The 72089-nt window shown below is 44.1% G+C and overlaps 1 protein-coding gene and 1 pseudogene across 5 annotated transcripts in view; both read right to left on the bottom strand.

The window, feature by feature from the left end:
• The window catches only part of LOC105482359 (clathrin interactor 1), a 73254-nt gene extending 63951 nt beyond the window's left edge, over window positions 1-9303 (bottom strand). For 2 of the 5 annotated variants that reach the window (XM_011742396.3, XM_011742398.3), the window contains exon 1: window positions 9087-9303. In XM_011742396.3, coding sequence (XP_011740698.1) covers window positions 9087-9127 — 41 coding nt within the window. In that variant the 5' untranslated portion in view covers window positions 9128-9303. Of the gene's footprint in view, window positions 1-350; window positions 472-9086 lie in introns of all 5 variants that reach the window. The other 3 variants (XM_071098148.1, XM_011742397.3, XM_011742400.3) reach the window with 3 other exon arrangements.
• A 49629-nt stretch (window positions 9304-58932) lies between these two features.
• Window positions 58933-59283, bottom strand: LOC105482618 (large ribosomal subunit protein P2 pseudogene; annotated as a pseudogene).
• Window positions 59284-72089: the final 12806 nt, after the last annotated feature.

The raw sequence follows: 72089 nt of genomic DNA, 5'->3' as shown, positions 1-72089 counted from the left end.
CAGTAAACAATGAGATGAGAAGCCACTGGAGAGTTCTGAACCCATCTGACTTAGTATTTTTAAAGAATCCCTCTCGCTGCTGAGTGGACAGCAGACTATAGGGCTAAACATTTTACATGGTTTTGTGAGAAACAGGCCATCCTTCAAAGCCCATTCAGTACTGAACTTATAAGCCAAATACATCAAACTAAGGATATTACTGGCTGGGTGCAGTGGCTCACGCCTATAATCCTAGCACTTTGGGAGGCTTAGGCGGGCGGACTGCCTGAGCTCAGGAGTTTGAGCCCGGGCTCGGAAGCATGGTGAAACCCCTTCTCTACAAAAAATTAGCCCGGCATGGTGGTGCTCACCTGTAGTCCCAGTTACTTGGGGGACTAAAGCGAGAGGATGGATTGAGCCCAGGAGGTCAAGACTGCAGTAAGCCAAGAGCATGAGTGCCACTGCACTCCAGCCTGGGTGACAAGTGAGACCCTGTTTCAAAAAAAAAAAAAAAAAAGTATTATTTAACCGTGGAGTTTAACTACAAATTAAGACATGTAATTTCATCCGTATAACCTAAGTCACTTTAAAAAGTGACAAATGAAAAATGAGTATAAGAAAAATTAATAGAAAAAGGCTCAGTATGCTTATTTGCATTGTTCTTTCTTTTAATATTAAAAAAAAATTTTGAGAGACAAAGTTTCACTGTTGCCTACGCTAGAGTGCAGTGGCACGATCACAGCTCACTGCAGCCTTCAACTCCTGTGTTCGAGTGATCCTCCCATTTCAGCCTCCCACATAGCTGGGACTATAGGCATGCACCACCATGTCCGGCTAATTTTTAAATTTTTTTGTAGAGACAAAGTCTGTGTTGTCCAGGCTAGTCTTGAACTCCTGGGCTCAAGAGATCTTCCCTCCTCGTCCTCCCAAAGTGTTAGGATTACAGGCGTGAGCCACGGCACCTGGCCTTGCACTGTTCTTTACTGATTTACTAAAAATGTATGAAAACAAATGGAAAAAACAAAAACAAAAAACAACAAAATTGAATTTTCAACGCATGCCTTTTTTTCTACTATAAAAATATAGGCTATTTGAATGAGAATTCTTGAAACACTTCATTCAATAATTGTTGAAAAAGCATACATGCATATTTACCACATAATGGTGAGTGCGTGCAAAATTATAAAAGATTATTTATATTAAAGTTATTTAGAACTTAAACACTGTCCTAAGAATTGAGAAGCTAAATAAAATTCATGTCAAAACAAGTATCCTAGCCCAGGCACAGTGGCTCATGCCTGCAATTCCAGCATTTTGGGAGGCCAAGGTGGGTAGACTGCTTGAGCTTAGGAGTTAGAGACCAGCCTGGGAAATGTGGCAAAACTCCATTTCTACCAAAAATACGAAAATTAGCTGGGCATTGTGGCGTGTGTCTATTGTCTCAGCTACTTGGGAGGATCACTTAAACTACTTGGGAGGATCGCTTAAACTTGGGAGGCTGAAGCTGAGATGGCACCACTACACTCCAGCCTGGGTGACAGAACAAGACACAGTCTCAAAAAAAAAACCAGAAATGAAATATTCTAAAATTGGCTAACTAGACTCTTCTTAAATGAAGTACAAACCATTCATGTGCACTGTTGCACATTAACAAAATCACTCGCATTTAATAATTTGTTAGCTAAATCTATCCACGAGTAATAAATAGCTATAAATTGGCTCTAACATGAGAATATATTATGTTCCTTTACCTGTACTTAATTTTCAGGCAAAAGAGCCCTGGTAAGCCAAAATAATTTCTTGCCAATTTGGAAGAGGGGTTGAATAACTGGAAGGCCCTTTCTCCAGTGTGCTTTCCTTGTATATACTGTCGCCCATTGTCAAACACCATGAATTTGGTATCACATATTTTAGAGGATTCTTTTTCTTGATATTGTTCAGTCTCAAGAATAAATTGTCTGCTTCAATGTGCATTTATAAAATAAATCTTTTTAGGTTTTAGAAATGTTTTACATTAACAGTTACTTTAAAATCCTGAGAATACACAAAACAAGCTGAATAAAATATTAAGAATTGGCAGATGTAACTCACAATGTGTCTTTCTAAAGACTATTCCTCAACATGTCTTTTGAAAGGGTATTTCTGCAATATGCTTTGCAATATTAAAGTGGAAGCCACTTATGATTTAGCAAAAATAATACAAGACACAAACAACAGAGGTATTTAAATAAGCTGTCCTATGTGTAGGCTACACTGAGTCTTAAGAGAGAGTACTCACTGAAAATAATGACTTCATGGATGAAGATACAGTTCCTACATACTTGTAAATAACCTAGTCTGCCAACAATATCTTTATTTTCTCAAACACTGTATTCCTTCGATTTTTCTAGTATTATACTGTTCTGTGTGTAACAGTAATAATAGTAATAGATGTTTCAAGAGTTTACTGTATGTCAAGTACTATACTGTTTCACATTTAATCTTCACAATCCTGTAAAATATCATCTCCATTTTACAGAGAAATAAAGATACCATTCCAACACATAAGATCACCGTTTCTAGTAGAAGAACTAAGATTTCAATCCAGTTCTCACCTCTGAACCACTAGCTAGTCCCAGATTTATTAATCACCATCTGGAGGTACCTAAGTATAGTGGCAAAGTATGTTTGGCTAGCAAATTATTATAAAAATACATAGATAGACAAACACATAATTAAGCCAAACAAGAAAAGCTCACATGAAGTGCTAACTTGAAAAACAGAGAAGACTAAACAGTAAAATATGTTGTCACCAAAGGTAGCTGAGACTAAAAAGTTAACTGTATATAAGAACCTTCAAAAGTACTAAAAATGTACTTTGAATCTGTAAAGTGATCTTCACTAAAACAAACATTGGAAACAAGTAGGAAAATAACATAAGAATACAGAAGGCCAGGGACAATGGCTCACGCCTGTAATCCCAGCTCTCTGGGAGGCCAAGGCAGGCGGATCACATGAAGTCACGAGTTTGAGACCAGCCTGGCCAACATGGCAAAACGCCAACTCTACAAAAATTAGCTGGGCATGGTGGCGCATGCCTGTAATCTCAGCTACTCGGGAGGCTAAGGCAGGAGAATCGCTGGAACCCGGGAGGTGGAGGCCAGTCGCAGTGAACTGAGATCACACCACTGCACTCCAGCCTGGGTGACAGAACAAGACTCCATCTCAAGAAAAAAAAAGTACAGAAAAAGATTCAACTGTGGAGCCATACTGTGAAACCTTGAGTACTAGCTAATGGCACTCAAAATAAAAAAGGCTAAGTACTGTCAATGGACCTATCAGTAAACAGATGAAAAACTGCCTTGTAGGCCGGGCGCTGTGGCTCACGCCTGTAATCCCAGCACTTTGGGAGGCTGAGGCGGGCGGATCAACTGAGGTCAAGAGTTCAAGACCAGTCTGGCCAACATGACAAAATCTCGTCTCTACTAAAAGTACAAAAATCAGCATGTGCCTGTAATCCCAGCTACTCAGGAGGTTGAGGCAGGAGAATTGCTTGAATCCAGGAGGCAGAGGTTGCAGTGAGCCGATATCACGCCATTGTACTCCAGCCTGGGCAAAAAGAGCGAGACTCCTTCTCAAAAAAAAAAAAAAAACAAAAAAAAAAGAAAGAAAGAAAAAAAAGAAAAACTGCTTGTAAACTAAAACTAAAGCGTGCAAGAAAATGTTAAGAGGCAGTTAAGTACTTTTTAAAAGCACCCTGACAGTAGTACTAAATAGATTTAACTACAGAAAATTACCCCTAAGAAATGCTAGCAGAAATAAACCAAACTCATCTTTCTTTGGAATTAAATTCTTAACATCTACTTGTGTCCAGTTACTAGAAAAGGAGGAGAATAATTAATTCATTGTTTCAGCAATAACAATTACTTACAGTTGGTTCAAAGAAAAGTTGACATGGGAAGACTAGAAAGCTGACAACTATCTTACCATCTCTGCTTTCAAATTCCAAGAAGCAAACTGAACAGAGATTTACTGGTAAGATAAGGAAAATAAAGGGGATGACATTTGAAGACTGAAAGAAAAGAAAAACAAATAATCCGTTCAAGTTGTAGCATATCCATAGTGGCAAGGTTCTTTAAGGCAGGTATTGAATGTTTCAAGTTCAGAAAATAGAGTACTAGACCAGGCGCAATGGCTCCCGCCTGTAATCCCTGCACTTCAGGATGCTGAGGCAGGCAGACTGCCTGAACCCAGGAGTTCAAGACCAGCCTGGGCAACATAGCAAGAACCCTTCTCTACAAAAAAATTTTTAAAAATTAGCCAAGCATGGAGGCACGGCTGTGGTCCCAGCTGTAGTGTGCATGTTTGCGTCACTGTGCCCCAGCCCGGACAACTGAATGTGACCCTGTCTCAAAAATAAAAAATAAAAAGAAACTAGAGTACTAATCCAGTAAATAATAAATGTACTGTCTGTTAAAATAAATGAATGTACTATTCTTTATAAAAGCAAAAGTTTCTCCCTCTGGAGTCAGGAGACTAGAACAGTAGTTTCTACAACTCTATTACATTATCTAAACATTTAGGAACTAAAACCAAGCAAATATACATTAATAAAAATCAACTTATGAGGGAATATGCAAGCTATGCTTAGGAGAATAACTTAAAATGGACTACCCATAGCTGTTGCCTTAGGACCTAAGCCAGAGCTGTCTGAATCACTATCATAAAAACGGCCACTGAGGCTGGGCAAGGTGGCTCATGCCTGTAATCCCAGCACTTTGGGAGGCCGAGGTGGGTGGATCACCTGAGGTCACGAGTTTGAGACCAGCCTGGCCAACATGGAAAAAGCTCATCTCTATTAAAAATACAAAAATTAGCCAGGCGTGGAGGTAGACACCTGTAATCCCAGCTGCTCGGGAGGCTGAGGCAGGATAATCATTTGAACCCAGGAGACAGAGATTGCAGTGAGCCGAAATCATACCACTGCGCTTCAGCCTGGGTGATAGAGTGAGACTGTCTCCGGAAAAAAAAGGGGGGGCGGGCCACTGATGAAATAGATTTACCACTAATATTACTCCTTGCAAGGAAAGAGAAGGATTCACTGAGCTTAACCAAGTAAGTAGCAGTTTTGATCTACCACTACCATTACTATGTAATGAAGTGTCATCTTCACTACATTCCTCAAATCTGGAGAGAAAATAGAACTGCAGCAACTTTCAATTTTACCATGTATAGGATGACAAAATATAAACACGTCCAATTTTATTACAGCCACAAGTAAAGATAGACAGGTCATAGGACGACAGTGGTTAAGCCAGTGCTCCTAGTTGGTGGGAATGGTGCCACTTATCCTTTCCTGCCACATCGCCTTTTACGCAACTTGACGAGTGGGAAGATACTGGCATCCCGAGCTCTGGCAGGCCTATGGTTTTATCTGCTTCCCCTCAGTTCCACAATGTTGTGCAAAACAAATCCCTCTACTGCCACTAGGAGGTGCAGCAATTGTGGAAAATGTCCCCCCACTTTCAGAAAGTCTTCAAGGTCTCAAAAGCCAATGTTTGAAATAGATCATTAACACTTTGGGTGGCTGAGATGGGTGGATCACCTGAGATCAGGAGTTCGAGACGAGCCTGGCTAAAATGGCAAAACCCTGTCTCTACTAAAAATACACAAATTAGATGGCTGTGGTGGCAGGCACCTGTAATTCCAGCTACTAGGGAGGCTGAGGCAGGAGAATCACTTGAACCCCAGAGGTGGAGGCAGCAGTGAGCCGAAATCACACCACTGCACTTCAGCCCAGGCAACAAAAGCGAAACCCCATCTCAAAGAAAAAAAAAAAGAGCCAGATGCAGTGGCTCACACCTGTAATCCCAGCACTTTGGGAGGCCGAGGCGGATGGATCACGAGGTCAGTAGATCGAGACCATCCTGGCTAACATGGTGAAACCCCCATCTCTACTAAAAATAAAAAAAATCAGCCAGGTCTGGGGGCACACACCTGTAGTTCCAGCTACTTGGGAGGGCGAGACAAGAGAATCGCTTAAACCCGGGAGGCAGAGGTTGCAGTGAGCCAAGATCGCACCACTGCACTCCAGCTTGGGCGACAGAGCGAGACTGGGTCTCAAAAAAAATAAGATAAGATAAAATAAATACATCATCATACTTAAGAGCCGCTACCATACTGAATCTAAGAGTGGCTCCAGGAAACACAGTTTTCAAAGAGTACATTTTTTTTTTTCTGAAGTAAAACCTCACTGGGTATCAATACACACTAAAAGTCCTAGTCTTCCTGAGTCATGGTGTGTATTTACTGCATAAAATATTTAAGTATAACACTTATTACCACTTTTTAAGAAAATTTCCCTTTTCAGCCTAAATTGCCTACAGAGGATAATGGCTACAAAATTTGTCTGCTATTGTAAAAACTAGTTCCAACTACTTTTCCTTGATGGAAACGCATTTCTCCAATAGCCATTAAAGGTGGAAAAAGTCTTACTCTAGCCAGGTCCCCTCATTTTACAGATAAGGAATGCAACATCTGGAGATTCATATGATTCTGCCTCAAATCATACATACAGCTAATTAAAAAGGTAATGCCAGAATATGAACCAGATAGTTAAACCCCCTAACCTTTCTCTCATATAAACCCTCATTCTATTGATCTACCTATTTGAATAGTCCTTAATTGCTTCACTGTTTCTTCATTTGCAAGTTCCTTCATCATTTTAAATCTTTGATAATCAGACCAGCCATTCTATGGATCTGCTGCACATCTATTATGGCATTATAAGGTGCACAGTCTAACAGATCCACAGTTCTGTAAGATGCTTACATTTGGGGGGAAGAATTTCTTCTCTTCTTGCCAGTGAAAGATGAAAATTAAAATCCTGAGTACTCATCAGTAAATTAACCTCATGTTCTAATCTTAATGTGTCAGAAACCCACAAAAGCCTTAAAAAGTTTTTGGTGGCAACATTCTTCTATGTTCTTGAATAATCTGGTTGAAGTCTACATCCTAAATTGGGTAGTAAAAAGACAGATAATATTTTTCAACAATAGCTTTTCCTTTACATAACTACTTACATGGTAAATTTAATCTAAAGCACATGAAGATTAGTAACAAGTGTGATAAGCAAATATGAAAGGTACAACAATAGTAGGAATATTGCCTCAATTTCTGTCTTACGAACAAGGTACAGCCTCTTCAAATTTTTGAGTACCACAAATTTAGTCCTCTAAGAGAACAAGGTGTTTCTTAATGGTTTTATTCTGCTGACCTCTGACTTAGAAATAAAGAGGCAGTGCCAGGCACGGTGGTGCATGCCTGTAGTCCTGGCCACTTGGGAGGCTGAGGCAGGAGGATCACTTGAGCCCAGGAGTTGGAGGGTGCAGTGAGTTATGATCACACGAAAGAATGAGACCCCATCAAAATTAAAAAAAAAAAAAAAGAAAAAGGCAGCTTTTAGTCTTCTTTTGGCCTTTAAAAAACTATTTAAGTTGATATCCTAATCTTTACACAATATACTAAAAAAAAGCCAATGAACCTGGATCTGGAAAAGAACTATTAGTTTATTTCATCTTTGGTAAGCAAAAGCAATATATAAATAGCTAAATAGTCCAAAATAAACAGCTAAAGCCTTAATAGCCAAATGAGTTGTTATAAAGGAAAATTATTAAAGCAAATCACTTTTCAAACTTGAAGCTTCTCTCTTAAAGAGATTTATCTCTAAATGCAAAACATTTGCTAGTTTCAAAAGTACACTGATCTAAACACACGTTAAGGACTTTATATGCAATACAATCCCTTAACCCTTAAGCCTCACAACAACATTCTAAGGTAGGTATTGTTGCATTTTCATTTTGCACCAGAAAAAACTAGGGCACTGTGAGGATAAGTAACTTCCCTAAGGTTACAAAGCTTGAACCCAGCTTTGCAGGTTCTGAAACCTATGCTCCTTGGGCACTCTATTGCCTTCTTGGTAGCACAGAAAATACAAAAATATGATCAAGCTCTAAGTTCTATCTCATGCATCAGACAAAGCACTGGAAATTACTTTGTTTCCTGGTGTCAAGAAAACAGTTTGTTATCTATACTTCCTGATTTTAGGTTAGGTGGGTGGCACAAATGAACTGTTTTTCTCACCACACTTATTGCATAATCATTAAAACCCAAAAGGAAGAGGACTGCCTAAATTCTTAAACTTTATTTCCTGCTGGCCTAGAAGACCTTACTTAACCACTGTTATATCTATTATACTCATTTTAAAAGTTAAGGTTTTCCTTGTGCAAGTAAGAGACTGAAGTTATTTCAGTCTTAAAGAAAATCAACTACGTACTGGTCGTTTTACCTGCTTTTAAAAGCAGATCAACAGGATATAAACCTGCGTTGTTTTTTTCTTAAGGGGAAATTTCTTAATGACCTCTTAATTTAATCGAATGGAACAAGTAGCACACCAAAAATGATGTGTAGTGGAAAAAGAAACAGAAGAAAAAATCGCAAGAAGTTATATAGTGATCTACTTTCACTAGTGTTAGAAAAGCAAAGGATGAGTCTCTTTTTGAGTAACTTCAGGCTGACCACAATAGCCACTTGTTACACTACGAACACCCGCTCCAACACTTCAGGTTCATTAGGAATTAAGAGGAGGCCAGGAAGGTAAAAGACACAATCCAGCCAGGTCTAAGGTCTCTCCGTACTACACCCTGAGGGACACATAGAACCAGTGCATTGTGCCCCCCAACCCCAAACCTTCCCTGCTCCCCAGGAGGCAAAGCCCACAGCCTGGGGCCAAGATAGTCCTCTGGCCAGGGCAGTGACCCAGCGTCAAACAACGCGGCCCTTATGACCAAAGCGTCGGCACCCAGGGGTTGGAAGAGGGGAAGGGACAGGAAGGCCTGGAAAGGAGAGAAGGGTGGCCAAGATGATGTTTTTTAAAAAGAGGGAGGGTCCCTCCCCAGCCTCGCCAGCGGGGATGAGGCCCGGGGCCGGGAAGGAGCGGGTCGCCGCCATGATGGGACTGGCAGAGCCGGGGGGCGTGACGTGGGCAACCCCTAGCCCAAGGCCAGCTCCGTCTCCCCCTACCCCCTCCCCCACGTGGGCCTCGGCCACAACTGCCCCCCGATACTCACGCTTTGTCCACCAGCTCGCGCACCTTCCACATGTTCAACATCGTGTCCCGCGCGGGACGGGCCGCCGCCTCCCTCTCCTGCTCCCCACGGACCCTGGAACACTTCCGTACCGGGGCAGTTCCAGGCCGGGGTCACCGCCGCCCACCACCTCGAACTCCCCCAGTCAGCTCCTTCCTTTGCTACAGCAGCGGCGCCGCCGGTGACACGTCGAGACGCGGCAGCAGAGGCGCTGCGTGGAGCGGAAGTGCCCGACTTTCCGCCGCTGCGCGCGGGGCACGCCGGGACTTGTAGTTTTCCCTGAGTGCCGAGCGGGCCCGGTTCAGTTGCGAGAGCTGAGAGGAGTTGGGATGATTTTTCTCAAACTTTCCCGGTCCCCTGCACCAGACCTACCGAGCTGGAAATTTTGGAGGTGAGGCCCAGCGATCTGTGCTTTTGCAAATCCTCCAGGTGATTCTGATCACGCTCAAGTTTCAGAACCACTGGTGCAGGATCTAGTCACACTCAAACACTTTTCAAATGTAAGGCAGTATTGCTATGTTATTAGTAATGATTATACAGAAGTATGATTGGCGTATGTATTCCTCATCGACAGACACATCGCTGTATTTATTTCCCAATGTCCAAGTACACTTAGATCCCTAGGCCTTAGTTTCCACTCCCGTAAAATTGAAGAACTTGTATTCTAAATCCTTTTCTGCTCTAATTCTATGATACAATGTTTTATATTTAGACAACTACCTGAAATCCTTGTTAAATACTTTATTATAAACCTCAGAAACTCAGTTCACACTCCACGGGAAACTAAAAAGCCAACATTATATATACACGCACACATACGCATATATGTGACTGGTTTGTGTTTTTTAAGGATAAATATGCACATTGCTTTCATTGCTTTGTTGCAATGCTTGTCATCACTTCCTTCTCCACTTACTCATTTTTATCAATGCCCCTGTTAAAGCTTCAAGCAACTTTAAGTTTCCTTTGATCTGTCTGATGAAATTTTACAGTTCTTTTCATTCTACAAATATTTATTGGGCATCTTGTATGTTCCAGAAGTGGGGAATACAGTTAGAGACCCAGCTCTCTTGGAATTTAAAGGTAATTGGAAGAAACATAATAATCAAGGAAACATTTAAGGTAATTGCATATAGGGTAATCGCTTAGCGGGTTCTTTCTGCCGGCTTTACAGATAAAATCAATTCACTGCGTCCAAGCCATTGCAGTGAAGAGTTTGACATGAAGCTGGCCACGCCACTTAAGAGACAGAGTTGTTACTCAAATTAATCTTTCTGAAAATTTGGAAGCTAGGGGTTTTCAAAGATAGTTTGGTGGGCAGAGGGTTAGGGCATGGGTGCTGCTGATTGGTTGGGGATGCAATCAGAGGAGTGTGGAAAATGGTTCTCCTTTGCTGCGTCGACTTCTGGGTGGAGGACCAGCAGAGGAGTGGCTGGTCTGGGTGGGGCCATCCGTTTGTCAGAAATGCAAAAGCCTGAAGGCTAATCTTAGGTTCTACGGTAGTTCATTACAGGCCAGGCACAGTGTCTCACGCCTGTTATCCCAGCATTTTGGGAGGCTGGGAGGCCGAGGCAGGAGGATCACTTGAGCCCAGGAGTTCAAGACCAGCCTGGGCAACAAAGTGAGACCCCGTCTTTACAAAAAAAATAATAATAATAACCAGGCACTGGGACACACAACTGTGAGGCCAGCTACTTGGGAGGCTGAAATGGGAGGATCCCTAGAAAGGATCAGATAAAGACTCCGATTCTCAAAGAAGTGAAATTGACAGTTGCTAGTCATGAAGCTAGGTAACAATAATCCCAAATAAACAACCTCTGACCCGGGTCCCTCAAGTCAAACCACCTCTTTTTTTTTTTTGGAGTTGGAGGTCTCACTCTGTTGCCCCAGCTGGTCTGACACTCCTGGGCTCAAGCAATCCTCCCACCTCAGTCTCTCAAGTAGCTGAGACTACAGGAAACCCTCTCCAAGTTGCATTCACTTAATTACCAAAAGCAGCTTTGAAAAAGGTTTCAGTAAGGCTTTCAGATTGAGGCCCCAAGAGAAAGAAGCAAGGTTGAAGGAACTGATGGGCAGAAAAGTACAACAAGCAGAAATCCAAAGTTATCTCAGAGCTTTGTAATGATAGGAGTACTTGGGCTGATACAAAGTAAATTGGAGAGGTGGATGGGGAGAGGCAGGTAAAGATGAGCAGAGATGGGTAGAGGAATAGGGCTTTCAAATAAGAAGTTTGTGTTGTTTTGTTTTGTTTTGTTTTGTTTGAGGCAGAGTCTCGCTCTGTCGCCCAGGCTGGAGTGCAGTGGCCGGATCTCAGCTCACTGCAAGCTCCGCCTCCCGGGTTTACGCCATTCTCCTGCCTCAGCCTCCCAAGTAGCTGGGACTACAGGCGCCTGCCACCTCGCCCGGCTAGTTTTTCGTATTTCTTAGTAGAGACGGGGTTTCACAGTGTTAGCCAGGATGGTCTCGATCTCCTGACCTCGTGATCCGCCCGTCTCGGCCTCCCAAAGTGCTGGGATTACAGGCTTGAGCCACCGCGCCCGGCTGTTTTGTTGAAAAGACTATCCAGCTCAAGATCCGAGAGATGGAATGTGGCCAGAGGAGATAAGAAAGAGAAACTACTTTGCATAAATAAGAGCTCAGCAAGTTAACTTTCAAACAAATGAGTCCAGAGTACACCTGCAGACCGGGCCTGGCCCAAAAACAGCCACCTTCCCTCCCCTGGGCCTGTTTGGGTGTTCACAGCAGGACACTGTCAGCCTCTTTGCTCATTCCAAAACCAAGTTTGTGTATGTCTAGACCCATCCTAGGGTTGTCACCTGTGACATTTGCACAGTCAGCTGGAGCCATCTGGAATGTAACACCAAAAAATCTGCCTGTCCACTTTTACTTCAAGAGAGCCTTTAAAAGATTCAGAAAAATCAGACCAGGAGAGTTTGTTAAAAAGTGGTCTCCAGGGACTATTTGCATGTCAACAAAGTGTTCCATTTTTACCTTTTATCTTGCAAGTTCGAGAGCAGTTTCCATAGTAACTTCTTTGTGGCAATTCAAGTATGTTCATGGTAGAAAAATAAATGAGAAAATGCTCCACCCACTCCTCTTCAGGATAGCATATATTTTTTACTAAATGAACTGACACTTTTAGTAAGGCCAAACCAATACATGTTTTGAAGGAAAAAAAAAAAAAAGGCCGGACGCAGTGGCTCACGCCTGTAATCCCAGCCCTTTGGGAGACCAAGGTGGGTGGATCACCTGAGGTCGGGAGTTCGAGACCAGCCTGGAGAAACCCCGTCTCTACTAAAAATACAAAATTAGCTGGGCATGGTGGCACATGCCTGTAATCCCAGCTACTCAGGAGGTGCAGGCAGGAGAATCACTTGAACCTGAGAGGCTGAAGTTGCAGTGAGCTGAGATTGTGCCATTGCTTGCCAGCCTGGGCAACATGTGCGAAACTCCGTCTCTCTCTCTCTATATATATATACTCAGTTACGTTAATGACTTGTGTTGTGAAAAGCAGTGTAGACAACGGACACTGACTGCTTATCTCATGTGGTCACCGCCCTAGAGTTTCCTTGGGGGAGTTTAATTCATGGTACATGGGTATGGCAGCCGTGGAAAAGCACCATCCAGACCTACTTTCAAGAGAACCAGTTGCAAAGAGTGTGGTTGACTGACAGCTTCCTGCTGTCTTCCTCTGGGATCGTTTATGCCAAGGGCATACTCTCTGTGGGGCTATTCCCAGCAATGACTGAGAAGGGTGTGCTGGAGCCAGGCCATTTCTGCCAGTGCTGGACTCCTTCACTGGGCAATCATTGACCTGGGCTTTCCGTCGACTTGGTCCAGATTTCCTCAAAGCTTTGCTGCAATTGGATACTCTTCCTACCCAATCTTCCTTCCTTCCTTCTCTTCCTTGACAGGTGTCAGAACTTCCCTGTGGTCTCAGACCATCCCCACCTGCTCTTGCTCTCATTTCCCTTTTTCCTTCATAGGCATTTCCCCTAATAAATCTTACACTTCTAATTCCTTCTTGGCTCCTGTTTCCTGTAGTACCCAAACTGACACAGCAGGTGAACATTTGCACCTTGGTTTCAGTATTGGACTCATGAGTCTTGTTTTTGATCACACCTGACTACCTGACTGCTCATCTCCAGAGGTCAGAATACTTGGTTTCTTTTCTTTTCTTTTTCTTTTTTTTTTTTTTTTTTTGAGATGGAGTCTCGCTCTGTCATCCATGCTGGAGTGCAATGGTGCAATCTCGGCTCACTGCACCCTCCGCCTCCCGGATTCAAGCGATTCTCCTGTCTCAGCCTCCCGAGTAGCTGGGATTACAGGCATCTGCCACCAAGCCCAGCTAGTTTTTTGCATCTTTAGTAGAGACAGGGTTTCACTATGTTGGTCAGACTGGTCTCGAACTCCTGACCTCAGGTTATCCACCTGTCTTGGGCCTCCCAAAGTGCTGGGATTACAGGTGTGAGCCACCACTCCTGGACAATTTTTTTTGTATTTTTAGTAAAGACAGGATTTCAACCATGTTGGTCAGGCTGGCCTTGAACTCCTGACCTCAGGTGATCCACCTGCCTCGGTCTCCCAAAGTGCTGGGATTACAGGCGTGAGCCACTGCACCCAGCTGTAACCACATTTTCTATTAGGCATCCAAGGGGGAAGAGGCACTTTGGTCTTCTATACACTGACTTAGACATCTCAGAAGATAACTCTGATTGGCCCAGTTTGGACTATGTGCCTATCTTGGGTCCTATCACCTCTAGAGAGGCCTGCATTGCAGAATTGGTAGCTCTAGTAGAACCACATGGAGTGGGGAAAGAAGACTTCTCTGAAGGAACTCTGAAGAGAGTCATACAAAGTGGCATTACCATTTTACGTTCTTCCCAGCAATGTATGAGGGGAGTCTCGCTCTATCGCCCAGGCTGGAGTGCAGTGGCCGGATCTCAGCTCACTGCAAGCTCCGCCTCCCGGGTTCACGCCATTCTCCTACCTCAGCCTCCCGAGTAGCTGGGACTACAGGTGCCCGCCACCTCACCCGGCTAGTTTTTTTTGTATTTTTTAGTAGAGACGGGGTTTCACCGTGTTAGCCAGGATGGTCTCGATCTCCTGACCTCATGATCCGTCCGTCTCGGCCTCCCAAAGTGCCGGGATCACAGGCTTGAGCCACCGGCGCCCAGCCGAGGGTTTTAATTTCTCCACATCCTGGTTACAACATATTACCTACTGTTGCATCATGAGGTTAAAAAAAAAAAAAAAAAAGAAAAGAAAAAGAGAAAAGAGAACTTACTATCATCTGTCTTTTTTATTGGTAGATATGAAGTAGTATCTCATTGTGGTTTTCATTTATGTTTCCCTGATGGTTAGTAATGTTGAATATCTTTTTGTGTGCTTATTTGCCATTTGTACTTTTTTTCCCCTGCTCTTGTTGCCTAGACTGGAGTGCAATGGTGTGATCTCAGCTCACCGCAACCTCCGCCTCCCAGGTTCAAGTGATTCTCCTGCCTCAGCCTCCCGAGAAGCTGGGATTACAGGCGCCCACCACGATGCCCAGCTAATTTTATATTTTTAGTAGAGATGGGGTTTCTCCATTTTGGTCCGGTTGGTCTCAAACTCCCAACCTCAGGTGATCTGCCCGCCTCAGCCTCCCAAAGTGCAGGGATTACAGGCGTGAGCCATCATGCGCCCTGCCTTATTTATTTATTCGTATATTTATGAGACAGAGTCCTGCTCTTTTGCCCAGGCTGGAGTGCAGTGATGAGATCTTGGCTCGCTGCAACCTCTGCCTCCCGAGGTCAAGCAATTCTTCTGCCTCAGCTTCCCAAGTAGCTGAAACTACAGATGGACACCACCACACCCAGCAAATTTTTGTATTTTCAGTAAAAGACGGGGTTTCACTAAGTTGGCCAGGCTGGTCTTGGACTCCTGAGCTCAGGCAATCCATCTGCCTTGGTCTCTCAAAGTGCTAGGATTACAGGCGTGAACCACTACGCCCGGCCCTACATTTCTTTTAAGAGTTTTGTAGTTTTAGTTCTTATATTAAGTTCTTTGATCCATTTTGAACTAATATTTATATATGCTGTGAAGTAGGGACCCAACTCCATTCTTTTGCATGTAGACATCCAGTTGTTCCTGCACCACTTCTTGAGTAGACTATTCTTTTTCCAATGAATTATTTTGGTACTTGGTTAAAAAGTAATTGATAACTCTCAGGAGTTATTCCTAATGTTAATAATAATCACTAGAATTTTTGCTGGCTCCTGGTTTATATTAAGAACCTTTGCTCCTTTCCCTTCGAGCACATTTGTTTCAGAGATCATTCCAGGATCTCAAATATGTAATCTTGATTAACGCAACACTGAACACCCTAAGGTGCCAGAAGGGCACTCCAAGTGTGATTATATAAGGGTTTGTGGGTAAATAACTTTGTAAGCTTTCCTAATCTATAAAATGGGGATAATAAGAATACTTGGCTGGGCATGGTAGCTCACACCTGTAATCTCAGCACTTTGGGAGGCCAAGGCGGGAGGATCACCTGAGGTCGGGAGTTCAAGACCAGCTTGACCAATATGATAAAACCCTGTCTCTACTAAACATACAAAAATTAGCTGAGCATGGTGGCATGCACCTATAATCTCAGCTACTTGGGAGGCTGATACAGGAGAATCGCTTGAACCCGGGAGGCAGAGGTTGCAGTGAGCCGAGATTGCGCCATTGCATTCCAGCCTGGGCAACAAGAGCGAGACTCCATCTCACATAAAAAAAAAAAAAAAAGAATACTTGCCCACCGGTGGTTGTGAGGACTAAAGGAAATTAAAAAGTTGTCAATAGAACTGTGCATTAGATGGAATAATTGTAAAATGTTTTACAGATATAAAGAAGGCAAACTTCAATGCTTTGGCAAAAGTTGGACTAGGATGTCTAAAGCAAGCTTTGCTTTGTGATTAATTAGCTGGGTAACCTTGTGTAATCACTGAAACTCTCCCAGTCTCAATTTCCTGGTCTATTTAATGTAGGTAATGATGCCAAGTCTAATGACCTTTCTGGGTTATTGTGAGATTGAAGCAATGTAGTAGGTGTAAAAGTGGTTTGGAACACTTAACTTGTTATTCTGGGCATTGTAAAGGATTCATAGAGAATTGCTTGCTTTCATTCTAAAAATTGCCTTTGAATTGTTTATAGTGCTGGATTGATTCCTTTCCTTGGGGCCAGTCCCAAGTAATGTTTACCACAATAAAACATTAACATGAAATTTTTCACCTTTTACCTGGGTGAGAACCAGAGCCTGATACTTGGCTCAAATAAAGTATTTATGCAGGGTTTAATAACAACCAGGCCCTCAGGGAACTCTCTATTAATAAATAGTTTTGGTGCTGGGATAGAATGTGACCAGGAAGAATATTAACCAGAGTCTTTCTTTTATTGGTCAGTTACAATGTAGAGAAAGTATGTTAGAAAAAAATTATCTCAGATGACCTTATTCACATTGTGGTGGAGTTGGAAGACCACCCCACCTCCCATCCCAGGCAGTCATGGGGAGGAAGACAGTCTGCCCAAGGGAATCCTAATTTGAAGGGAAGAGGACAGTGAATCAAATAAACTAACCATAGTAGTCCATAGCACCTACTCCATTGTTGAGGAAGATACATTTGCAAATTATGAAGTATTTAAGGACCTTTCTTGACATCCTTGTGGGTTGGTTAAGACGAAACTGCCTCTGACAATTAATGTTAATATTTGGGAGATGCAAGTATGACCCAACAAATATTGACAGGCCATGATAGAATAAAGATCTTTAACTGTCCCCCACCATGTTAGAGAGACACCAAAGAGGACCGGACAACTGGAATACCAACAATTCCCCCTGCCAATTTTCTCAGTGCTATTCTAGACTAACTCACACCTGGATATTTTTCCCCTGTGGGGAACACATTTCACCTGGTGGAGGAAGAGGCCTGGCCTGGGGCAAGAAAATCTCTTTTTTTTTTTTTTTTTTTTTTTGAGACGGAGTCTTGCTCTGTCACCCAGGCTGGAGTGCAGTGGCCGGATCTCAGCTCACTGCAAGCTCCGCCTCCCGGGTTTACGCCATTCTCCTGCCTCAGCCTCCCAAGTAGCTGGGACTACAGGCGCCCGCCACCACGCCCGGCTAGTTTTTTGTATTTTTTAGTAGAGACGGGGTTTCACCGTGTTAGCCAGGATGGTTTCGATCTCCTGACCTCATGATCCGCCCGTCTCGGCCTCCCAAAGTGCTGGGATTACAGGCTTGAGCCACCGCGCCCGGCCTCTCTTATGAAGAAGGGTGGAATTTTGCAGAGAGGAAGGCAGTGCTCTCATATAAAAATACGAGGATTGCTGGGCACAGTGGCTGGCTCATGCCTGTAATTCCAGCACTTTAGGAGGCCGAGGCGGGTGAATCACTTGAGGTCGGGAGTTCGAGGCCAGCCTGACCAACATGAAGAAACCCTGTCTCTACTAAAAATATAAAATTAGCTGGGCATGGGTGGCACATGCCTCTAATCCCAGCTACTCTAGAGGCTGAGGCAGGAGAATCACTTGAACCTGAGAGGCAGAGGTTGCAGTGAGCCGAGATCGAGCCATTGCACTCCATCCTGGGCAACAAGAGTGAAACTCCGTCTCAAAAAAAAAGGAGAGAAAATGAAATAAATAAATAAATAAATAAAAGAATATGAGGATCAAGAAATAAGGTTAAGATCTTAGAGCTCCCAAAAGGAAACTCCCTTTGTTTAAACTTTTAGGTGCTTTCCCTGTAAAGTTATACTTTCTATATAGTTTTAAAGTATTTCCCCATAGTCTGCAATTCCCCTTAGTTTCCTCCAACAACCTCTCAGTAAAATGTGATACACAACTGCTTACTAGCTGTGCCTCAGTTTCCAGTTTCTTTATCTGTAAATTGGAGATATCTTCTTCATAGTGTTACCAGTGGAGGGTTTTGACTACAAGTCATCATCCAGGTTCTTGGCATTTTGAACAAAGAATTGAACAAAATGCACAAACAGAACAAAGAATGAAGCAATGGAAACACAGATTTATTGAAATGAAAGTACACTGCACTGAGTGGGAATGATCTAGCAGCTCAAGAGCACTGATTGCAGAATTTTCTGGGGTTTAAATACCCTCTAGAGGTTTCCCACTGGTTACTTGGTTTATACCCAATGTAATTGAAGTACTGGCCTGTGAGCAGTCTGATTGTTTGTGGAAAGTGACCAATCAGAGGCTGAATTGAAGTTACAAAGTTACACCCCTACTCAAATGAAGACTAGACCTGCAACCAGTCTGATTGGTTGCAGGAGGGGACCAGTCAGAGGTACTTTCCATTTTTCATCTGCAAGGCAGTGCAAAAGGAGTAGCCTCTGATCCTTTTGTGACTTGAGACTACCATGTTAGAGAGACACCAAAGAGGACCGGACAACTGGAATACCAACAATTCCCCCTGCCAATTTTCTCAGTGCTATTCTAGACTAACTCACACTTGGCTATTTTTCCCCTGTGGGGAACACATTTCACCTGGTGGAGGAAGAGGGCTGGCCTGGGGCAAGAAAATCTCTTGTGAAGAAGGGTGGAATTTTGCAGAGAGGAAGGCAGTGCTCTCATATCAGAATATGAGGATTCTTATATGAAGAAAGGTGGGGTTTTCCTTTTGATTCAGTTCTAGGAAGTCAGTTCGAATAGGCCTTAGGTTCCCTGCCTCCAGACCCTTTATTCTCCTGCCTGAATAGGGTTGTCCTGAGGATTTGATGAATTACTGCATGTTAAATGTGCTAATAAATGTGAGTTAAGTTAGGACACTTGCCGGTGCCTGGCACAGAGAAGTGCTCAGTGTGTGCGAACTGTTGTTGCGGCTGTTAACCACAACACCTTCTCCTCTTCTTCCTCTTCAGGAACGTCTTTCAGATATTGAGCTATCTTCAGGTATCTTCCTCAAGGCCTTTCAGATATTGAGAGAAGCCAGGGCCAGTTCCATTTTTTGAGGCTACTTGTAAGAAAAAATAAGGAAATTACAAAATAAGACTTCAAAATATTGTGGTATGCTTTAAAAATATTTACATAGGCCAGGCTTAGTGGCTCACGCCTATAATCCCAGCACTTTGGAAGGCTGAGGTGGGCGAATCATGAGGTCAAGAGATCGAGACCATCCTGGCCAACATGGTGAAACCCTGTCTCTACTCAAAATACAAAAATTATCTGGGTGCTGTGGCGTGCGCCTGTAGTCCCAGCTACTCAGGAGGCTGAGGCAGGACAATCGCTTGAACCGGGGAGGTGGAGGTTGCAGTGAGCCAAGATTGCACCACTGCACTCCAGCCTGGTGACAGAGCTTAAAATAAAAAAAAAAAAATTTACATATAGCAAATTAATACTTTGCAACACAAAAAGATACAAGCAACAAATAAAACTGTGCTATTTGCAGGGTATTTACACAGCATACAAATTGCGTACTCTGAACACTGTAGCTCAGGGATTAGATACAACCTTAAAGCTAAACATCAACATCTTCCAGTTCTGTCAGCCTTTCTATCTTTGTATATGACCTCCTTTGGAAATAACTTTATTTTTTATTCATTTATTTATTTTAAATTTATTATTATTTTTATTATTTCTGAGATGGAGTCTCACTCTATCACCCAGGTTGGAGTGCAGTGGCATGATCTCTGCTCACTGCAACCTCTGCCTCCTGGGTTCAAGCAATTCTCCTGCCTTAGCCTCCGGAGTAGCTGGGGTTACAGGTGTGCGCCACCATGACCAGCTAATTTTTGTATTTTTAGTAGAGATGGGGTTTCATCATACTAACCAGGCTAGTCTTGAACTCCTGACCTCAAGTGATTCGCCTTCTTGGCCTCCCAAAGTGTTGAGATTACAGGCATGAGCCACTGCACCCGGCTTGGAAATAACTTTAAAGGGAACTTTTCAGTCTTTTCATGAATTAGTTGCATGTTTGTTTTGTTTTGTGTGTGTGTGTTTTTTTTTTTTTTTTTTTTCGAGACAGAGTCTCTCTCTGTTGCCCAGGCTGGATTTCAGGGGAACAATCATAGCTCACCACAGCCTAGAACTCCTGGGCTTAAGGGATCCTCCCACCTCAGCCTCCTGAGTAGCTGGAACTACATGTGCATGCCACTCACCTCGACCTCCCAAAGTGCTGGAATTACAGGTGTGAGCCACTGCTTCTGGCCGAAACTCTTTTGCACCCCTCCACACAGACTGATAAAGGGAAATCAGAGGCCCTACTCCTCAGACCCCTCCACACCACATTTGTAGATGGAGGAGTGGCCAGAGAATAAGCAGCTTGAAGGGGCAGTGTCAAGATGATTCTAGAAAGGGCAAACTCCTTTCCTAATATTCATGAGGAAGGTAACAATCTGGAGGGATAGAAATACTGACATTCTAGTAGTTTGAGTAATGCCTGGTTGTGGAATATTTCAGGAGAGCTGAACTTGAGTTTCCTGGACTGAAGCTTTCATTTTTATCTGTTTTGATGGAAATCTTTCTAAAATGGAGCTACTTCCCTGTATTATTAAAAAGAGCGTAGTGAAAATAAAAAAACAGAACCAAAGCATACTCTCCAAATGAAAACGATTGATATTCTATTCGAGATACCATGTGCAGGTGAATCATGTCTGAGTAGTTTCATTTGACGTAGAGGAGCATCTAGAAACTCTCAGCGAAAGGTAAGAATGCACACATATTTTCCCGCTCTGTGCTTCCTTCATATTTTCATGTCAGTATCATAACTCAACATTTGTCATCTTGAGGATAGAGAAGGTTTAGTATTCATTGCTATAAAAACAAACCTGCAGAATAAATGTGACTGTAAACACTTCTATTGGATGAGGGCCATTCTTAAGTGGGTTTTTTTGTTTGTTTTTTGTTTTTGTTTTTGTTTTTTGTCTTTCAAAAATAAAGAGCACCGGCCAGGGCTCACACTTGTAATCCCAGGACTTTGGGAGGTTGAGGTGGGCAGATAGCTTGAACTCAGGAGTTCAAGACGAGCCTAGGCAACATGGCCAAACCCAGTCTCTACAAAATATACCCCAAAAAATTAGCCAGTTGTGGTGGTGCATGCCTATTATCCCAGCTATTCAGAAGGCTGAGGTACGAGGATCACTTGAACCTAGGAGGTGAGGTGAAGGTAGCAGTGAGTCGAGAGGCTCACACCTGTGGACCCAGCTACTCGTTGGGAGACTGAGATGTGAGGATTGCTTGAGCCTGGGAGGCAAAGGTTGCAGTGAGTGGAGATCAGACTACTCCACTCCAACCTGGGTGATAGAATGAGACCCCTGCCTCAAATAAATAAAAAATTAAATAAATAAATAAATAAAGCACTAATAGAAGACAAGGCAAAGTAAGCTACTAAAACAAAGAAAGAAAACTGAAGATTTTTTTCCAGATTGAGGCTGTCTCTTGACTCAAGGATCTGCCATTATTTCATTCTTTTTTGGGCTCCAGATGCAGAAAGGGGTAAGGGAAAGGACATACACGTTGTAGACCAAAATCTTGGGTGCTGGTCTATCTCAGGTCCTCACCAGCTTGTAGTTTTAGGCATCTGAGTCTTAGATTTCCTATATGTAAAATGTGGATGACCCATTTTCCCCTGCTCCAGGAAAGTTATAAAAATGAAATGCAATAGAGATTTTTAACTATAAATATAGACGGATAATGTTGCCTAGGGCCCGCCCTGGAACCTCGCTGGTTCTCTACAAAGGGTAACTTCTATTACTTGTTAGCCATGCTTTATTTCCAATTTTGCTCCTTTAGTACATTAGTCTTCCCTATTTTCATCTCAATGTTTTTGCCTTTGCCCAGAGGGATGCATGACATAATCATCCATCTATCCTTCTGTTCATTTATTCATTTATAACCATTTTATCGTGGAAAATTTTACATAAACATAAAGGTAGAGAGAATGGTATAACAGACCCCGAGGTACCCATCACCCAGATACAACCACTGACTCATTGCTGCTTTTATTTCACCTATACTCCCTCTGTCTCCTCCCGTACTGAATTACTTTGAAATAGAATCCAGACATCAAATCATCCATGTAAATGTATCAATATGTATCTCTAAAAGACCACAACTGGTTTAAAAAACATAACCACAATGCCATTATCAATCTAAAAATAACAATAATTCCTTAGTATTGTAAAACAATTCAGAATCGGTTAACGCTCAGATTTCCCAATTGTCTCATAGCGTATCTTTTTAAAAAGTATTTGTTTTTCCGGGTGTGGTGGCTCACGCCTGTAATCCCAGCACTTTGGGAGGCTGAGACAGGCGGATCACCTGAGGTCGGGAGTTCAAGACCAGCCTGACCAATATGGAGAAACCCCATCTCTACTAAAAATGCAAAAAAAAAAAAAAAAGAATCATCCGGGCATAGTGGCGCATGCCTGTAATCCCAGCTACTCGAGAGGCTGAGGCAGAAGAATCGCTTGAACCCGGGAGGCGGAGGTTGCAGTGAGCCGAGATGGCACCATTGCACTCCAGCCTGGGCAACAAGAGCAAAACTCCGTCTCAAAAAAAAAAAAAAAAAAAAAAAAAGCCAGGTGTGGTGGCGCAGGCTTGTAATCCCAGCTACTTGGGAGGCTGAGGCAGGAGAATCGCTTGAACCTCGGAGGCGGAGGTTGCGGTCAGCCGAGATCACACCATTGCACTTCAGCCCGGGCAACAAGAGCAAAACTATGTCTCAAAAAAAAAAAAAAAAAAAAAAACCGTCCAAAAAAAAAAAAAGTATTTGTTTTAATTGGGATTCGCACAAGGCCCACATCTAGCATTTGGTTTATATAGTTCTTAAATCTCTGGTGATCTACAGGCACCCTCCGACCTCTCTTTTCTTCTTTCTCTTTCTCTTTTTCTTTCTTTCTTTCTTTCTTTCTTTCTTTCTTTCTTTCTTTCTTTCTTTCTTTCTTTCTTTCTCTCTCTCTCTCTCTCTTTCTTCCCTCCCTTTCTCTGTCTCTCTCTCTCCCCCTCTCTCTCTTTCTTTCTTTGTTTCTTTCACAGTTTAACCTCATCACCTAGGCTGGAGTGCGGTGGTGCCATCTTGGCTCACTGCAACCTCCACCTCCTGGGTTCAAGCGATTCTCTTGCCTCAGCCTCCAGAGTAGCTGGGATTACAGGCATGCATGACCAAGTCCAGCCAATTTTTGTATTTTTAGTAGAGATGGGGTTTCACCATGTTGGCCAGGCTGGTCTCAAATTCTTGGCCTCAAGTGATCCATCCACCTCTGCCTGCCAAAGTGCTGGGATTACACGCGTGAGCCACCATGCCTGGCCCTTTTTTTCTGTCCTTGCAGTTTACTTTTTATAGAAAAAGGTCAATTGTCAGGAAGAGTTTTCCAAATTCTGAATTTTGCTGATTGCATTCCCTTTGTGTTGTTTAATATGTTTTTCTTCCCTCTATATTCTCTGTAAACTGGTATTTAGTTCTGAATGCTTGATTTGATTCACACTCTTGGTTTTGTTTGTTTGCTTTTTTTGACAGAATCTCATTCTGTTACCCAGGCTAGAGTGCTATTGCACAGTCTTGGCTCACTGCAACCTCCAACCTCCCCAGTTCAAGTGATTCTCCCGCCTCAGTCTCCTGAGCAGCTGGAATACCGGTGCCCGCCATTATGCCTGGCTAATTTTTGTATTTTTAGTAGAGAGGGGGTTTCACCATGTTGGCCATGCTGGTCTCAAACTCCCGACCTCAGGCAATCTGCCTGCCTCAGCCTCCCAAAGTGCTGGGATTACAGGCAAGAGCCACCATGCCCGGCCCCACATTCTAGTTTTTTATTTTATTTTTATTTTTTGAGACAGAGGCTTGCTCTTGTCATCCAGGCTGGAGTGCAATGGCAGGATCTTGGCTCATTGCAACCTCCGCCTCCTGGGTTCAAGTGATTCTCCTGCCTCAGCCTCCTGACTAGCTGGTATTACAGGTACCCACCACCACACCCGGCTAACTTTTGTATTTTTAGTAGAGACGGGATTTCATCATGTTGGCCAGGCTGGTCTCGAACTCCTGACCTCATGATCCACCCACCTCAGCCTCCCAAAGTGCTGGGATTACAGGCATGAGTCACCGCACCTGGCCTCACATTGTGACCGCACCTCACAAGACTATTTTGTGGGTGGTGTTATGGGCTGAATTGTACCCCTGCAAAATTCATATGTAGAGATTCTATCCCACAGTACCTTGGACTGTGACTGTATTTGAAGATGAGGTTTTTTAAGAGGTAATTTGATTAAAATGTAGTCATTAGAATAGGTCCTACTCCCATATGACTGGTGTCCTTTTCAGAAGAGGAAATCTGGACACAGACAGTTACAAAGGAAAGGTCGCATGAAGACACAGAGAGAAGATGACCATCTGTAAGCCAAGGGCAGAGGCCTCAGAAGAAATCGACCCTGCCTGTGCCTTGATCTTGGACTTTTAGTGTCCAGAACTGGAGAAAATGAATTTCTGTTGTTTAAGCCACCCAGTCTGTGGCACTGTGTTACAGCAGCCCTAGAAACTAGTACAGGTGGTGATGGGAATGTCCATTAGGAGGCACGTAGTGTGGGATATCTCTTTCTTTTTTTTTTTTTTTTTTTGAGACGGAGTCTCGCTCTGTCGCCCAGGCTGGAGTGCAGTGGCCGGATCTCAGCTCACTGCAAGCTCCGCCTCCCGGGTTCACGCCATTCTCCTGTCTCAGCCTCCTGAGTAGCTGGGACTACAGGCGCCCGCCACCTCGCCCGGCTAGTTTTTTGTATTTTTTAGTAGAGACGGGGTTTCACCGTGTTAGCCAGGATGGTCTCGATCTCCTGACCTAGTGATCCGCCCGTCTCGGCCTCCCAAAGTGCTGGGATTACAGGCTTGAGCCACCGCGCCCGGCCGGGATATCTCTTTCTATGGTAATATTAGCTGCCATTGATCATTGTTTCCTAGATCCATTATCTCATTTGGAGTTTGCAAAAGTGGTAAGACTCTAATTCTATTATTATTATTATTATTATAATATACATTTTTTTGAGACAAAGTCTCACTCTGTCACCCAGGCTGGAGTGCAGTGGCGTGATCTTGGCTCACTGCAACCTCCGCCTTTTGGACTCAAGCGATTCTCCCACCTCAGCCTCTGGAGTAGCTGGGACTACAGGCACGTGCCACGGTCCCTGGCTAATTTTTTGTATTTTTGATAGAGATGGAGTTTTGCCATGTTGGCCAGGCTGGTCTTAAACTCTTGGGCTCCAGTGATTGGCCTGCCTCAGCCTCCCAAAGTGCTGGGACCACAGGCATCAGCCACTATGCCTGGCCGGTCATGCTCTAAATCTATCATTCCTTTTCATATCTTTTAACTGGAATTCTTTTCTAAAGATGATTTTTTCCCTCATCAATTATTTAGAAATTCTGAGAAGAAGGATAAATACTTGATTCTGTCTCTTTATTTACAGGTATTCAGAATAATGAGTTGGTTCCCTAGTATCTTTCAAAAGTGAGTAGTTGTTTTTTTTTTTTTTTTAATGAACTCATGACGTTTAATACATTTGACCTGTTTCAATCAATTAGTTATTGCTCTTTTTGATATTTACATTATCCCAGTTTTTGCCTTGGGAGCTTTTTCACCATAGCTGCTGAGTCCTTCTGATACAACACAAGTCTTCTTTAATACTGCTTCCTTAGACCGGGCGGGTGGCTCACGCCTGTAATCCCAGCACTTTGGGAGGCTGAGATAGGTGGATCACCTGAGGTCGGGAGTTTGAGACCAACCTGACCAACATGCAGAAACCCTGTCTCTGGTAAAAATGCAAAATTAGCTGGGCTTGGTAGCACATGCCTGTAATCCCAGCTGCTTGGGAGGCTGAGGCGGGAGAATCGCTTGAACCTAGGAGACAGAGGTTTCGGTGAGCCTAGATCTCACTATTGCACTCCAGCCTGGGCAACAAGAGTGAAACTGTCTCAAAACAAACAAACAAACAACAACAACATATATATATATATATATATATATATATATATATATATATATATATGGCTTCCTTGCTTTTTATTACAACATGATATCCAGGCTTATCTTCATTTTGGGCAGGCCCCAACATTAGTCAATCTTCTTTTTTTTTTCTTGAGACAGATTCTTGCTCTTTTGTGCAAGCTGGAGTGCAATGGTGCAATGGTGCGATCTTGGCTCACTGCAATCTCCGCCTCCCGGGTTCAAGCAATTCTTCTGCCTCAGCCTCCTGAGTAGCTGGGACTACAGGTGCACACTGCCACACCTGGCTAATTTTTGTTTTCATTTTGTTTGGTTTTTTTTTTTTTGAGATGGAATCTCACTCTGTTGCCCAGGCTAGAGTGCAGTGGCACCATCTTGGCTCACTGCAACCTCTGCCTCCCAGGTTCAAGCAATTCTCTTGCCTCAGCCTCCCGAGTAGCTGGGATTTCACTCTGTTGCCCAGGCTGGTCTCGAGCTCCTGACCTCAGGTAACCCTCCTGCCTCGGCCTCCCAAAGTGCTGGGATTACAGGCATGAGCCACAGCGCCCAGGCTTAATTTTTGTATTTTTAGTGGGGGTTTCACCATGTTGGTCAGGCTGGTCTCAAACTACTGACCTCAGGTGATCCGCCCCCCTCAGCCTCCCAAAGTGCTGGAATTACAGGCATGAGCCACCACACCCGGCTGAGTCAAAAATTTCTCTAAGGAAATCGTATTTAAATGCCACAATCTGAGTATTAGCAGTGCTCATTTCCATTGGGTTTAGTATTACTTCTAGGACTTTTTCATTGACAGAGCTTGGAAATACTTTTTATTTTTAAGAGGAAAGGCAAGAGTTTGTAATAATTCAAAATTTATCATTACAGGGTATTAATTCTTTGATTTTTTATTTGTATTTTTTTCTCCTATCCTGAAAATCTTGATTCTTAATATTAACAGTGGCTTATGGCTGGGCACAGTGGCTCACACCTGTAATCTCAGCACTTTCGGAGCCTGAACGGGGAGGATTGCTTGAGCACAGGAGTTCGAGACTAGCCTGGGTAACATGACAAGACTCCTTCTCTACAAAACATACAAAAATTAGCTGGGTATGGTGGTGCACACCTGTAGTGGCAGCTACTTGGGTGGCTGAGATGGGAAAATCATTTGAGCCTGAGAGGTGGAGGTTGCAGTGAACTATGATCAAGCCACTGAACTCTAGCCTAGACGACAGAGCAAAAAAAAATTTTTTAAACCCCAGAAAACAAACAAACAAAAATGACATACTTGCTTTATCCTACAATGAGCATAACAGCTTCAGAATAATAATAGCAAAATAACTACTAACAATATAATTACTGAAAATAGTTTAAGATTATTTTTGTAGTTTTTTGTCTCCTTTGAGATATTCCACTGGGATATGTAGTCAGATTACTAAAGCCATGTGAAATAATTCCTTTCAAAGTGCTGTTAGTTTTTGTAAACTAATAGTTTTGTGAAATAAAAGGGAGTACTTCTATTTTTATTAGCTAATCACTTAAACAATATGGTTGAAAGTCAAATCTATGAAATAAGTTATATTAAGAAGACTAGTTTCTCACCTTATCCCTTCTACCCATTCCCCCTTCCTCAATGAGTAAAACTCTGTTTCAAATATATATAAGCATATTATACACATGTGTGTGTAGGTTCATGTAAAATACTTACAAGTACATACATATTTGCATGCATATCTTTTTTTTTTTTTTTTTTTTGAGACAGTTTCACTGTTGTTGCCCAGGCTGGAGTGCAAAGGTGTGATCTCATCTCACTGCAACTTCCACCTCCCAGATTGAAGTGATTCTCCTGTCTCAGCCTCCAAAGTAACTAGGATTACAGACATGTGCCACCGCACTCAGCTAATTTTTGTATTTTTAGTAGAGATGAGGTTTCACCATGCTGGCCAGGCTAGTCTTGAGCTTCTGACCTCAGGTGATCTGCCCATCTTGGCTTTTCAAAGTGCTGGGATTACAGGCATGATCCACCACGCCCTGCCAAGTGCATATGTATCTAAACAGTAGCTTATTAAAATATTTGTCTCTGCTTTGCTTTCTCATTCATTGTTATACCTTAGATATCACTTCACAGCATTTTTACAACTCCATTGCAGGCATGTGCTATTATTTATTCAGTCAAGTTTATACAGTTTCTAGTCTTTTGCTATTCTTATTAATGCCAGCTTATACTTGGCATAGTATATGTGCAGCTTTTCATATTTCTGTAAGTGTATTTTGGGGACAGATACTTGGGTTTCTGGGTCAAAGAAAAAATGCAAAGGAAAAAACTTTTTTTTTTTGAGTCTCACTCTGTTACCCCGGCTGGAGTCCCTCCCAGGTTCAAGAGATTCTTGTGCCTCAGCCTCCTGAATAGCTGGGACTACAGGCGTGTGCCACCATACCCAGCTAATTCTTTTGTTTTTAGTAGAGAGGGGGTTTTACCGTGTCCAGCTAATTTTTGTATTTTTAGTAGAGACAGGGTTTCATCATGTTGGCCAGACTGGTCTCAAACTCCTGGTCACAATTGATCTGCCCACCTTGCCCTCACAAAGTGCTGGGTTACAGGTGTGAACCACCACACCCGGCTGCAAAAGAAACTTATAAATCTTGCCAATTCTCTTCTATAGGAATTGTACCCTTTTGCCTTCCTGCCATCGACAAATGAAAAGATCTCTTTCAGAATGCCATCACAGAACATGTTATCAATCTTTTGGATTTTTTTTTGCCCATCCAATAGATGAGAAATGGTATCTTATCATGGCTTCATGCCACATTTCTCTCCTTATGAGCAAGATTGATTTTTTCATGTGTTTAAAAGTCATTCACATTTCTCTTTTTTATAATCTGTGTTCTTGTCTCTCATCTATTTTGCTATAGGGTTGGTCTTTTCTCTATATTTAGCTCTTTCTTTGTGAATGATCAGCAAACTGGGGTCCATCATTAACAACTGTGGTGGACGCCTTTCCTGGCTGCTCCTTTCTGTGATCTCCAGGCCTCTCAGGACCCTGCTGCCATCCTGTTCAGTCCTTAGGCCTTTAGAACAACACTCAGCTGTGTACTTCCTGCAACTGTGCTATTGTCCTCGCAGACCAGGTGGTGGGAGCACAGCAAGATAAACAAAAGCAGCGGGTGTTCTCCCCACGTTGTTGGGACTACAGCCCCTCTGATTGGAGAGGGCGGTTCACCTCTTCAGAAGGTTAGGCCCTGGGGGCCTCTGCTGCTGTTACTGTGGCTATCATTGCAACTGTTGTGACCATCGGGTTGCCTTGGGCTGGCATATGAGAGAACAGAGAAAAGAAAAGACAAATCTTTTTTTTTTTTTTTTTTTTTGAGACGGAGTCTCGCTGTGTCATCCAGGCTGGAGGGCAGTGGAACAATCTCAGCGCACTGCAACCTATGCCTCCTGGGCTCAAGTGATCCTCCTGCCTCAGCATCCCAAGTAGCTGGGATTACAAGTGCGTGCCACCTCACCCAGCTAATTTTTGTATTTTTAGTAGAGACAGGGTTTCACCATGTTAGCTAGCTGGTCTTGAACTTCTGCCCTCATGATCCACCCACCTTGGCCTTTGAAAGTGCTGGGATTACAGATGTCAGCCACTGCGCCCAGTCATGAAAAGAAGAATCTTAATTCTACTTAGCATTAGGCGTTCCTTTCTCTCTCCTGAAGCTGAAACTAGAGGGGCTCTCCTGCCTCTGAGTGCCCAGTGCCCAACTCTGGCCATCAGGATGTCTTGAAATCAGAACAACAAAAAAAAAGGGAAATCCACAGCTGGTTCAGTGGTATTTCAGGTTATGGTCTTCTCCAATCTGCCTTCTGGTGCTTAAATTAAGAAAGCTCCATGCTTTCTGCCTAGGTTTTATAGCTACATTCATGGGGAGAGACAGGATGGAATGTGCTTACACGGTCTTACCTGGAACAGGAACTGCTGCCTCAGGGATTTTGCACTTATTTTCTTCCCTGCTTGAAATAACTTTCACATAGATCATTGATTGTCAAACTCCTACTCATATTTCAAGTTTTACCTCAAATGTCACCTGCCCGGAGAATCCTTTCTTGACCGCCCTCCTTAAAGTGGCATTCTTAAACCCACAGACTCCTTGCTACATCATGCCGTTGTATTGCCTTCACAGCATCCAGCACTATTTGAATTTATCTTGTATGTGTGTTTCTTGCTTCAAGACTGTTCTCCCCCTGACCTTCACCCTCTCCTCCCTGAAGGCAAGCACCTATCTTGCTAATTACTTTCTTACCTGTGTTTAGAATATTGACAGGTAGAGAGTGCCCAGCAAAATACATGTTAAGTAAAGGAATGGAAAGCAATTAAAGCTGGGCATGGTAGCTCACGCCTGTAATCTCAGCACTTTCAGAGGCCGAGCAGGAGCATCCCTTGAGCCCAGGGATTGGAGACCAGCAAAATACCTGCAATACCAGCAATACCTGGGCAATATAGTGAGACCTTGTCTTTACAAAAACTAAATAAATTAAATTCAATTAAAGAATTTAGCAGAATTTGAGTAAAATAATATTTGTTGGCTAATGTCTGAAGGAGACAATTTTACTGCAGATGAGGCCATAGACATGGGGCAGCAGGTCTAGGCAGTGCCATTCACTAGACAGGGAAGGCTGGAGGGCAGGTAGGAGTGAGAATCTGAGACTGTGGCCCCTGTCCTGGCTTTGCCACTAACTTGCTCTGAGATTCTGGAAAATCACTTCCTCTCTTTGGGCCTTAATCTCCTCGACTGAGAAATACTAGAATAAGATTTTTTTAAGCCTTAAAGTCCTTTCAACTTCAGCACCTTAGGCTTCTCAAGCATTTAAGTCAACTTAAATGCCTTTCAGTTCAGTTACAGAATCCAGAAGGATTAGTTATGCCAGAAGAACCTGCCTCTGCAATATGAAATCTTCTTTTGGCAAGAAAGGGAATGAGATAATTACGGCAAGAATTCTCCTTAGATCCTGACATTAAAAGGACCTGGTTGCTCCCAGGAGTATACATCTATTTTAACAATCATTTTTTTCTTCTCCAATTTCGTGTATAACATCGATGCAGAATATAAGACCCCACTTATGTACTGTAGTGTCTTTTTTGGCTTTCGGAGTTGTTGGGTGGGTCATTTTCCAGATTCCCCATATACGCAGCACACAGAGAAAGAGGGCGTTGCTTGAAATTTTTGGCACCAGCAACCCATCTCCTCCCTCAAACATTTTTCCAAGCACTGACACTCTGGTTGGGTCTGGAGTATTAGAGTCACACCTCTGCTTCCCACTGTGATGGGTATGGACACAGAGATCCTATTATTTTTAGTTTACTGCAGACATCATGGGCCCCTCCAATTTGGCGTAGACATTTTGGTTTCCACTAAGTTCTCCAGGAGATGTATTTAGGAGACACACAGGCCAGATCCAAACATGCTAAGGCACCTGGAAGGCTGCTTCAGGAATGTGGTAGTATACACATAAATTACTCTGCTATTTCTTCTCTCTAGTGTTAATATGTGAATCATATTCGAGTTATTTGCCACAATGGAATGAATAGCCTTTTTCGGCAAAGTTAGAAAAGAGCCTTTTTCTCCCTTTCCCTGGTTTCCCTCACATTTTTATCTGTTTCTCTGGGCCTGAATAGTCATTTACCTGTTTATCTTTTATCTGTTTATCTGGGCCTGGATAGTCATTCACTCACAGGACATTTGCAACGTTCTAGATACTGTCTAGCCCATGAGATGAATCTGCATTCAAGGAGAGCTTCTGCTTTCCTTCATAAATATTTTGACATTTTATTGCTAGTCAGTTCTTCCATTGCTACATCTCTGAATCTCTGATAATATAGTACCAGTGGTTTCCTTAATATGAAGCTAATAAAATTGTCAAAGCATTTTTAAATGACCTGTGTAATTATAAGATAGCACTGCTGTTGGGCAGTGGGGTATAATTTGGTTTCGTTGTCATAAAGTATTGAAGTGAGAAAGTTTATACCCTGCATGTTCTATCTGGAAAGAATTACTTTTCATTACTTGTGTGGGCTTTTATTTTTTTTATTTTTATTTTTCTAGATGAGGTCTTGTTCTGTTGCCCAGGCTAGAGTGCAGTGCACAATCACGGCTCACTGATGTCTTGACCTTCCAGGCTCAAGCAATCCTCCCGCCTCAGCCTCCCAAGTAGCTAGGACTACAGGTGCATGCCAGCATCCCCAGCTAATTAAAAAAAAAAAAAAAATTTAGAGATGGGTTCTCCCTGCGTGGCCCAGGCTGTTGTCAAACTCCTGGCCTCATGTGATCGTCCTGCCTCAGCCTCCTGAAGTGCTGGGATTACAGGCATGAGCCATCGAGTCTGGCTGGCCCATATTAAGAAATGATGGAGAGTTTAAAAAATGAGGCCGGGTGTGGTGGCTCACACCTGTAATCCCAGCACTTTGGGAAGCTGACGTGGGTGGATTACGTGAGGTCAGGAGTTGGAGACCAGCCTGGCCAACATGGTGAAACCCCGTCTCTACTAAATATACAAAAAAATTAGCTGGGTGTGGTGGTAGGTGCCTGTAATCCCAGCTACTAGGGAGACTGAGGCAGGACAATTGCTTGAACCCCGGAGGTAAAGGCTGCAGTGAGCCGAGATCACGCCATTGCACTCCAGCCTGGGTGACAAAAGTGAAACTCCGTCTCAAAACAGAAACAAAAACAAAAACAAAAAATGAAGCACAAAGTGGGTGGAGGGCACGGGGAGGGAGAGCATTAGGACAGATACCTAATGCATGTGGGGCTTAAAACCTAGATGATGGGTTGATAGGTGCAGCAAACACCTATTTAGGTATAGGTATACCTTTGGCACATGTATACCTACGTACCAAACCTGCATGTTTTGGCCAGGCGCGGTGGCTCAAGCCTGTAATCCCAGCACTTTGGGAGGCCGAGACGGGCAGATCACGAGGTCAGGAGTTCGAGACCATCCTGGCTAACACGGTGAAACCCCGTCTCTACTAAAAAATACAAAAAACTAGCCGGGCGAGGTGGCGGGCGCCTGTAGTCCCGGCTACTCGGGAGGCTGAGGCAGGAGAATGGCGTAAAAACCCGGGAGGCAGAGCTTGCAGTGAGCTGAGATCCGGCCACTGCACTCCAGCCTGGGCGACACAGCGAGACTCCGTCTCAAAAAAAAAAAAAAAAAAAAAACCTGCAAGTTCTGCGCATGTATCCTAGAACTTAAAGTAAAATTAAAAAAAAAAATGAAGTGCATAATAAGCACACTTTAAGTTTAGAGATATTCATTACGGTGGTATTTGCCAAGCAAAAAATTAAATATGATCTGAATAGAGAACTGATTAAATAAATTAGAAGAGAATTCATTAGAGCTATTACAATTATTTTAGAGTTGCAATAATATTAGAATGGGCTTATATTATTAAATAAAAGAATTAGGTTACAGCAGCATATGATTCAATTTCCTTTTTAAAATTATAAATAGCTGGGCTCAGTGGCTCACGCCTGTAATCCCAGCACTTTGGGAGGCCGAGACAGGCGGATCACGAGGTCAGGAGTTCAAGACCATCCTGGACAATATGGTGAAACCTCATCTCTACTAAAAATACAAAAATTAGCCAGGCATGGTGGCACTCGCCTGTAGTCCCAGCTACTCGGGAGGCTGAGGCAGAAGAATTGCTTGAACTCCGGAGGCGGAGGTTGCAGAGAGCTGAGATCGTTCTAGCACACTCCAGCCTGGGTGACATAGGGCGACTCTGTCTCAAAAAATAAATAAATAAATAAATAAATCATACAAATAAATAATAAAAAATAAATATATTTGTTAGAAATATGTAAAAATGTAAAAACCGTATAAAAATTATTTACATGTGGACCAGGTGCTGTGGTTCACGCCTGTAATCATAACATTCTGGGAGGCTGAGGCTGGAGGATCACTTGAGCCCAGGAGTTTGAAACCAGCTCAGGAAGCATAGTGAGACCGCGTTTCTACAAAACATTTTAAAAATTAGCTGGGTGTGGTGGTGCATGTCTGTAGTCCCAGCTACTCATGAGGCTGAGGTAGGAGCACCATTTAAGCCCAGAAGTTGGAGGCTGCAGCGAGCTATGATCATGCGATTGCACTCCAGCCTAGGTGACAGAATGAGACCCTGTCGCTAAAATAAATACATTGTGTGTGTGTGTTTTTTAGGGGGATGGCTAGAGATGGGGGTCTCGCTATATTGCCTAGGCTGGTCTTAAACTCCTGAGCTCAAGCAGTCCCCCTGCCTTAACCTCCCAAAGTGCTGGGATTATAGGTGTGAGGCACCATGCCCATCCTAAAATAAATAAATTGAAAATAAATATATTTACCAGCGTATAGTTTATATATGTATATATTTACCAACATGAAAGAAAATATAAATTTTCCATAAATAATAGTAATCAGTGTTTATCTTTAGGACTCTGGAGCTGGCCTGCATGGATACAAATCTTGGTTCTACCATTTGCTGGCTCTGTGACCTTTTTCAAATTTCATAACCTCTACATACCTCAATTTCCTCTCTGCACAATGGGGATGACAAAAATTGTACCCACCATGGCCAGTCATGGTGGCTTTCGCCTGTAATCCCAGCATTTTGGGAGGCCGAGACAGGCAGATCACCTGAGGTCAGGAGTTCGAGATCAGCCTGACCAACATGGAGAAACCCCATCTCTACTACAAATACAAAATTAGCCAGGTATGGTGGTGCCTGACTGTAATCCCAGCTACTCAGGAGGTTGGGGCAGGAGAATCTCTTGAACTCGGGAGAGGAGGTTGCAGTGAGCCAAGATCACGCCATTGTACTCCAGCCTGGGCAACGAGGGGAATTCTGTCTAAAAAAAAAAAAAATTGTACCCACCTTCTGGAATTGTTTTGAGTAATAAGTTAGTTAAAACAGAAAAACTGAGGCCGGGCGCGGTGGCTCACGCCTGTAATCCCAGCACTTTGGGAGGCCGAGGAGGGCAGATCACGAGGTCAGGAGATCAAGACCATCCTGGCTAACACGGTGAAACCCTGTCTCTACTAAAAATGCAAAAAATTAGCCGGGTGTGGCGGCAGGCACCTGTAGTCCCAGCTGAGGCAGGAGAATGGTGTGAACCCGGGAGGCGGAGCTTGCAGTGAGCCGAGATCGCGCCACTGCACTCCAGCCTGGGCGACTGAGCCAGACTCCATCTCAAAAAACAAACAAATAAACAAACAAACAAACAAACAGAAAAACTGGCCAGGCGTGGTGGCTCATGCCAGTAATCCCCGCACTTTGGGAGGCCCAGGTGGGCAGATCACCTGAGGTCAAGGAGTTTGAGACCAGCCTGGGCAACATGCTGAAACCCCATCTCTGCTAAAAACACAAAAATTAGACAGCTGGTGGGCACCTGTAATCCTACTTGGGAGGCTGAGACATGAGAATTGCTGGAACCTGGGAGGCAGAGGTTGCAGTGAGCTGAGATTGTGCCACATCACTCCAGCCTGGATGATAGAATGAGACTCAGTCTAAAAAAAAAAACACACACAAAAAAAACAAAACAGGAAAAGTGCTAAATAGTGTGCCAGGCACATAGTACACACAATAGAAGTATCGTTAAAATTTCTAGTATTATCCATATTATTAGCAATGAACATGTAATGTAGTCTTCTATCCCTAGGAAACAATTCAGTAAATATTATTTTTTAACCAAAAATATACTGCATTATTGAGGCAATCTTTACAGAAATGTATCCCCCTTGTATCATAAACGTTTGGGTTAGCAGGAAATGACAATCTAATTAACATATTTTAGGTTTTTGTAATAAATTATTTAAAAGCTATTAATAAGTTCACATTTTTTCTATCCATTTATTATCAAATATAAGCAGATAATGAAGAGTTTCTCCTCCTGCAAAATTGTCAAACTTTTGCATTCATCAGAATCAACTAGGGTCTGATTAAAATACATATTGCTTGCTGGGCTCCACTCCAGAGTTTCTGATTCAATAGATCTGGAGTGAGGCCTTGGAATTTGCATCTCTAACAAATTTCCAAGTGATGCTGCTGCTGCTGGTTCAGGACCGTACTTTGAGAACCGCTGACCTACAGCACCAAATGCAGAGATCATAGGAAAAACCTATGACAAGGAAATCAGCACCCTGGGCTTTCGATCACTCCCAGATGTATGATATTCTTTCTTCCCTCCATCGCTTTCTTCCTTCCACAAACACTCATGGGGCACCTACCATGAGCCAGGCATTGTGTTTGGTGCTGGGGATTAAAAGCTTTTGCTTAAGGCTGGGCATGGTGGCTCATGCCTATAATCCTAGCACTTTGGGAAGCCAAGATGGGATGATGGGTTGAGGCCAGGAGTTCAAGACCAAACTGGCCAACATAGTAAGACCCCATCTCTAAAAAAAAAAAAATTAAAATTTTTGCTAATTGGGGTCTTATGGTTATAAGGAATCTTAAGCAAGTTACTTAATCAGCTCTCCAATAGCTCAACCAGGAAATGAAGAGTATAATCATAAATTTATATTAATGGCAATTATTGAACATTTACTATATCCCAGACTCTATGAAAAGCAAAAAGAAAAAAAATTTATTTTTATAACGTTTTCAGTATGCAAAGAATATCCATAAACATCATCTCAATCGAACTTCACACTAAACATTTGTAGTAGAAAAGACATGATGAACCCTGTTTCACAGATGAACCAACCAGAGAAAGCATGGAGAGACCAGGAGGTTTGCCTGAGCTGGAAAGTAGCCAAGAGGGACTTGAACTCCGATCCTTGCTTCCCAATCCAAAGTTTTTCATCTATATACTTCATCAACTAAATTTTCTCTAAGTGTCCTTCTTGCTCTCTTAGTGACTTGGTAGTAAATATTGGTTAAGTCAAATGGTGACCATTTTTACCTATGGTTTGAAAGCAGTGGATGATACTTTTAGATAAGCATAAACATTGGAAACATATTTCACATCATCGGTAATGCAAGTCAGCAAGTATTTATTGAGTAGATAACATGTAATAGTGATGCATTTGATATACTAAGGGCTGGAGATTATATATATATGTATATGTATATATGTGTGTGTGTGTGATTTTGTGTTTGAAGGCTCTCAAAGTCTAGGAGGACAGATAAATAAACAAGAAATATAATGCTACAATAAAATGTGGTAAGGACAATGACTGAAGAATGCCTAGGGTGCAAGGGGGCCACAGAGTGAGGACACAAACCCAGCCTGGGGAAAGGATTGGGGAGCTTTCCTAGGGAAGCTCGTGGCTCAGCTGATTTGTGTGAGGGGAATAATTTGCATAGCAAAAGGGGTAGGGAGCAAGTGATCATGGTGGAGGGACTCTACATGCTAAGGCTCAGCGGTGTAAAACAGCAGGGCATGTTCTTTGATGGACCTCATCTATGATGTGTGACAGTACATAGTCTGCAGAGGTCGGGAGGGGCTAGATCCCTTAGGTCCTAGTAAGGAACATTTGGATACCTCCTATATGTGGCAGGAAGACTATGTTATGTATCATAGAAGTTCCAAGCTTGGGCTTTGGAATCGGACATGTTTTTTTTTTTTTTAAGACGGAATTTTGCTCTTGTTACCCAGGCTGGAGTGCAATGGCGTGATCTTGGTTCACTGCCACCTCCCCCTCCCTGGGATCAAGTGATTCTCCTGCCTCAGCCTCCAGAGTAGCTGGGATTACAGGTGTGTGCCACCATGCTCAGCTAATTTTTGTAATTATTTTTGTAATTACTAGTAATTTTTGCCACCACACCTGGCTAATTGTTGTAATTATTTTTGTAATTACTAGTAATTTTTGCCACCACACCTGGCTAATTTTTGTAATTATTAGTAGAAATGGGGTTTCACCAGGTTGGCCAGGCTGGTCTTGAACTCATGACCTCAGGTGATCCACCTGCCTTGGCCTCCCAAAGTGCTGGGATTGTAGGCATGAGCCACTGTGCTGGCCAGACAACATGTTCTTGACCCCAGTTCTTTTACATATTAGCTAATGATCTTGAGCAATTTAATCTCTCTGAATTGTATGTCTACAACTGGGAAACAGGGATAAAAATGCCTACTTCGATGGGTTGTTGAGAATAAATAAGGTAACGCATGCACAGATCTTGATACAATGCTTACTGCAAAATAGGCTCTCAATAAATGGTAATATAAGATGATGATGATAGTTACTAGTTATTATAAACAACAGCCTATCTTTGTATCATATTGTAATTATACTAAAAAGTAAATGTGATGGTGATTCCTTGAGAATTTACTATTTTAGAGGCCATGTTGGCATGGGCAAAGAAAGCATGAACAACTTGTGTAAGCGACTTTGCATTTCTATGCCTATCAACAAAGATTTACTGTTATTTACCAAAAGTGGGATGATATGGTTTAGCTGTGTCCCTACCCAAAATCTCATCTTGAATTGTAAGCCCCATAATCCCCACGCGTCAAGGGAGTGACCAGGTGGAGGAAATTGAATCATGGGGGGCAGTTTCCCCCATGCTGTTCTCCTGATACCAGATGAATTCTCATGAGATCTGATGGTTTTATAACTGTTTGGCATTAATAGTTCCTCCTGCATTCATTCTCCCTCCTGCTGCCTTGTGAAGAAGGTGCTTGCTTCTCTTTTGCCTTCTGCACTGATCGTAAGTTTCCTGAGGCCTCCCCAGCCATACCGAACTGTGAGCCAATTAAATCTCTCTTCTTTAAAAATTACCCTGTCTTGGATATGTCGTTATAGGGATGTGAGAACAGACAAATATATGGAAGGAGGGAGAGACAGCCATGTTTCTGTATCTGGCAGACTGGCAGACTGTCAATAATTATTTAACCTATGCTTTGCTTTGCTTTACTCGTTGTGGTAGAATCAGGACCAAGGCACGAATAGGTAAATTTTCCATTTCTAAGGTAGGGCAGGCAACCTTGAGTTTTGGGTTCCTCTGCTCCATAAGTGCATGACACATTGACAACTTTTTTGGTTTTTTTTTTTTTTTTTTTTTTTTTTTGAGACAGAGTCTCACTCTATTGCCCAGGTTGGAGTGCAATGGCGCGATCTTGGCTCACTGCAACCTCTGCCTCCCAGGTTAAAGTGATTCTCCTGCCTCAGCCTCCATAGTAGCTGGGATTACAGGCATGCGCCATCACGCCCGACTGATTTTTGTATTTTTAGTAGAGATGGGTTTCACCATGTTGGTCAGGCTGGTCTTGAACTCCTGACCTCAGGTGATCTGCCTGCCTCAGCCTCCCAAAGTGCTGGGATTACAGGTGTGACCCACCACGCCTGGCCAACAACTTTCTTTTTCTTTTTTTTTTTTGAGACAGAGTCTTGCTCTGTCACCCAGGCTGGAGTGCAGTGGCGTGATCTCGGCTCACTGCAACCTCCGCCTCCTGGGTTCAAGTGATTCGCCTGCCTCAGCCTCCTGAGTAGTTGGGATAACAGGCGCATGCCACAATGCCTGGCTAATTTTTGTATTTTTAGTAGAGATGGTCAGGTTAGTCAGGCTGATCTTGAACTCCTGACCTCGTGATCCACCTGCCTCAGCCTCCCAAAGTGCTGGGATTATAGGTGTGAGACTTTCTTTTATTTTTTGAAACGGCTTTGCTCTGTCACCCAGGCTGAAGTGCAGTGGGACAATCTCAGCTCATTGCAACTTCTGCCTCCTGGGTTCAAGCGATTCTTGTGCCTCAGCCTCCCAAGTAGCTGGGATTATAGGTGCATGCCACCATGCCTGGCTAATTTTTATATTTTTAGTAGATACAGGGTTTCACCATTGGCCAAGCTGGTCTCGATCTCCTGGCTTCAAGTGATTTGTCTACCTCCGCCTCCCAAAGTGTTGGGATTACAGACATGAGCCACTGCGCCTGGCCAACAATTTTCTTCATTTTGCAGATGAGAGGAGGAAGGCTGTATTGAAGTCCGTTCCTAGATACTGGGAAGGGATAGAGATAGTGCATTTCTTTGTAGGGTGTTCGAAATCTAGGCTGCTTCTCATACAGAGCATTTCAGTCCCTTGGCTAGAGGGCAGTGGTGTAGATGGCACACTTGGGAAAAATGTCGTGGCTCCTGTGGCCTAGGAACTAGGGAGAGGAAGGCTGAAGGAGAACACAGAGCAGCCAGCACCAAGACATGGAGGGAGCAGCTCTCAACCACGGTGTGTGAGTTAGAAGGAGCAGTGGTGATAGTAATGACAGTGAGGGACTGATGACTAGAACTCTCGCTTCCATTTCTCCCGGACTGCATCAGCACCCATGCTCAAAGAGAAAGTCACAGACATGGTAGCAATTAGCATGGTAGCAATTCTCACTGACCTCAGTGTGTGGGGCTGTAAGGTGGATTTAGAAAAATAAAAACATGGGCCGGGCACGGTGGCTCCCACCTGTAATCCCAGCACTTTGGGAGGCTGAAGTGGGCAGATCATTTGAGGTCAGGAGTTCGTGACCAGCCTGGCCAACATGGTGAAAACCCATCTCTACTAAAAATACAATAATTATCTGGGCATGGTGGTGGGAGCTTGCAGTCCCAACTCTTTGGGAGGCTGAGGCAAGAGAATCGCTTGAACCTGGGAGGCGGAGATGGCAGTGAGCCAAGATCCTGCCATTGCACTCCAGCCTGGGCAACAAAAGCGAAACTCCATCTGAAAAAAAAAAGAGCCAGGTGTGATGGCTCACACCTGTAATCCCAGCAATTTGGGAGGCCGAGGCAAGTGAATCACCTGAGGTCAGGAGTTCAAGACCAGCCTGGCCAACATGGTGAAACTCCATCTCTAGTAAAAAATACGAAAATTACCTGGGCATGGTGGCTTGTGCCTGTAATCCCAGCCACTCGGGAGGCAGAGACAGGAGAATCGCTTGAACCCAGGAGGTGGAGGTTGCAGTGAGCCGAGATGGTGCCACTGCACTCCAGCCTGGGTGACAAGCGTGAAACTCTGTCTCAAATAAATAAATAAATAAATAAATAAATAAATAAATAAAAGCATATGACCTTGCTCAAACCTGAAGTATTGAGTCACCTACTCATTAAAGTAACTTTCATATAGACTTCAATTTATAAATTATAGTGCAAGTATTGGCAAGCTCCTAGTCATATGCCAGAGAAAACTGGCATAGGAGTAACCTTCCCCACCCCACTGCCCTAGCTGAAACACCTGATTGTGGGTGTTACCGACTTTGTCACTTCCTTCTTTGTCTACGCTCAGTCCCTAGTACCGACAGTACCCTATGTACTGGCAGGGTCCCAGAGAATGGAAGCACACAAAGGAGAGTCTCGGTTGGGTGCCTTTGAAAGGCTGCTGAGCCTGGATGATTGCATTTCCTGATGGTGGTCCGGATGTTTTAGCAGGCACCATATCTGTTTCTATTAATGGCTATCCAGACTTTTGGCTGTTATCAACTCTGCTGCTGCTACTGTCACACACCCAGTCTTCACAAGAGAATGTCACCGCACCCTTTGCACGACCCCATCCACCTATCACGCCCGTTTCTCCTTGTAAGCCTCAAAAAACTCCAAGGAGGGAGCAAGTTGCCACCTGCTGCACTGCCCTCCACCAGCTTGACTGGTTTTTCCTGCTAAGGCAACACAGTCCCTCTGCTTCTGAGGCCCTGGTGACCCATGGAGACCTATGTGGTTAGCAGCCATAGGACAAAAAACTCGAGTTTGGCAGGCAAACAGTAAAATAGGTCTTTTCAAGTGATTCTGAGAACCTGAAAAGTGACTTTGTTGTAAAACCTGTGATTTTCCTTTCTCCTTTCCAATGAGTTGAATTTTTGAACTATACTTAGTATTCAGAACTCAAAGTACTCTCTGTTCTCATTGCTTGCGAATGTATTACAAAGTGAACCCTTTCTCCCAGTAAGGGGCAGAGGGTTTTTGAAGAACCCTGCTGCTGTCCTTCAGATGGTAATCATATTTGACACACTTCAACTGGCCATCATCACACCAGGTTCTAAATTTCTGAGCAAAGAAAAGGAAAAAACTATTCTCTTACTCTTTAAAAAAATATACAAAAGTTATTAATTTAGTTCCAGCCTTCTCTAGATAAAAATGATTGCTACAGAAAGTGAGGCAAGCAACTAACACCTACTATGTGCCAGGGGTTTAGCAGGCACATTCTTACTTCATCCTCCAGAAGGCCGGCTTGACAGGCTGTTATTGATGTCTGGCAGGTTCTCATTAATTAACACAGCAGCAGCTCCAGAGGAGCCACACCAGAAGCTGCAAAGCCTATTGAGTTGCCCAATGTCACTTATGCCGTATTCTATTGCTTCAAGCAGGTGATGAGGCCAAGCCAGATTCACGAGGTGGGGAAACAAATTCTGCCTGTGTATATACTCGGGCTGGGTGGAATTACTGAGGCCAGCTTTGCAAATCAGTTAACACACTGGACCTGAATAAAAAGGAGTAGTGAAATCTGGCTCGTGCCTAGCTCCAAAGGTGTAATATTAAGTGAAATAATGTTCACGAAGTGTTTTGAGCCACTTTACAGAAAAGTGCTGTGCAGTTAAGGTGGAGGTGCAAATTTCTACTATAAACAGAAGTAGTTTTTGTTTGTCATCATGATGTGTAAAATCAATTAGGTAGATTTAATCTGATTTGGAAGGTGTGTTTGCAATGATCAGATAGAACACAGGCAATATTTATTTGGCAAACATGCGATTCACTGTGAAGAACTCTGGAGAAGTCGTTCAGTAGAGCAGTTGAAATTGAACCGAGGCGCACAGCTGGCTGGCTGGGAGGAGGTGCCAAAGGATTAAGATGCTGTGGGCAGAGTGAACAAACTGGCCTCAAATACGAGGCCCAAATTGAAAGTCAAAGAATGGATGCTCCTAATGACAGGTGTTGATTTGCAACTGAGCTGCTTCTCACATAAACAACCCTGAGAAGCATAGATCTAGGTGGGTAACAGCCAAGATTTGTTTATCTAACAATGGTTAATGATTCTCCAAGCCGCACCAGGTAGACATGCTAGTTATTAGTGTTTATTGTCTTTTCCTTATCTCTAAAGGCATTAGGTCTCTGACTGTTAGCTGTGATAAACTGAACTTTATATCTCTATGAGGTTTATGTCTTAGAATGGCCTTGGTGTGTCTGTTTCCGGGTGACAGATTCAGAAAATGGCCAAGGGAACACTGCAACTGATAGGAGAGGGATGGAAAAATCCCTGAACTTAAAATACTGCACCCAGAAGAGGAATGGCAGTGATATCAGATTGGGATGTAGAAGATTTTGCTTTATTATTTTATTTTATTTATTTTAGAGACAGAGTTTCGCTCTTGTTGCCCAGGCTGCAGTGCAATGGCACAATCTCGGCTCACTGCAACCTCCGTCTCCCAAGTTCAAGCAATTCTCCTGCCTCAGCCTCCCAAGTAGCTGGGATTACAGGCGCGTGCCACCACACCCGGCTAAGCTTTGCTTTACTCTCCCTCTGCTACTCACCAGCTATGCAACCTTAGGTGTTTCCCCTATTTCACCCCCACAGCAGGTAGTACATCTGTGGTTTTCTTGAATCTAATGACTGAATTCCATCTCTCCTGTCATTATCCAGGGCTTTATCAACTGTCTTTATTTTTTATTTTAGAGACAAGGTCTTGTTCTGTCACCCAGACTGAAATGCAGTGGCACTAACTAGCTTGCTACAACCTCGAACTCTTGGGCTCAAGCAATCCTCCTACCTTGCTTTGGCATCCTGAGTAGCTGGGATTACTGGTACACACCACCACATCTGGCTATTTTTTTAATTTATATTTTTTGTTGAGATGGTATCTTACTATGTTGTTCAAGCTGGTCAACTACCTTTTGGGTTAAAGCAACACCTGTCTAGAGTTCCTATTTGATCATGTCACTCTTTCATGGCTCCCCATTTCCTCTCCAACTCCTGAGTCTGGCAAACAAGACTTTTCATGATTTGAGCCTGTCCGTCTCTCTTGGTTGACTTGTTGCCACTCCTCTCTCTCTATAGTAGATTGATTTGGAGGCACCAAAAAAAAAAAAAAAAAAAAAAAAAAAGACCAAATTCTCCCTCCTTGTGTTCACATGATTTGCAAAATGGTTGTGCAGCTTCTCTCATCAAGGGGTGGAGTCTATTTCCTTGCCCCTTGACTCTAGGCTGGCTATGTGACTTGCTTTGGCTTTTAATACACTGGAAGTGGCCCTGTGTCAATTCTGGGCCTAGGTCTCAAGAGGTCTGGAGTACTTCTGCTCTCTTGGAACCCTGCCACCACCATGTGGACATGCCAGGCTAGTCTGCTGGAGAATGGGAGCTTATTTGGAAGACAGCCCAGTCGTCACAGCCAAGGCTATCCTAGACCAGTCTACAGCTAGCTGATGCCTAGGCATGCAAGAGAGAGCCGCCTGCCCAGCTCTCAGCCGACTGCCAATACATGAATGAGCCTGACTGAAATAAGAACTGCTCAACTGACCCATAGACTCACGAGCAACAATAATGCTATTATTATTTCAAGCCACTGAGTTTTGCCATGGATTGTTATACAGCAATAGCTAATTGGTACACCCTTAATTCCATCTCTGTACACCGTGGGCTCTAGCCAGACTATATCTCTTGCTGTTTTCTGTGTGTGCCATCCTTATTTTTACTTTTGGCCTTTGAACAGGTGGGTTCCTTTGGCTGAGATGCTCTTATCTTCCAATTTTACACTCTGCTTGGCTAAAGTGTATCCATGTTTCATGATTTGGCATAGATGTGTTTTGCTTCTCCCAGCAAGTTTTGCTTCTCTCTCATCATGACTCGGTTAGCTGTCACTACTGGCAAAAGATCCCTCCTGGACCTAACTCTAGTCAGGCTCCTCTAAATCCTGGAGGCCTTGAGCTTCAGAGTCCATCCTTGTTGGACTCACATCACTGAGTTTTAGCAAGAATCTTGTTAAGTCAGTGCAGTGGTTTGAATGTGTCCTCAAAAGCTAATGTGCTGGAAACACTTAATCCCCAATGCAGCAGTGCTGGGAGATGGGGACTAATAAGAGGTGATTTTGTCATGAGGGCTCCACCCTCATGAATGGATTAATGCTGTTATCACAGGAGTGCTTTTGTTATCATGAGAATGAATTTATTTAAAAAGTGAGCTCAGGCTGGGTACAGTGGCTCATGCCTGTAATCCTAGCACTTTGGGAGGCTGAGGTGGGCAGTTTGCCTGAGGTCAGGAGTTTGAGGCCAGCCTGGGCAACATGGTGAAAACCCATCTCTACTAAAATACACACACACACACACACACAAATTAGCCAGGCATGGCCGTATGCGCCTCTAGTCCCAGCTACTCAGGAGGCCGAGGCAGGTTAACTTCTTGAACCCAGAAGGAGGAGGTTGCAGTGAGCCACGATCGCACTACTGTACTCCAGCCTGGGTGACAGAGCAAGACTCTGTCTCAAAAAAAAAAAAAAAAAACATTGAGCTTAGCCTCTTCTCTTACCTTTTCACCTTCTGCCAGGGATGACGCAGCAAGAAGACCCTCACCAGATGTGGACCTCTTGACCTTGGACTTCCCAGCCTCCAGTGCTGTAAGAAGTATTTCTTTTCTTTTCTTTTTTACATTTTTTTGAGACAGGGTCTTGCTCTGTCACCCAGGCTGGAGTGCAGTGGGATAATCATGGCTCACTGCAGCCTTGACCTCCTGGGCTCAAGCGATCCTCCTGCCTCAGCCCCCTGAGTAGCTGGAACCACAGGTGTGTGCCACAATGCCTGGCTAATTTTTTATTTTTAGTAGAGACAAGGTCTCACTATGTTGCCCAGGCTAATCTTGAACTCTCAGGCTCAAGCAATCCTCCTGCCTCAGCTTCCCAAAGTGCTGGGATTACAAGTGTGAGCCACTGCACCCAGCTATTTCTTTTCTTTATAACTTACCCAGTCTGTGGTATTCTGTTATAGTAACACAAAATGAACTAAGACAGTAAGTTTATAGAGAATCCTCACCCTCGATATCTGATCACCCTGGCCTGCCTTTAGCAAGAATCCCATTAGGTTAATTTAGCAAGAATTATCCTACCCTCTTAGTGATTTCCCATCCATTCATGCCTCTGCCCTGCTTCTTGGCCAAAATCGCCACTTTTGTTTTTGTCGTATTTGGAGTTGTGCCCAATCTCCCTCCCCTACTGCAAAACCCCATTACAGTAGTCTTTTGAATAAAGTGTTCCTTATCAGGATCAAAATAATTCTTTTCATTTACCACTGTCACGTAGCCACCCAACAGGTTAATTTGCCACTGGACAGATACAGACAATTTATCAAGACAGGAATTGCAATATAGAAAGAGTTTAATTCACACAGAGCTGGTTGAATGGGAGATCAGAGTTTTATTATTACTCAAATCAGTTTCCCTGACAATTCAGAGACTGGGGATTTTAAAGGATAATGTGGTGGGTAGGGAGCCAGGGAGTGGGGAGCGCTGATTGTTTGGGTGGGAGAGAAACTCATAGGAAGTCGAGGCTGTCCTCTTGTGCTGAGTCAGTTTTTGAGTAGAGGCCATAAGACCATACTGGTCTGGGTGGTGCCATCTGCTGCATCAAAATGCAGGGTCTGAAAAGTATCTAGAGCCCTGATCTTAGGTTTTACAATAGTGCTGTTATCCCTGGGAGCAATTAGGGAGGTTTGGAATGTTGTGGCCTCTGGCTGCGTAATTCCTAAACCATAATTTCTAATCTTATGACTAATTTGTTTGTCCTACAAAGGCAGTCTGGTCCCCAGGCAAGAAGAGGGTTTGTTTCAGAAAAGGGCCATTCTCATGTTTGTTTCAGAGTTAAACTATAAACTAAGTTCATGCCCAGGAATGAACAAGGACAGCTTGGCGATTAGAGGCAAGATGGAGTCAGTTAGGTCAGATCTCTGTGACTGTCATAACATTCTCACCGTTACAATTTTCGCAAAGGCGGTTTCAAGGTTCTCTCGTGGCATCTTACCTTCATCTCTTCTTTCCACTTGTTATGCTGTATTGTAATTTCCTGCCCACGCATCTTGTCAGCAGCAGCAAATCTATACCTCAGAAGACAGAATTTGACCAAGGGGCACAAGGCAGAGGGAGAAACTGAGGCAAGTTTTAGAGCAGGAATGAAAGCATATTAAAAAATTTTAGAGCAGGAACAAAAGGAAGTGAAGTACACGTGGAAGAGGGCCAAGCGAGCGACTTGAGGGAGTCAAGTCCATGGTTTGACCTTTGACGTGGGGTTTTATATACTGGCATGCTTCTGGGGTCTTGTGTCTCTTTGATTCTTCCCTGGGGGTGGGCTGTCCGCATACACAGTGGCCTGCCAGCACTTGGGAGGGGCCGCATGCTCAGTGTGTTTACTGAAGTGGTGCACTTCCTCACTTGGGGCATTCTTCCTTAGTAGTCCAGTGTTGCTAGAGGAAGGTCATACACCTGTTAAACTCCACCCTTTTGCCTCTTAGTGCACACACTTGAGCCCACTCACCCAATTCCTGAGATCTTATCAGGGGAAGCTGCCGATCACCAGCTTCAGGTGTTTTCTATGTATTGCAAGACTGCTGTTCCCTGCCACCAGCTGCAACTAATGACGACATTAGCGAAACAGTTTAACAACTGCCATCACCTGGTGGTGATGGTTGAGGGGCTGGGCACTCTCCTGCCCTGCTCATATCTGCCTAACTGCCTACTCTAACAATCTGACTTCCTTCTCTCCCTTAACTTCCTGAAGGAAGGCCTGTATCTTGTTTAAAGTAACATTGCCTGAGCATAGCAGAGTGTCTAGTGTATAGTAGGAACTCTCTATAACTTTGTCAATAATAAAATTATTTTACTTCCTTAGGTTTCAGTTTCCTCACCTATAAAGTGTAAGGGGTAAAGAGAATCGAGATGCCAATAGGTTTGTATTGTATGCTGACTTTGATCCATTGGTTCTGACTGTCCATAGCTCTATACTGAGAAGGGTTATGTGACTGTGACTGCAGTTATAGGGAAGGAGTGTCACGATTAATTAGCTGTAACTGCTATGGTCAGGAAATAAGAAGTGACAGCCAACTGCCAAATATCTGTCAATCTAGAGGAAGATGATTTATCTGGCTTCTGCGAACATCAATCTTGCTCAATCCAGCCATGTCTGCATTATATATTGTGCCAATGAAGAGAAAAACCAAATGTGAAACTGACTAGCTGCCAAAGTTAATGTCACTTGCTGTGGGAGAGACTAGGTGCTTGCCAATCCATTTTCTTTTCACCAATCCATTTTCAGCACACAGCTGGATTATGTTTTTCCAGCCCCTTTGCATTAAGTTTGGGCCACAGTTACCCACAGTGTAATGTAAGCTGCAATGATGATGTAACAGCTCAGTGGGTTCCTCTTGCCCGCTGCCCAGATGGAGCTGATTTATCAAGGCAGACAAAGAGTTTAATTCATGCAGAGCTGGCTGAACAGGAGACCAAGGTTTTATTATTATTCAAATCAGTCTCCTCCAATGTTTGGAGGTTAGGGGTTTTTCTTTTTCTTTTTTTGAGACGGAGTTTTGCTCAGTCGCTCAGGCTGGAGTGCAGTGGCGCGATCTCGTCTCACTACAACTTCCACCTCGAAGGTTCAAGTGATTCTCCCGCCTCAGCCTCCTGAGTAGCTGGGATTACAGGCACCTGCCATCATTCCTGGCTAATTTTTATATTTTTAATAGAGACGGGGTTTCACTATGTTGGCCAGGCTGGTCTTCAACTCCTTACCTCAGGTGATCCACCCGCCTCGGCCTCCCAAAGTGCTGGGATTTCACCGGCGTGAGGCACCACTCTCTGCCAGGTTAGAGGTTTTTCAAAGGTGGTTTGGGGAAAGGGGTGGGAGTGACTAGACAACTGGGGCTTGCTGCTGATTGATTGGGGATCCAATCATTGGGGTGTGGAAAATTGTCCTCCTGTGTGCGGAGCTGCTTTTGGGTGGGGCCACAGGAGTGGTTGGCAGATCCAGATGGAGCCATCAATGTGAGACATGTAAAAAACCGGAAAAGACATTTGTTCTTTTCCTTTTTTTGAAAGGGAGTCCCACACCCAGGTTGGGGTGCAATGGTGTGGTCTCAGCTCACTGCAACCTCTACCTCCCACGACAGCTATTTTTAGTAGAGATGGGGTTTCACCATGCTGGCTGGGCTGAGTCTCAAACTCCTGACCTCATGATCCTCCTTGCCTCGGCCTCCCAAAGTGCTGGGATTACAAGAGTGAACCACTGAACCTGGCCCGGAAAAGACATCTCAAAAGTCCCATTTTAGGTTCTACAATAGTGATGTTATTTGCAGGAGTAATTGGGGAAAGTTGCATATCTTTTCACCTCTGGAATAATAGCAGCAATCATTTATGTTTACACCTTAGCAGAATTCAAGCTCCTGCATCCTCCTAGCCTGGTAGTCTCTCATTAACTTTACAAAGGCAGTTGAGTTTTGGGGAAGGGCTATTATCATTTAAACTATAAATGAAATGTCTCCCAAAGTCAGGTTGGCTTAAATCCAGGAATAATTTTTTTTTTTTTTTTTTTTTGAGACGGAGTCTTGCTCTGTCGCCGAGACTGGTGTGCAGTGGCCGGATCTCGGCTCACTGCAAGCTCCGCCTCCCGGGTTTACGCCATTCTCCTGCCTCAGCCTCCCGAGTAGCTGGGACTACAGGCGCCCGCCACCTCGCCCGGCTATTTTTTTGTATTTTTTACTAGAGACGGGGTTTCACCGGGTTAGCCAGGATGGTCTACGATCTCCTGACCTCGTGATCCGCCCGTCTCGGCCTCCCAAAGTGCTGGGATTACAGGCTTGAGCCACCGCGCCCGGCCAAATCCAGGAATAATTAAGGGCAGCTTGAAGGCTAAAGGCAAGAGGGGACTTGGCTAAATGAGAGCCCCCCCACCCCGCTATAATTCTCTCACTGGTGTAATTTTTATTCAGGTGGTTTCAATGTTGAGTCACAGCTGGTTAAGTGCAGAAGAGCCTTCTTTATGCTCCATCTTTCTCCCTTATTGGCTGGTTCCATATAGAGAATCTGCTGGAAGGATACAAGCACCGGAGTGATGGCATCCCGCTTGGACTTGGATGAAATGAGAAGTGTGGGAGCCATAGGTTCTCGGCCCTCTAAAGATTTGGTAAAAATCACTGATATGAGGTGAATTGGTTAATAGGAGAAGAGGCATACAAATTTATTTAATATGTATACACAGGAGCCTTCAGAATGAAGACCCAAGTTTGCAATGAGTTTCAGAAACATAGATACCATTTTGAGATTACAGAAATAATAAGGGCTTAGGTTCTGATAAAAAAAAGTTTATAGGAGGGGGAGTAGAGGCTTGGCTAGCAAAGGTGGCCTTGCTATGCAAGTGAAGCCTCCTTCAGAGAGAATAGATGGTAAAGGTTTCTTTTAGACTTTAAAGGTGTCAGACTCTCAATCTCTTCTGGATCTGGGGATCCAGATCCAGATAGAAAGGGGAGGATGGGCTTCATTCTTGGAGACTCCATACAGATTCAAAATTTCCCCACTTAAGACAGCTTTTAAAGGCCACTTCTGTCAGGATGGCCAAGCCACAGCCATTTCAAAATATGTCATAGAAATATAATTGGGTGGCCAGGCGTGGTGGCTCACACCTGTAATCCCAGTACTTTGGGAGGCCGAGGCAGGTGGATCACCTGAGGTCAGGAGTTCTAGACCAGCCTGGCCAACATGGTGAAACCCTATCTCTCTACTAAAAATACAAAAATTAGCTGGGCATGGTGGCAGGTGCCTGTAATCCCAGCTATTTGGGAGGGCTTAGGCAGCAGAATCACTTGAACCCAGGAAGGCGAGGTTGCAGTGAGCCGAGATCACGCCATCGCACTCCAGCCTGGGGGACAAGAGCAAGACTTTGTCTCAAAAGAAAATAAAGACATATAATTGGGCATAAAATGTTTTTTCTTATATATACATATTTTCGTAGAGACGGGGGTCTCACTATGTTACCCAGTCTGGTCTTGAACTCCTGTGCTCAAGTGATCCTTCTGCCTCAGCCTCCCAAAGTGCTGAGATTACAGGCAGAAGCCATCGTGTCCGGATGGGGTAAAATATTTTAGTTTCCTTCAGAGGTACTTTTATCTCTCAAGCCACTGAGATTTTGGGAGTTGAGGAGGGTTGTTATCCTAATATATCTACCTGCCTCATTTTCTTTTTATTTTTAGGTGTGGAAGCATTGGGGAGGAATATGCCAAATGTTAATGGCATTTGTGGAAGTCGATAAAAATTATGTTTGATAATTCAAGTGCTTCAGCTAACATAAAGTAATGACTTTAGAACTGGAGAAACTTTAGGCCGGGCACGGTGGCTCATGCCTGTAGTCCCAGCACTTTGGGAGGCCGAAGTAGGCAGATCACCTGAGGTCAGGAGTTTGAGACCAGCCTGGCCAACATGGTGAAACCTCGTCTCTACTAAAAGTACAAACATTAGCTAGGCGTGGTGGCGGGTGCCTGTAATCCCAGCTACTCAGGAGGCTGAGGCAGCAGAATCGCTTGAACCCGGGAGATGGAGGTTGCAGTGAGCTGAGATCATGCCACTGCACTCCAGCCTGGGTGACAAGGGCAAGACTCCATCTCAAAAAAAAAATTGTATATATACATATATATATATATTTATACACACACATACATACATACATATACACGTACACGAACTGGAAAAATTTTTAAAGCCTGTGTTGTTCTGTTCTGTCTGCATTTACTATTGTTCTTTCTACCCTTATTTCTTTTTCCATATAAGGTGACCCACCGCAGGGGCATGACAAAAACCTCACTTGGAGTATTCCCTACCCCTTTCCCTGGATATCAGTTACCCCAAGTCCCTGCAGATGAAAAAAGTTTATGACTCTTTAAGCCCAAGAAGGTAATGATTTTTCCGTTCAAACTTCCTGCCTTCTACAATTTGGCTGCAAAAGATTTCAAGCTCATGACAGAAACAGAAAACATAGGTTTAAAATATTCACGCCTTTCTGTCTGCAGCAACCATGAATATGCATATCCAGCTAGACAGCTGCTGCCTTCTGGTTCTGCAAGGCAGGGCCTGGGCAATACGAAGGGGAAGTGGGAGAAGTTGACCTTCCGTGGCTCTGCCCTACAACTTTGGGCATCTTACTTTCTAAGCTCCTAGCTGTTGAGCCCTCATTCTTCCCCCTCTAGTTATGGTTGGAGAGCTGCTTGATTTTCATGCAGTAAAATGTTTTCTCCCTGGGGTCCCATCAAAACTTCCCCATCCCAAAGCTCAGTTCCTTCACCTGGCTCCCTTTTCAATGCACCAGTCTGACCAATTTTGGGGAATTGATGGCTTACTGGTTCCCTAGTAAGGGAAGTGGCTTTCCTTTGCTGTCCATGTGATAAATGAACATCTCTATAGTAGCTTATGGGGGACAATGTTGCTTGAACTGGAGGTTTCACACTGGGCATTTTAGGCCAGTAAGGACAAAAGAAAGGCTCTGTAGCAGACCAGTGGGGGAGATCCTTGGAAGTGCATGTTCTTCTTGCCCTTCTCAAATCATCCTTTGAAGGTAGCAGTGTGATCTGCCAGTGCCCAGGGCCGGTCCAATGTGTCTGCTGACCAAAGCCACAGAGACAGTGGGAGTTTCATGTAATGGGAGGCAGGATTTAAATGCTGTGTGCCAGGGTGCATGTGGGAGGGCCTTCTGAGCCAAGGTCAATGGGATGGTGTAGATTTCCGATAAAAACAGGGCAGCAAAAGGACACTGAAACCTGCTGGAGATAGAGGTTTTAGAACGCAACCAAGGGCAAATAAGAGAACGAGGCAATTTGCAGTTTGTTTTTTCATCATTTCCTTTTCTTTTTGTTTTTGTATTTATTTTTGTGGGTGTCATAGAGTAGGCCTGAGGGCTTGAATTCACCCATGACTTTGAGAAACTGCTTTTGAGGAACCACACCACTACTGCTTTGGAAGTATCATGTTTATTGATCCCTTACCATGTCCCAGTGGCTCATTTATTGCTTCTTGCAACTCTGCACCGTCTAAGTATCACGATCCCACCTTCATAGATGAGGAAACTGGGGTTAAAAAATAACTTTGTGAGAGGACACAAAACTAGTAAAGTGGCAGAGACTAGAGCTTTGTTCTCAACCACCACACCTTATTGTTACAAGGACTCCAGAGACTTAAACGGGGGCAGAGAGCTTTGTAGGGCTTGGACTACCTGTTATCAGCCCCACCTTTTCCAGGAAAGGTTAGAGAAAGGCCAAAAGGGTGGGGAAGCCCATTGCAGAACTGTTCTGTCAGGAGCTGGTCCTGCCGGCAAGGATTTCACCAGCATCTTGAGCTGGTCACATTCCCTCAGGGCAAGGCTTTGCAACCAGTATCCTTCGGCCACTTTGACAAAGCAGGCTATCAGTTCACATAATAAAAAGCCTCCTCAGTGCCAGAGAATGAGGAATATCAAGGTGAAAGTTATGGGAAAGGAGTCCAGATCCGGACCCAAAGAGAGGGTTCTTGAACCTGGCACAAGAAAGAATTTGGGGCAAGTCCATAGAGTAAAGTGAAAGCAAGTTTATTAAGAAAGTCAGGGCCGGGCGCGGTGGCTCACGCCTGTAATAGCAGCACTTTGGGAGGCCAAGGTGGGCGGATCATGAGGTAAGGGGTTCAAGACCTGCCTGACCAATGTGGTGAAACCCTGTCTCTACTAAAAAAACACAAAAATTAGCTGGGTGAGGTGGCGGGTGCCTGTAGTCCCAGCTACTCAGGAGGCTGAGGCAGGAAAATCACTTGAACCCGGGAGCCGGAGGTTGCAGTGAGCTGAGATTGTGCCACTGCACTCCAGCCTGGGCAACAGAGTGAGAGTCCGTCTCAAAAAAAAAAAAAAAAAAAAAAAAAAAAGAAAAGAAAGTAAAGGAAGAAAAGAATGGCTACTCTACAGGCAGAGCAGCCACAAGGGCTGCTGGTTGCCCATTTTTACGTTTATTTCTTGATTATATGCCAAATAAGGGGTGGATTATTTATGAATTTTCCTGGAAAAGGCTGGGCAATTCCTGGAACTGAGGGTTCCTCCCCTTTTTTGACCATATAGGGTAACTTCTTGATGTTGCCATGGCTTCTGTAAACTGTCATGGCGCTGGTGGGAGTCCTTTAGCATGCTAATGCGTTATAATTAGTGTATAATGAGCAGTGAGGACGATCAGAGGTCACTTTCATTGCCATCTTGGTTTTGGTGGGTTTTGGCTGGCTTCTTTACCATGTTTTATTGTTTTGTCAGCAAGGTCTTTGTAATCTGTATCTTGTGCTGACCTATCCCCTGTGACTTAGAATGCCTGACCTCCTGAGAAGGTGGCCCAGTAGGTCTTAGCCTTATTTTACCCAGCCCCTATTTAAGATGGAGTCACTCTGGTTCGAATGCCTCTGACAAAAGCCCTGGAGAGTCTGGGGTTGTCATACACCTTGTCAGTCAAACAGAGCCTCCCGACGGATGGAAGAGTCCCAAGCCATTGAATGGCTCCAGAGGATGCTGACGTGGTGTCCTTCAGAGAGCTGGGGCAATGACAAAAGACACGTACAACTGTATACTTGCAAGTAGAAAATCCATTGTGACAACAGGCTACATTTGAGTTACCAAATGCACTTGGCCACCTGGCTGGAATTTGACCTCCATGGCACGTCCGGAGAAGTCAGCCGTGGCTCCAGCCTGGGCTGCCAGTGAGAGAAAAGTGGTTCAGCGATCAAATCTTTCCAAATCAATTTAGCTCAGACTCCAAAGTCCTGGCTGGAATTGACAGCAACTTCCTCCCTGGTTTCCTTACCCATCAGATAAAAGTGCTGAGCCGTTTTAAACCTTTTTGAAGCCAAGACTCACCTTCAAGTGAAATTTTAAGGGGCGCCAGCAAAGAGATTTGACTTAATTCCAGACCTTTCCTTCCCGCTGGTCTGAATAATTAGCAGAGTTATCCCAACCTTCTGTACCTGGAGTTTATGTATAGGACTCTGAAATGGGAAATATTAAAGTGGCCTGTGCCTAGTAGTGGAATAAACAGATTTCTACCCACCTTCTCTGTTCTACGAAATGGGGATGATGATAATGAACTCTGCTGGGTGGGTGCAGGCCAATTAGTCCAAATTTGTAAAGCTGAGTCTTATTACAGCTTTACTGCTTGTGGAGAATGGGCAGCACCTTCCTGTGACTTTGCATGTGAAACTAATTGCCCTGGAAATGTCAGGAATTTGATCTTCCATCAAATCCTCCAGCTCTCAGATCCCTTGACAATCTTGGGCTATTTGCATCTCAAGGTTAAAGGAGGCTGTGCTTTCCGGATGCTAATCAGTTGTGAAAACTTTTGATCTCCTCTTGAAAACTAAAACCTTTTGCAGTCGCCCTATTCCAAGCGCGGTGAGAGCTGAGCAGTGGAGGTGCAGACAGGCTGGCTTTACTGGAATGAGCAATGTGTTTAGTAATTGTGAGTTTTAATTCTATTTTCCTCAGGGCTCTGTGGGATCCTGGAAAATCACTTAATATTTCTGAGTTTCTTTCCCCCCAAAACGTGATCTGAATTTTGTCATATCTCCCTGGGGTTGTGGAAATTACCGTTATAAAACTCCAATTCATAATAGCTTGTAGATTTAAAAGACAGAAACTTACAAAACATGTTTTCAGGGGGCGGGGTGGGGGAATATATGTGCCTACATATATACATGTGTACTGTTTTCCTTCTGTGATATTTTAGTGATAATAAGTTCTTTGTAGTGATAAAGTCATCCTTCTAAGTGAGGCTATAAGTCAGGCTAAGTCAAATGCTGGCACTATTAGCATTTTAGACCAGATAATTCTTTGTTGTAAGGGGCCTGCCCTGTGCATTGGAGAATGTTTAGCGGCATTCTTGGCCTCTACCTCCTAGATACCAGCAGCACTCCCAAGTTGTGACAATAAATAATGTCTTCAGAAATTGGCACATGTCCCCTGGGTTAGGGTTGCCAGATTTAGCAAATAAAAATTCAAGATGCCTACTTAAATTTGAATTTTAGAGATATAATGAGTACTTTTTTTTTTTTAATTTTGAGACAGTCTCACTCTATCTCCCATGCTGGAGTGCAGTGATGTGATCTCCGCTCACTGCAACCTCCGCCTCCTGGGTTCAAGTGATTCTCCTTCCTCAGCCTCCCTAGTAGCTGGTATTACAGATGTGCACTACCACACCCGGCTAATTTTTGTATTTTTAGTAGAGATGGGGGTTCAACAGGTTGGCCAGGCTGGTCTCGAACTCCTGACCTCAAGTTATCTGTCTGCCTTGGCCTCCTGAAGTGCTGGAATTACAGGCATGAGCCACTGCGCCCAGCCTGAATAATCTTTAGTATGTGTCAATGTAACTGGGTATACTACCTATAATTTGGCAACCTACTTGGGGGTGCAAAATCTCCTCACAGTTAAGAGCCACTCTTTTTTTTTTTTTTTTTTGAGACAGAGTATTGCTCTGTCGCCCAGGCTAGAGTGCAGTGGCGCGATCTCAGCTCACTGCAAGCTCCGCCTCCCAGGTTCACACCATTCTCCTGCCTCAGCCTCTTGAGTAGCTGGGACTACAGGTGCTTGCCACCATGCCTGGCTAATTTTTTGTATTTTTAGTAGAGACAGGGTTTCACCATGTTAGCTAGGATGGTCTTGATCTCCTGACCTTGTGATCCATTTGCCTTGGCCTCCCAAAGTGCTGGAATTACAGGCATGAGCCACTGCCTGGCCAGAGCCACTCTTCTAAATAAAGTTTAGCATTTATCAGTGAACTCACATCAGCATTCACCACATCCTTCCCTTATTTCTGCCCCACTTTTATTTCTTTCCTACCTTTCTCCCCTATTTCAACCTTCAAGATAGAAGATAAATAAATTCCATGTGGGCCTCACCACAAATTGCTGTGAGCCTTAGGCATGAGGGGAGGTAGAAGTACATGTTACATATCTATAACCCTGTGATTAAATGGGAATCAGTTGCAAAATAAAAACAACTAAGGTGATTGTTTTAGTGCATTTTTTGTTGCTACAGCAGAATACCACTGACTGCATAATTTATAAAGAAATTTCTCGGCCTGGTGTGGGGTGGCTCATGCCTGTAATCCCAGCATTTTGGGAGGCCGAGGTGGGCGGATCACGAGGTCAGGAGATCGAGACCATCCTGGCTAACACGGTGAAACCCCGTCTCTACTAAAAATGCAAAAAAATTAACCAGCCGTGGTGGCGGACACCTGTAGTCCCAGCTACTCTGGAGGCCGAGGCAGGAGAATGATGTGAATCCGGGAGGCGGAGGATGCAGTGAGCCGAGATCGCGCCACTGGACTCCAGCCTGAGCAACAGAGCAAGACTCTGTCTCCAAAAAAAAAAAAAGAAAAATGAAATTTCTTCATGGGGTGGCTCTCACCTGTAGTCCCAGCACTTTGAGAGGCTGAGGGGGTGGATCACTTGAGCCCAGGAGTTTGAGACCAATCTGGGCAACATGGCGAAACACCCTCTCTACAAAAAAATACAAAAATTAGGTGGGCATGGTGGCGCACGCCTGTATTCCCAGCTGCTCAGGAGACTGAGGTGGGCAGATCAGTTGAGCCCAGGAGGTTGAGGCTGCAGTGAGCCATGATTGCCCCACTACGTTATTCCAGGCTGGGTGACAGAAGGAGACCCTGTCTCGGCAAAAAAAAAAAAAAAAAAAAAAAAAAAAAAAAAAAAAAAAAAATCTCTCAGTTCTGAAGGCTGGGAAGTCTAATAGCAAGGTGCAGGCATCTGATGAGGTTCTTCTTGTGGCATCATTCCATGGCATGTGGCAGAAGAGCAAGAGAGGGAGGGAGGGGGAAAGAAGGGAGGGAGAGGGAGGGAGATGATAGGGAGAGAGACATGGGGGGGAAGGGGCTAAACTCACCCTTTTATCAGGAAACCACTCCCACAATATCAGCATTAATTCATTAATGAGGGGCTCTCATGATCTAATTACCTCTAAGTCTCTACCTGTCAGCACTGCTGCAATGGGGATTTAGTTTCTAAAACATGAGCTTTGAGGGACACAGTCAAACCATAGCAGCAATTCAAAATGATGCCTCTTGCGTGGGCGTGGTGGCTCACGCCTGTAATCCTAGCACTTTGGGAGGCCGAGGCAGGCAGATGGCTTGAGGTCAGGAGTTCGAGACCAGCCCCGCCAGCACTGGTGAAACCCCGTCTCTACCAAAAAATATAAAAATTAGCTGGGCGTGGTGGTGTGTGCCTATAATCACAGCTACTTGGGAGGCTGAGGTATGAGAATCACCTGAACCTGGGAGGCAGAGATTGCAGTGAGCTGAGAGTGCCCCACTGCACTCTAGCTTGGGCGACAAAAAACAAAAAACAAAAAAACGCCTCTCTAAGCAGAATCCTTGTATGGATAATAGAGGAGCCAATGAGATAGGCCTTGAAGCTTGCTTCCAAGGTCTCCATGGATCCTTTGAAAGTCAAGCCCATAAGTTGCCATAATATTCTTTCTGCCATTTAATAAATGAATACTTTTTGAGCAAGATTGTGTTAACCAGGTGCTGTGTAACATATGAAAGAGGAAAAGGCACAGTTTATGACTGTGAAGAAGAAGCAGGTTGTATTTCCATTGAGAGATGCTTGCCAATAACAGCTGGCATGTTCCCAGGGCCTAGTCAGGGTGCAGATGATAAGCAAGAAAAGAAATCGGTAGCATGGGCAGGGCAGCTGTCCAGGAAGCCTTTTTTTTTTTTTTTTTTTTTTTTTTTTTTTTTGAGACGGAGTCTCCCTCTGTCTCCCAGGCTAGAGTGCAATGGCGCGATCTCAGCTCACTGCAACCTCCGCCTCCCAGGTTCAAGCGATTCTCCCCACTCAGCCTCCTGAGTAGCTGGGATTACAGGCACCTGATATATGCTGGGCTAATTTTTTTTTTTTTTTTTTTTTTTTTTAACTTGAGAGATGTGTAAGAGGCTTTATTTGGAGGGGAGCAGGAATTTAATCAATGAGGCCAAATCCCATGTCTTTGTCTGACTCTTCAGACTCCTCCTTCTTCTCATGTTTCTCCTCTGCTGCAGTGGGAGTGGAATCAGCAGCGGCGGCTTTAGAGCCTGGGGCAGCAGAGACGGCTACAGCCCCACTGGCAGGTACACTGGCAAGCTTGCCAACACTCTGGGCAATGACGTCTTCAATGTTTTTTCCATTCAGCTCACTAATAACCTTGCTGAGCTGGTCGTTGTCCATCTCGATGCCCACGCTGTTCAGGATCTTCTTGATGTCCTTGTTGCTGGGGGAGGGGTTACCCCCCCCCCCGAGGGCAGCCAGCAAGTAGGAGGCAATGTATTGCATTGCGGCGGCGGTGGAGAGGCCTCATGCGTGCGACCTCGGCGGTGGTCAGGGAGGAAAAGCAATATTTGTATTTTTAGTAGAAATGGGGTTTCACCATGTTGGCCAGGCTGGTCTCGAACTCCTGACCTAAGGTGATCTGCCCACCTTGGCCTCCTGAAGTGCTGGGATTACAGGTGTGAGCCACCCAGCCAGGCCCAGGGAGCCTTTATTTTTATTTTTATTTTTATTTTTTTTCTGAGACGGAGCTTTGCTCTGTTGCCCAGGCTGGAGTGCAATGGCGCAATCTCGGCTCACTGTAACCTCCGCCTCCCCGGGTTCAAGCAATTCTACTGCCTCAGCCTCCTGAATAGCTGGGACTACAGTCACGCGCCACCACACCCGGCTAACTTTTGTATTTTTAGTAGAGACGGGGTTTCACTATGTTGCCCAGGCTGGTCTCGAACTCCTGACCTCGTGATCTGCCCGCCTTGGCCTCCCAAAGTGCTGGGATTACAGGCGTGAGCCACAGCGCTAGGCAGGAAGCCTTTTTAAAGGAGACAAGATGGAAGAGTTTAGGGTGGGAGTAAATAAAGCTGGCTGGAGACATGCCAGTGCCTCTGAGAACTAGCAATTTGGTGCTCAGAGTAGGTTAATAATGTGGTGATACTCTAAATTGATAGTCCTTAGATACTTGTCACTGTTAGTTTAGAGAAGTGGTACAAGCATGGGGAAGGATGAAGGAGGAGGCTAGCTTTTGTCAACCTTTAGTTTCTCTTTTATTATTCCCAATTATTCATTTAATTTTTTAAGAGACAGAGTCTCATGCTGTCACCCAGGCTAGAGTGCATTGGGTAAACTCAAGCTCTTGGGATCAAGCAGTCCTCAGGTTCCCAAGTAGCTATGACTACTGGCATGAGTCACTATTTCCAGCTAATTTTAAAATTTTTGTAGAGATGGGGGTCTCACAATGTTTCCGGGGCTGGTCTCAAACTCCTGGCCTCAAGCGATCCTCCCGCCTCAGCCTCTCGAAGTATTGGGATTGCAGGTGTGAGCCACTGCTTCTGGCCTCCAATAACGTATTATTGTTCCACTCTCCAAAAAAAAAAGTTCATCAGACAAGCAGCTTAGTGACTCTGTGTTGGTACTGGACCTGCTCCTTGAGGCAACTCTTCTTCCTCACTCCTTCTGCAACCACTTTATTCCATATTTAATTTAATTCTGTACAGAGCTTTCCCTGAGACAAGTTCTCCACTTCCTCATGTTTGTCAGTGTATTTCAGGGTCCCTTACAGATTAGTGTTCCCATTGATTGCCCAACAAGGCCCCTTCCTAACCCAGCTTTAACCCTCTTAGGATGCTGTTGACATATATGTTGTGACTAAAATGTTTTTTTTTTTTTTTTTTTTTTTTTTGAGACGGAGTCTCGCTCTGCCGCCCAGGCTGGAGTGCAGTGGCCAGATCTCAGCTCACTGCAAGCTCCGCCTCCCGGGTTTACGCCATTCTCCTGCCTCAGCCTCCCCAGTAGCTGGGACTACAGGCGCCCGCCACCTCGCCCGGCTAGTTTTTTTTTTTGTATTTTTTAGTAGAGACGGGGTTTCACCATGTTAGCCAGGATGGTCTCGATCTCCCGACCTCGTGATCCGCCCGTCTCGGCCTCCCAAAGTGCTGGGATTACAGGCTTGAGCCACCGCGCCCGGCCTGACTAAAATGTTTTTATGTATAATTTACTCTTTGTAAGGGACCTTATCACATATTCTGTTCTATGAGGGGCCACCTCTGGTGGTGGCGGAAGAAGCGGGACATAGTCATGCCCTGGAAGAAGCGTTAGGTTGGGCAGCAGGAGGCTGCTTTTGAGCTGTGGCTTTACAACTAACTTGCTGTATGTTCCCGTGTTAAGTCACAGTCTCGACCTGGCCCTTCATTTCTTCTTCTAAATATGAAATACCGGGCTAGAACCAGGTGGCAAAACAGGTTTTGTCTTATGTGCCCATCCCAATCTGTTTGTAACAGTTTACTCTACTGATGCATAGAGAAAACTTTTTAGACCACATGTGGGCTCTGGAAGAAAGAGCGATCAATTAGCATTATCTACAATGAGTAAAGAAAGGGGGTAGTGATGGTGGTGATAACATGAGTGCCTTATTTTTCGATTCCCTTGGTTGAATAAGCTCTAAGAAATTCCATTTGGAATTCTGTAAACATAATGTGAATATCAGTTAAACATTCTCAGAGAGTTTCTCAATTTAAAATTAGAATTCTGTAGACTTCCCTAAATGATACCTAGGTTATTTAGAGCAGGAAAATAGCTCTAATTCTTCGCTTCATGAGGATGGCTTTGCTTCTGGCCAACCTCATTAGGATTTACACATTTGCAGTTTTTCTACATGTGGGGAATTCTTACACTGATAGATTCACACTGTCACTAAGTCCTTCTTGTGACCAATAGCACACATTAAAAATTTTGATTATAAATTAAGATGATATGACCAAAAATACAGCACAAAGAAGCAAAAAGCTGAACACTGTAAACCACATTAAAACGAAAAGGTAAAAGAAAAACCGTAGACTGGATGAAAATATTTGCAAATATTTACCTAAAAAGTACTTAAAAGATAAAGTACTCCTAAAACCAACAAGAAACATACGAACAACTGGCCGGGCGCAGTGGCTCACGCCTGTAATCCCAGCACTTTGGGAGGCTGAGGCGGGTGGATCACCTGAGGTGGGGAGGTAAAGACCGCCCTAACCAACATGGAGAAACCCCGTCTCTACTAAAAATACAAAATTAGCCAGGCATAGTGGCGCATGCCTGTAATCCCAGCTACTTGGGAGGCTGAGGTAGGAGAATCGCTTGGACCCAAGAAGCGGAGGTTGTGGTGAGCCGAGATTGCGCCACTGCACTCCAGCCTGGGCAACAAGAGCAAGACTCTGTTTCAAAAAAAAAAAAAAAGAAAATAAAAAAAGGAAACATATAAACAACTCTGTAGAAAGAGAGCAAAGAATATGAATAGGCAACTCAAAAAAGAAAAAAATATAAGCCCCGTTAGATATGAAAAATATGAAATATTAAATATTTTTAATAAATGTAAAATGGCCGGGCGCGGTGGCTCACGCCTCTAATCCCAGCACTTTGGGAGGCTGAGATGGGTGGATCACCTGAGGTCAGGAATTCGAGACCAGCCTGACCAACATGGAGAAACCCCGTCTCTACCAAAAATACAAAAATTAGCCGGGCGTGGTGGCGCATGCCTGGAATCCCAGCTACTCAGGAGGCTGAGGCAGGAGAATCACTTGAACCTGGGAGGCGGAGGTTGTGGTGAGCCGAGATCGTGCCATTGCACTCTAGTCTGGGCAACAAGAGCGAAACTCTGTCTCAAAAAAAAAAAAAAAAAGGAAAGAAACGTAAAATGAAGCAAGATACTATTTCTCTGTATCATATTGGCATTTTTTTTTCTTCTCCTCCTCCTTCCCCTCCTTCACATACTGGCATATATTTTTCAATGTTGACATAGAAGTAAGGCAGAAAAGGGCATAAATTAGTGCAACCAGTTTTGGGGAAAACTTGGAATCATCTATGAACACTTTAAGTGCATATCCTTTGACCCAGTGTAACCATCTGATGGGTTCTTCCTGCCTGCTGCACAAATAACGACCATGGCATTGTAGTAAAGAAAGAATTTTATTGGTGGGAGGCTGGACACGCCATATGGGAGATGGAGTTATTACTCAAATCAATCTTCCCGAAAACCCTGGGATTGGGGTTTTTAAGGAGAATTTGTGGGTAAGGTATCAGAAAGTGAAGCGTGCTGATTGGCTGGGTTAGAGATGAAATCATAGGAAGTTAAAGCTGACTTCTTGTGCTGAGTCAGTTCCTAGGTGGGGGCCACAAGACCGGATGAGGCAGTTTATCTGTGTGGGTGGTGCCAGCTGATCCGCTGAGTGCAGAATATGCAAAATATCTCAGGCACTGATCTTAAGCTTTACAAAAGTGATATTAAAGCAATTTAGGGAGGTTCAGAATCTTGCAACCTTCAGCTGAATGACTCCTAAACCATAATTTCTAATCGTGTAGCTAATTGTTAGTTCTGTGAAGGGTGTCTATTCCTATTCCCCAGGCAAGAAGGGGTTTGATTTGGGAAAGAGTTGTTATTATCTTTGTTTTTTTTCTTTTTTTTTGAGATGGAGTCTCGCTCTGTCGCCCAGTCTGGAGTGCAGTGGCACGATCTCGGCTCACTGCAACCTCCACCTCCCGGGTACATGCCATTCTCCTGCCTCAGCCTCCTGAGTAGCTGGGACTACAGGCATCCACCACCACGCCTGGCTAATTTTTTGTATTTTTAGTAGAGACGGGGTTTCACCGTGTTAGCCAGGATGGTCTCGATCTCCTGACCTTGTGATCTGCCCGCCTCAGCCTCCCAAAGTGCTGGGATTATAGGCGTGAGCCACCGCGCCCAGCTATTGTCTTTGTTTTAAACTATAAAGTAAGTTCCTCTCAAAGTTAGGAATAGGCATCAGCCTATGCCCAGGAATGAGCAAAGACAGCTTGGAGGTTAGAAGCAAGATAGATACAATTAAGTCAGGTCCCTTTCACTGTGATAATTTTCCCAGTCATAATTTTTGCAAGGGCGGTTTCACTAGCACCTTATGTTTAAATTTTGTCTTAAAAATGTTAGTGAAAGTGTGTAAAGATATGTATATGTATACACACAGAGAGAAACACAATCTCTGTCAGATATTTATTGCAACAATTTTATTTTATTTATTATTATTATTATTTTTTGAGATGGAGTCTTGCTCTGTCACTCAGGCTGGAGTGCAGTGGCACGGTCTCAGCTCACTGCAACCTCTGCCTCCCAGGTTCAAGCGATTCTCCTGCCGCAACCTCCTGTGTAGCTGGGATTACAGGTGCGCACCACCACGCTTGGCTGATTTTTGTATTTTCAGTAGAGACGGGGTTTCTCCATGTTGGTCAGGCTCATCTCGAACTCCTGACCTCGTGATCCACCCACCTTGGCCTCTCAAAGTGCTGGGATTACAGGCGTGAGCCACTGCACCCAGCTATTTTTTTCGTTATTAGTTTTTAAAAGAGGGTCTCACTCTGTTGCCCAGGATGGAGTGCAGTGGCACGAACAAGGCTGACTACAGCCTTGACCTTCTGGGTTCAAGGGATCTTCCTGCCTCAGGAAGTCTCCCCTGTAGCTGGGACCACAGGTGTGCACCTCCACACCTGGACAATTTTTCTGTTCTTTATGGAAACAGGGTCTCACTTTGTTGCCTGGGTTGGTCTCAAATTCCTGGGCTCAAGTGATCCTCTTGTCTCAACCTCCCAAAGTGTTGGGACTATAAGCGTGAGCCACTGTACCTGACCATGGCCCTTTTAAATTTTTTTATTATTTAACTTTTTGTTATAAAGAGCAAATATAAAAGTATATTTGAGAAAAAATAAAACATTTTAGAAATAATATATATCACAATTTTAGAAAACACGATTAGGGCAAACAGAAACATGTAATAGCTGTACTTTCATAAATCAAATACATTTTTTTTCTTTGTTTTGAGACCATGTCCTGCTCTATCACACAGGCTGGAGTGCAGTGGTGCAATCTTGGCTCACTGCAGCCTTCACCTCCTGGGTTCAAGTGATTCTCCTGCCTCAGCTTCCTGAGTAGCTGGGATTATAGGTGTGCGCCACCACGCCTGGCTAATTTTTGTCTTTTTAGTAGAGACAGGGTTTCACCGTGTTAACCAGGTTGGTCTTGAACTCCTGACCTCAAGTGATCCACCTGCTTTGGCCTCCCACAGTGCTGGGATTATAGGTGTGAGCCACCGCGCCTGGCCCAAATATAACTTTTTAAATGTTACATTTATTTAAAATTCTAGTTTTTTCCATGCTGTTAAAAATTGCTTTATTGAAGTGTACTTGTCATAAAATAAGCAGCATACACTTAATATGTTCAATTTGATGAATTCTGGGGCGGGGTGTGGTGGCTCCTGCCTGTAATCCCAGCACTTTGGGAGGCCAAGGTGAGTTGATGGCTTGAGCTCAGGAGTTCGAGACCAGCCTGGGCAAAGTGGCAAAACCCCATCTCTACCAAAAATACAAGAAATTAGCCAGACATGGTGGCACACACCTGTAGTCCCAGCTACTTGAGGGGCTGAGATGGAAGGATGGCTTGATCCTAGGAGATTGAGGCTGCATTGAGCCAACCTCATACCACTGCATTCCAGCTTGGGTGACAAAGTGAGATCCTGTCTCCAAAAAAAAAAAAAACAAAAAAACTGATGAGTTCTGACATATGCCTAAACCTGTGAAACTATCACCAAAATCAATGTAATGAAAATGTTCATAGCTTCCAGAAGTTTCTTTATGCCCCGTTAGAATTCCTTCCTCTTGGCCAGGCGCTGTGACTCACGCCTGTAATCCCAGCACTCTGGGAGGCCGGGCGAGCGGATCACAAGGTCAGGAGATCAAGACCATCCTGGCTAACATGGTGAAACCTGTCTCTACTAAAAATACCAAAAAAATTAGCCAGGTGTGTTGGCGAGTGCCTGTAGTACCAGCTACTTGGGAGGCTGAGGCAGAAGAATGGCCTGAACCCAGGAAGTGGAGCTTTCAGTGAGCTGAGATCATGCCACTGCACTCCAGCCTGGGTGATAGAGCGAGTTTCTGTCTCAAAAAAAAAAAAAAAGAAAAGAAAAAGAATTCCTTCCTCTCTCCCCTTACCAAATTCTTCAGGAACCACTGATCTATTTTCTTTCACCATAGATTATTTGTGTATTTGTGTTTTCTAGAATTTCTCATAAATGGGATCATCTTTTTTTATCTGGTTTCTTTTACCCAGTGTAATTATTTTGAAGTTTATCCATGTTGTTGTGTGTATCAATAGTTTGTTCCTTTTTATTGCTGAGTAATATTCCATTGTATGGATCTCCAATTTGCTTATCCATTTCCTTCTTCAAGGACATTTGGGTTGTTTCCAGTTTTTCACTATCACAAATAGAACTGTTGTGAACATTCACATGCAAGTCTTTTTTTTTTTTTATTTTTATTTTTTGAGAGAGAGTCTGGCTCTGTCACCCAGGCTGGAGTGCAATGGCTCAATCTTGGCTCACTGCAACTTCTGCCTCCTGGGTTCAAGCAATTCTCCTGCCTCAGCCTCCCAAGTTGCTGGGATTACAGGCGCCCACCACTATGCCTGGCTAATTGTATGTATTTTTTTCTTTTCTTTTTTTTTCGAGGGGACACAGTCTGGCTCTGTCACCCAGGCTGGAATGCAATGGCTCAATCTTGGCTCACTGCAACTTCCACCTCCTGGGTTCAAGTGATTCTCCTGCCTCAGCCTTCTGAGTATGTGAGACTACTGCTCACCTACTCACTTTCATGTGTATGAAAGTGTCCTACCCGCCACCACATCTAGCTAATTTTTGTATTTTTAGGAGAGACAAGGTTTTACCATATTGGCCAGGCTGGTCTCGAACTCCTGACCTTGTGATCCGCCTGCCTCAGCCTCCCAAGGTGCTGGGATTACAGGCGTGCGCCACCATGCCTGGCCAATTGTATGTATTTTTAGTAGTCACAGGGTTTTGCCATGTTGGTTAGGCTGGTCTCAAACTCTTGACCTCAGGTGATCCACCCACCTCTGCCTCCTGAAGTGCTGGGATTGCAGATGTGAGTCACCACGCCCAGCCTTCTCTTGGGTATACACTTAGGAGAAGAATGTGTGAATTGTATGGTAGGTATATATTTGACTTTTTAAGAAACTGCCAAAGTGTTTTCAAAGTGGGTCTGTCATTATGCACTTCCACCAGCAATGTGTATGAAAGTGTCAGTTGCAGGCCTGGCGTGGTGGCTCACGCCTGTAATCCTAGCCCTTTGGGCGGCTGAGGCAGGTGGATCACTTGAGGCCACGAGTATAAGACCAGCCTGGCCAACATGGTGAAACCCCGTCTCTACAAAAATACAAAAAAGAATTAGCCAGGAGTGGTGGCACTTGCCTGTAATCCCAGCTGCTCAGGAGGCTGAGGCAGGAGAATTTCTTGAACCTGGGAGGCGGAGGGTGCAGTGAGCTGAGATCGTGCCATTGCATTCCAGCCTGGGAGACAGAGCTAGACTCTGGTATTTTCAGTCTTTTTAATTGTAGCCATTCTAAGGATTGTGTGATGATATCTCATTGTGGTTAAATTTGTGCTTCCTTAATCATTATTATTATTTTAAAATTTTGTTTTATTTTATTTTAAGTTCCAGGATACATGTGCAAGACATACATGTTTGTTACAAAGGTAAATGTGTGCTATGGTGGTTTGCTGCACCTATCAACCCATCACCTAGATGTTAAGCCCCACATGCGTTAGCTATTTTTCCTGATACTCTCCCTCCCTAGCACCTCGAAAGGCCCCAGTATGTGTTGTTCCTCTCCCTGTGTCCATGTGTTTTCATTGTTCAGCTCCCACTTATAAGTGAGAACATGCAGTTTTGGTTTTCTGTTCCTGTGTTAATTTGCTGAGGATAATGGCTTCCAGCTTCATCCATGTCCCTGCAAAGGACATAAGCTTGTTGTTTTTTATGGCTGCACAGTATTCCATGGTGTATATGTTCCACATTTTCTTTGTCCAGTCTATCATTGATGGGCATTTGGGTTGATTCCATGTTCCTTAATTATTAATAATGACAAGGCCAGGCACAGTGGCTCATGCCTGTAATCCCAGTACTTTGGGAAGCTGAGGTGGGAGGATCACTTGAGGTCAGGAGTTCTAGACCACCTTGGCCAACATGGTGAAACCTCATCTCTACTTAAAAAAATACAAAAAAGTAGTCAGGTGTGGTGGCGTGTACTGGTAGTCCCAGCTATTTGGGAGGCTGAGGCTTTTGAATTGCCTGAACCTGAGAGGCAGCAGTTGCAGTGAGACGAGATCATCCTACTGCATTCCAGGCAGGGTGAGAGAGTGTGACTGTCTCAAAAAAAAAAAAAAAAAAAAAAAGAGCATCTTTTTGTATGCTTGTCATCTGTATTTCTTTTTTGGTAAAATATCTGTTCAAATATTTTGCTCACTTTATAATTGTTTTCTTTTTAAAATTTTTACATTTTTAGACAAATTCTAAAAGAGCTATAACACTGTTTGTTTTCTTACTATTGAGTTATAAGTGTCCTTTATATATTCTAACTAAAATGCTTTGTCAGATACCTATTTGCTGATATCGTCTCCCAGACTGGGACTTGCCTTTCATTTTCTTAAATGTGTTGTTTGTAGAGAAATATGTTTTAAATTTTGTTGAAGTTCAATTTATTGAATTTACAGGTCTTTTTTTTTTTTTAGAAACAGAGTCTCACTCTGTTGCCCAGACTGGAGTGCAGTGGTGCGATCTCGGCTCACTACAAGCTCCGCCTCCCGGGTGCTTGCCATTCTCCTGCCTCAGCCTCCCGAGTAGGTGGGACTGCAGGCGCCAGCCACCACACCCGGCTAATTTTTTGTGTTTTTAGTGGAGAGGGTGTTTCACCGTGTTAGCCAGGATGGTTTCCATCTCCTGACCTTGTGATCTGCCCACCTCGGCCTCCCAAAGTGCTGGGATTACAGGCGTGAGCCACCGTGCCCAGCCAAATTTATGGGTCTTATTCATTTATTTATTATTATTCTTTTTAGGCCCATTCTCCCTTTAAATAAGGCTCTCTGGATCTTATTTTTAAAATGTTGGGGCTGGGCACGGCCCCAACTTTGGGAGGCTGAGGCGGGTGGAATGCTTGAGCTCAGAAGTTCGAGACCAGCCTGGGCAATATGGTGAAACCCCATCTCTACTAAAATGCCAAAAAAATTAGCCTGACGTGGCCACGTGTGCCTGTAATTTCAGCTACTCAGGAGGTTGAGACAGGAGAATCACTTGAACCTGGGAGGCGGAGGTTGCAGTGAGCTGCGATCATGCCATTGCACTCCAGCCTGGATGACAGAGCGACACTGTCTCAAAAAAAAAAGTTGGCCAGGCGCAGTTGCTCATGCCTGTAATTCCAGCACTTTGGGAAGCTGACATGGGCAAATTGCTTGAGCTCGGGAGTTTGAGACCAGTCTGGGCAACATAGGGAGACCCCATCTCTACAAAAAAAAAAAAATACAAAAACTAGCCAGGCATCGTGGCGTGTGCCTGTGGGCCCAGCTACTCATGAAGCTGAGGTAGGAGAATCGCTTGAGCTCAGAAAGTCAAGGCTGCAGTGAGCTGTGATCACACCACTGTACTTCAGTCCAGGTGAGAGAGCAGAATCCTGTCTTTAAAAAAAAAAAAAAAAAAGGTTTACCTCTCTCAAAGTGTATTAGTCAAGAGTTTTCCAGAGAGACAGAACCAATAGGATACGTACATAGATAGATAGATAGATAGATGGACAGATAGACAGACAGACAGACAGATGTAGATATATGAGAAGAGATTTATTAAGGGAATTGGATCCATAATCATGGGAATTTTTTTTTGAGATGGAGTTTCGCTCTTGTTGCTCAGACTGGAGTGAAACAGCGCAATCTCGGCTCACTGCAACCTCCGCCTCCCGGGTTCAAGTGATTCCCCTGCCTCAGCCTCCCGAGTAGCTGGGATAATAGGCATGTGCCACCACACCCGGCTAATTTTGTATTTTTAGTAGAAACATGATTTCTCCATGTTAGTCAGGCTGGTCTCGAACTCTTATGGGAATTTATTAAGGTAATTGGATCCATAATTATGGAGGCCAAGAAGTCCCTTGATTGGCCATCTGTAAGCTAGAGACTCTGGGAAACTAGTAGTGTGGCTCAAGTCAAGTCTGAAAGTCTCAACCAGGGTTGAGATAAGTTGTTGGTGTCACTCTCAGTCTGAGACCGAAGGCCTGAGAATCTGTTGCGGGGGTAAAATGTCTCCTGCTATAGGTTCCATAGTCCAAAGGCCAGAGAGCCTGGAGTTATGATGTCCAAGGGCTGGAGAGGAAGACTGCCCCAGCTATAGGATAGAGATAAGTGAAATCCCCTTTCTTCTGCCTTTTTTTCTTTTTTTTTTTGAGATGGAGTTTCGCTCTTGTTGCCCAGGCTGGAGTGCAACGGCGCGATCTTGGCTCACCACAACCTCTGCCTCCCAGGTTCAAGTGAATCTCCTGCCTCAGCCTCCAAAGTAGCTGGGATTACAGGCAGGTGCCACCACGCCTGGCTAATTTTGTATTTTTAGTAGAGACAGGGTTTCTCCGTGTTGGTCAGGCTGGTCTCGAACTCCCGACCTCAGGTGATCCGCCTGCCTCGGCTTCCCAAAGTGCTGGGATTACAGGTGTGAGCCACTGTGCCTGGCCTGCCTTTTTGTTCTATCAGAACCCCAGATGATTGAATGGTACCCAACCACACTGAGGTCAAATATTTCCCACTCAGTTGGCAGACTCCTGTGCCAGTGTTCCCTGGGAACACCTTCGAAGACACATCCAGAAATAATGCTTTACCAGCTCTCTACGTATTCCTTAATCCAGTTCATCTGATACCTAAAATTGAAAATCACACAGTCTCCTATGTATTTTTTGTTGTATTTCCTTTGAGATGGAGTTTCACACTGTCGCCTGGGCTGGTGTGCAGTGGTATGATCTCGGCTCGCTGCACCCTCTGCCTCCTGGGTTCACGTGATTCTCCTGCCTCAGCCTCCCGAGTAGCTGGGACTACAGGCTCATGTCACCACGCCTGGCTAATTTTTGTATTTTTAGTAGAGACGGGGGTTTCACTATGTTGGCCAGGCTGGTCTTGAACTCCTGACCTCATGATCTGCCTGCCTATGCCTCCTAAAGTGCTGGGATTACAGGCATGAGCCACTGCACCCTGCCGTTTTTCTGAGACAGAGTCTCGCTCTATTGCCCAGGCTGGAGTATAGTGGTATAATCTTGTCTCACTGCAACCTCTGCTTCTGGGTTCAAACAATTCTCCTGCCTGAGCCTTCTGAGTAGCTGGCGTTACAGGTGCATGACACCACTTCCAGCTAATTTTTGTATTTTTAATGGAGACCGGGTTTCACCTTATTGACCAGGCTGGTGTCGAACTCCTGACCTCAGATGATCCACATACCTCGGCCTCCAAAAGTGCTGGGATTACAGGCATGAGCCACTACACCTGGCCTGTTTTATTCTAAATCTAAAAGTTTCATAGTTTTAGTTATTTAACTTTATGTTTAATTTTGAGAGTCTTTTTTTTTTTTTTTTTGGATATGGTATAAAAATAAGGGTGAGGTTTATTTTGCTGTATGAATTGTTGAAAAGATTATTTTTTCCCCATTGAATTGCGTTGACATCTTTACTATAAATGAACTTAGTAAGTATGTATGGATCTGTTTTTTGGATTCTTTTTTTTTTTTTTTTTTTTTCTCGAGACGGAGTCTCGCTCTGTCGCCCAGGCTGGAGTGCAGTGGCCAGATCTCAGCTCACTGCAAGCTCCGCCTCCCGGGTTCATGCCATTCTCCTGTCTCAGCCTCCCGAGTAGCTGGGACCACAGGCGCCGCCACCTCGCCCGGCTAATTTTTTGTGTTTTTAGTAGAGACGGGGTTTCGCCGTGTTAGCCAGGATGGTCTCGATCTCCTGACCTTGTGATCCGCCCGTCTCGGCCTCCCAAAGTGCTGGGATTACAGGCTTGAGCCACTGCGCCGGGCCTGTTTTTTGGATTCTTTATTTTGTTCTGTTGATCCAATAGCATGTCTTTTCACCAATATTACATTTTCTTGTTTAAGATAATTTTATAACTCCTGAAATCAAGTAGTGTAAGTTTCCATAATTTGTTTTTCTTTTTCAAAATTATTTTGCATATCCTTTATATTTATCTATATATTTTAAAATAACCTTGTCATTTTATATAAAG

The sequence above is a fragment of the Macaca nemestrina genome, chromosome 6 (assembly GCF_043159975.1).
Source record: "Macaca nemestrina isolate mMacNem1 chromosome 6, mMacNem.hap1, whole genome shotgun sequence".
NCBI classification, from domain to species: domain Eukaryota; kingdom Metazoa; phylum Chordata; class Mammalia; order Primates; family Cercopithecidae; genus Macaca; species Macaca nemestrina.
This window is presented reverse-complemented; position numbering and strand designations above follow the sequence as displayed.